Genomic DNA, 60,948 nt, shown 5'->3' with positions numbered 1-60,948 from the left:
ACTAGTGACTCTATCTCTCTCATGAGGACTATCAACTTATACGTCACATTTGGAGATGAGCCTCACTTCAAGATAGTTCCGCCTAAGTTGATGGCAATAAACATTCTCTTTGTGTATGATGCAATCATAGGTCAATCAACACTAAGATATGAACAGTTGTATCAACCTGCCCACAAATCATGCCAATATTATCTAATAGTGGTTTTCCTTTCGAAGAAAACATAACTCGAGGTGTTCCCGATGGATCCCCGAGATATTATAAACCCAACTCCTCACTCTTATCTTGTGGAGTCGTTAATCAAAGTACTTCTTAATCATACTTGGCTCGATCAAACTGTTAAGGTAGGCGTAATACTATCGGAGTTGAGACGAGTACAACTCATCAACTTTTTTTCTAAAGCAATATTGAAGTCTTCGTATGGTCACTGAGAGACATGCCCAGAATCAACTCTAGTATGGCCCGACACCTTCTAAACATCTCACTTAAGATATACTCGGTGAAATGACTCCAAAAGTTCACTCCTAACCGCCAATAAGCCATTAGAATGAAGGTAAACAAGTTGTTAGGTGTTGGTTTTATATTCGAGATGTAATATCCCCAGTGACTTACAAATATTTTATTTATTAAAAAATCTAATGAAAACTAGCATATGTACATTGACTATTCCGATCTCAATAAGGCATGCCAAAAGGATAGCTATCTTTTTTCAGATCGACCAATTGGTCGATGCCACCTTGGGTTATGAGTTGTTGATATTCATTTATGCTCTCTTGGGATACAATTAGATCAAGATAGCTCCAAAAGCTAAAGAACACACCTCACTCATTACCGACCGAGAAACAAACTACTATCAAGTTATGTCTTTCGAGCTAAAGAACACTAAGGCAACTTACTAGAAGATGATGAACAAGATATACGAGCACCAAATTGTGAGAAATATTAAAGCCTATATGGATAACATAATTGTAAAAGTAAGATGGCCGACGTGCATCTAGTCGACCTGATAGAGATATTCCAAATATTAAAAAAATTTCAGATGTGTCTAAACTTAGCTAAGTGTGTATTTAGAGTTAACTTAGTAAGTTCATCGGTCTCGTTGTACACCAAGAATAAATGATAATCTCGAGAAGGTGTGAGCGGTCAATCAAAGAGATATAACAAACGATAGGTTATTTGATAATCATTAGTCGGTTCTTATCTAAATTGGCAATAAATGTCTTATATTCTTTATGTCATTTGGTAAGTTTAGTGTCCAATAATTGTACAAGGCATGTCACGAGAGATAATCTCATCGAAAAGCACTTGAGGTGCCTAGGTTGGCCAACCTCGGCCCGACCTCCTTGGTGAGTGCCTTAGGTGACCAGGTTGGTCAGTCTTAACTTGACCTCCTCAACGAGCTCCTAACTCAACTAGATCGATTAAGTATTTAGGATCCCCATCCACTTCCACATGGCCTATGTGTTGAGCAGCCCAACGACTGCACTTCAGACCTCTCTATAAGAGCCCTTGAAGTATGAGCTATGGGATAAACAATAGAAAACATATTCTCAACTAATGACAGTTCGATATATTATAATACATGTGGTTGCTTAGTGGGCATAAAGGAGATAAAGTCAACCCTTTTGGTTTGCCAACATAGACATTAGTCAAAAGGGGCGATTATCGATTGTTTCCTCGACAAATATTTTATGAGATTCTTTCCTCAAGGGGGATAAGTGAAATGCTCCAGAGGTATCTCAACAATCATCTCATCCTTCCTAAGTATATAGATTTGAATCATGTGAAGTTAACTCACACGTCACTATTTTTTTCTCAAATAAATATTTTCTAAAAAAATTAAATAAATGTATCGATAAAAGATTACTTTGGATACTTAAAATGTTATTGTATGTAGATGGGCACGCCACACGCAACATAGTTGCCTTGTGCAACATCGGGTGAGACATACACAAATATACATTTTCTACATTTGAGTTGTTGATCACAGCACAAGTGGATACACGTCATGGTAAATGGTAGATTCCGATCTCACTCGGCTGGACAAGATTGGATTGGGTCATGCTTGCCCACGACTAATCAAAGTTGGACCGACACTTGTTGACCGATTCGGACTGGTTTTAGCCCACAATTAGTTTTAAGTTTTATGCTCGGTTGGTTACGTGAGAAAAAGATGACGCTTTGCATCATTCCCAAATAACATTGAAACTATATATAATTCATTCCCAGAAGTGCCACTTCAAATAGTGGTAGTCGGTTTACCTTAACCAGATAAAGCCGAGCAGGGAGGCGTCCTTCTTTGCCCGATCTCACCGGACGCTGCGCGGTAAGGCGCAGTCACCAATACAATCGACTGCATAAATAGACGGAGGAGAGGTTGCGAGAGAACCATCATCAACTGCGCCTTTCACCGCCATTCTCACAGCAACAAATCCTTCGACCCATCGATTATTTCCAGATTTCCAGGTGAAAACATATCCAAATCCCGACTCTCCTCACTCTTCATCTTCTTTTTTTTCCTGACATTTTTCATTATTATTTCAACGCAAGATCGATATATTCTTCTTCTTTGCTGGCTACAATCTTTCAGACGAGGAGGCGATGGCGGCGAAAGATACAGGTTTGTTTTATTTTTTTTCTTGTTGGTTCAACAGAGATTGAGAAGTTTGATTGTACGTTAGATGTTTTGTATTAATCGAGGAATTTAATATTTTCGCGATTTTTTTGGGGTATGATTTGATGTTCTTTGTTGTTTGGGGGGATTGCTTTGGTGTTCTTTAACCCCCCGACCCCTCTTGATGAGTTTAGATTCTTCCAATGACGTCGCTCGACTGGGAGCGTTAGGGACAGAAGAAGCCCTGACTCGCGTTCGGAACCCCCCTCGAGTTTACAGCTGCGGCAAGTGCCGAACCCATGTCTCGCGTTCCGATGACATCCTAGCAGAAACACAGGTGAAGCCCTTATTACTCTTTTGCTAATCGGACTAAATAATAATGATTCGGAATCGCTGCCTTGGTGACACGAACAGATGGGCACATGATATTAGCTCAAGTTTCTGTTTTCCTCGTTGCATCTTAATTTCTTTCAGTCATTCCTGCGCGGTAGGTTACAAGAAGAACACTGGTGTGTTAGTCTCATGGGTCATGGAATTTAGGGAAATTGTTTGCATCAATACGAGTTGGTGTAACCATGAAATAGTGTTTGTGAGATTTGGTGACATTTGAAGATCATGATAAACAACTTTAGTATATTTTGTTCCAAGTAATCCCTTTAGGAGACCAATCTATTTCTCACATTTGATGAATTAGCGATGTGACCTCTGTTCCACGCTTCATTAAATTTTGCTCAGGAGCATTATGGGCCTGCGATTCTATTTTATCGTGCCAAGAACATATATTTGGGGCCAGAGCAAGGCTGGCGGCGACTGAGAGGAGGACTGTCTAAGGTTGCCGATGTCTTCTGCCGTGGATGCGATGAGAACTTGGGATGGAAGTATGTAAGAGCTCCTGATGTGGCGAACAAGGTTAAAGAAGGGAAGTTCTCCATTGACAATACAAAGATTGTCGTGGTGTAAAGTTGTAAATGGATGGTGTGTTGAATAATGTGGTTCTGCGTGATCCTGGATCTTTGGATAGATCGATAGATAGATACCCTCATCTATTCTTGTACATAAGTTAACCTTCCCATCGTAGTGTGTGCTTTAAGCATTTTGCCTGTTGACAACTGTTGGTCTCTGTAAATATCGGTGGCGTTGTTCCTCCAATCATGAAAACATTTTTATTTGTCTCGTGTGCTTTACCCATTTAAACAATGCTTCATGAGTTGCTTTTGCTGCATGGGTTTTGAACTGCCCACGCCTCACCTCATGAAATGGTCTATCGTATCTTTTAACTTCAAGGGTTTATCGTACTCAACTGCTGTAGACGATGAACTTCTTATTTCCAAGAGTTCATGACTGCGCGAGTACAAAGGTTTTCCTTTTATAAGCCACGAGTCGCTGTCGGCGACGGTACGCCCTTTTTGGAAGTCGGACCGACGGGACAAGCTTGTCTGCGACCACATCAGTAATAATGTCAGCCTATGTGGTGCCACATCATCACTCGACAAGATAGACCCTTTGTGGCCTATTGCCACACTACGGACCGATGCGTAGTGGCGACGGGCAACGTCGTGCGGTGACGGCGACGTTCTGCACCGTCGACGCATAGCAATTGTGCTCCGCAGCGTCGGTGGTGTAGCAGTGGCCATGACATGCAGCAATGGCAGCACGCTATGACGTCGAGACGCGACGACGAGCTTGAAATGTCGCGATCGTCTCCCATCGGTATGTCCTCTGCAGTCAGTGCTCTGAGCCCTACTCTGTTCTATCCCAGGCTCTCCTAATATAAACCTTTTTGTGACATGATCCAACACAACCTACCTAAAATGCTTACTAACATAACAGCGTCGCAGTGCTCTGTAGCCAGCTTGCTACTTATCCGACTACAAAAACTATGCAGTGTGGCAGTCATTGCGCCGCTTGCGGTTCAGCAGTTTGTGCACGTCTCTTATCTGACTAAATGCCGCAGACGCTACACGGTTGTATGTTTCGTGCAGCAGGGAACTCATCTGACTCCACATGTGCTGCATAAGCTCCACATGTGTTTGTGCAGTCTTCTGATGATCTGAGGACTACATGTTACAGTTCCGCACAGTTGCACGGCCATGCGGTAGAAGCGAACAATTCACCCGCGCAGGCCAGCAGAGTGAATCGCATTAAATACGAGCAGCGTTGCAGGCCGCGGCATTAATGCGCTTCGCTGGCAGTGAGCAGCGAGCAGCTCACCTTCAATGCGTGGCAGGGAGGAGCGGCAGGGGGGCCAACTTCTACAGCCGAGCTATTAACCCCAGCACTACAAGAACAACAAGCCAAAGTGTACTTCTCATCGAGCTTTGGATTACTCACGAGGAAGAAGAAGAAGGGAGGTTGGATCTGATCGTCTTATAGATGTTATTAGCTAACCCAAAGGCAACACAAACCACTCAAGGACAACAGAATATAGATATATATATAAACAACAAGACAACGCGCGGTTTGGCCTATTTGTATCGGAAGCTATAGATTCTTGAGACGTTTCCTTTTGTATGACATAGAGGAAAAGGAACAGTAAAGGCACAGAAGTAAATTCTGGGTTTGCTTTGGTTTGGTTTGGAGAGGGAGTCAATGCCCGAACCACACAACCACCATCGCTCTGTGTTGAAGAAGACGAACCTAAAACTACGTGATGACTCGGTCACACCCGCGGTTCGTTCTTGACTCGGTCTCTATTTATTTGACCTTTCCCTTTCCGAGTTGTATACGGCCGGCTTCACTCAGATCTCGCTGTGGACTGCAGCCTTGATCTTTTGAACCGTGCATGAGATGAGGCCGTTGACGGTGTCCACCGTCTCAGCCGTCAGCTTTTCCGTCGGCTGGCCGTTCACCAGAATCTGGAACCCGATGGTCAGCAGCGAACCGGAGCCGGCGGTGGCGGCGCCGTCGCTGTGGTGCTCTTCGGTGAGCTCTCCTCGGTAGCCGGCGCCATCGGGGACGATGGCGAAACCGGAAGGGAGGAGGGCGACGTGGGCGGAGTCGCCGCCGTTCATTACTAGGTGCATGGCTGGGATGTCCACCGGCGCGTACACCAGCATTGCGCCGGAAGCGTCGGTGTAGGTCTCCTGCAGTAGCATCATGCTGGTTTGGCTGGCGTTCGTGGCCTGCGCGTCACCGGGATCACAAGTTATGTTCGTGCAGCACACCGTGGCCGATGAGGGTTAAAGAGGGGGGGCGGGGAGGGAGGGAGAGAGAGAGAGAGAGGCAGGGTTCGCTTACAGTGGCCCATATGAGGGAGACGCGGTTGGCTGCTTCCTGGCCTTTGGCGATGTGCGCCATCTCGCACATCGGCCCGCCGTTGGAGAGGATGTCCCACTTGCTGCGGAATCTGGTCTCGCATAGGAAGTCGAACAGCCGCTTGGGCGGCGCGGGGATCCACACCGATGTGGCCACGCTGAGCACCAACCCCGCCGGCTCCCCCGGTACGTTCACGCTCATCCTCGACATCACCCGCACGTCCTCCCCGATGGTCTCCGACGCCAGCTTGCTCCACCCATGCGCGGGCGACGCGCAGACCCCGGCGCAGAAGGCGTTGGTCATCCGACGCGCCAGCTTCAACATGCTCCTCTGCCCGCTCGCCGTTATCGATGCTGTCGAGATCACAATATCGTAAGAATCAGTCAAACGATGCTGTTCACGATGCTTCAGAGATCAAGCGGCTGGCTCCTTACCAGTCTCGTCGCGGGCCACGGCGGTGGAGGACACGAGGGTGGCAAGGCACTCGCACTGGCGCTGTAGGGTGGCCAACCAGCGTCCGGCGCCGAACGCCTGGCCGGAGCGGAGCAGCGGGCGATACAGATGATGCACTTGGCCTTCGTCGTACTCCGCGTGCTCCACCCAGGTGACCTGCCAATTCAATCAAACAATGATACCGCCATTTGGTCTAATCGTTAGTACTTCATCTTAATACATCTACTTCTTTCATATTTCTCATTTATTATTTGTGCAGGACATGAACACGAAGCATTCATACCTCCACAGGTACGTAAAGGGCAACTAAGAAGGAGAAGATGTTGTGCAGTGGGGATGGCATTAAAGAAATTGGATAAAAGGGATAACAACACACAGACAAAAATGTTGATCAAGACTCAAGTCCCGAGGTAGTAGGAGGAAGATCTAAATGAGATTTTTCTTGTGATCGAATAAGAAAGATTTTGCTCGGCTAAAGACAGGGAGAGGAGGACCTTGGAGTAGCCATCCGGCATGTCTTGCACCAGGCAACCAGACGGCAGCCTCCTGCAGTTAGCAGAAGAGAGATCTGCTCTGATGCCGTCAACGGCGACATCGACCACGGCCCAAACGCCCTCCGCGTGCTGCTTGCAGAACCTGAGAAAGCTCACCTCGCGCACTGCCACCAGCGGGGAGAGGACGTGAAGCTCCGCCTGCATCTGAACCATTCGCAAAGCTCGGTGTCAGAAAGAAACCCATGGTATTTGTGAAGGCAACACAGTACACAGTGCAACGATTGGCTCACGAGTTGGAGGGCGCCATCTCTTGTTCCACTCACGCCGCTGGATATCAACTCCGTGGTGGTGGCCTTGGCCACGATACTTGGGAACATATGAACCCAACGACTCTGCGTTACGGAAAAGAAGACATGTCACGAAGCTGAAGCTATCCATCCACCATCAGAGAAGTAGGATTAACAGATCATAACTTACCGCATCCATTAGGGTCTCGACGAGGGCGACGCTGTCAATGGACACTATCCTCGTCTCCCTCGAGGCCTCTGACACAGACCCAACCGGCGATATCCCGGCGATGGGGCGAAACGTCCGGCGGTACTGCTCGTAGTTCAGTGCCTTGGGACCACCTTGTGAGCTCGGAAGCCAAAGTGGCTCCTCCATCTGCGCCATGCTCATTAGCTCTTCCATTGCAGCCAATGCAAGCTCCAAGAGCATGCTCCTGTCGCTCCCCAGCAGCGCCTCCATGTTCTTGCCCATGGTCGGAGCGACAGCATCCAGTGGGTTGCTGCTGAACCCCGGCAAATAGTCGGGCAAAGCGGAAATAGTCGGAGCGACGACGGAGTTGAACCCCGCGAAGATATTGTTCCCGACTCCAATCTCCAAAACCGAGCTCGGCATGGTCGGAGAGATGTGGCCGGCCAAAGAGGAGACGGACTTCCCCAGAAACTTCTTGGCGATTGCGCACAGCCGGTCGAGCTCTTCCTTTAACCGAGCGTTCTCCAGTCTAAGTTGCAGCCGTTCCACCGAGACATTGCCGAGCATGACCGGACCTCCGCAGTTCTTGCAAGCCGCGCTCTGCGTTGCTTCTCGAATCGCCATGTTCGCCGCCCTCATCTTGTCGTTTTCTTGCCGGAGCTTCGTGTTCTCGAAGCGCTCGATTTGCGTCTGTAATCCATCAACGAGCAAAAGTTCTAAAGGGAACCACAATCCAAGCAACAAAGAGAGGATTTGTGTGTCTCGTATCGTTCCTACCTTCATTTGGGTGCGTCGATTCTGGAACCAGAACTTGACTTGTCTGCTCTCCAAGCATAGCCTCCTGCTCAGTTCCAGCCTTTGCTTCTCATCCGGGTGGGGGCAATCCTTGAACAGACTACAGCATGGAACAGGCGATCAGGAAGAAGAAAAGGCCACAGATTGCCAATGGATTCAAGGATCGGTCTTACGCTTCGAGTTCCTGGATCTGTTGCGGAGTATGGCGGTGGTGTCTCTTTTTCTTGCGAGGATTCTCCTGATCGACGTCGTCACCGGATATGGCTTCCAAGTTGTCGCTCTCCGATCTGCTCTCATTCTCATCGTCCTTGCTCCTCTTGGCCGAACCCACGTCACTGCCACCGCCGACGCCTGCCATCCTGCTCATGTCTATCTGTCCATCCACGTTCGATTGCTGGCCCAAAAAGCCAAAAAAGAGAAAGCGTCATGAATGAATCGAAGGGAAGGAAACATGGTCCGAGGTTCGGTCTCGTTTACCAGGCCGAGGGAGAGGCGGGGAGAAATGAAGGCGGAGTTTGGGAGCCTCTGGGAGATGAGCTGCGGCGGAGATAACTCTCCGGCGGTCATGGCCGCGTTGCCGTAAGCTAGAGCGCCTCCTGATCTGCCGTCTGATAACCCCCCAAAGCTCATCAAATATCCTTCCTTTTCTTGGTTCTTCTCCCTCCAGACTTGGTCCTCCGTGCTAGCTTGTGCTCTCATAATATTTTCTTTCCTCGCCGACTTGCACTTGTCTGGGATCGGATCTTTTGCTTTCGCTTGCCCAGAATCAGAATTTTTCTGAGGAATTTAATCGGTTTTAATGATGCATCAATATTGAGTACAGTGAAAGAAAGGGAAAAGATGGATACAGAGAATATACTGTACAGAATTAAGGAAAGAGGCAGAAATGGAGAGAGATCAGAGAAGGCGAAAACCGCAGGCTTTACTGCAAACCAATGCCTCCTCCAACTCCCTCTCCCTCTTTCCTGGTAAAGAAGGAGAAAGAAGACAAGACTTGTGCTGCTGTGTCACCTCTTCCTCTCCCCCTCTTCCCCGGCTCCTCCTATCTACACCCTGGATCAGAACCCTAACTCACTCGCAGCAGTCCCAATCCCAACCACAAGATCCAATTTTTAACGTGAAAAAGAGCGAAGAATCCGATCTTTGGCTCTCCACTGCACCACCCTTTGGGGCAGAAGAAAGACAAGCAGGGGAGCAAACCCGGAAGCGCCTCAGAGATGCCAGCAGCGGAGAGGGAGACCTCAAACATGAAAACCGGAATTGTGGACTCTTCGGCCTCACAGATAAACAAAAACGACAACCGATCGCTGTTCATTTGACCCCCACAACTCCCTCTCTCCCTCTCTCTCACATCCCTCGTAAAAGATGAAACCAAAAGGAAAGGTCCAAAGCCGACACCGAGATTAAAACAGAAGAGAAGGCCCTTTACACACTCTCGCTAACCCCAAGCGAGAACGAGAGAGAGAGAGAGAGAGAGCGAGCGGCAGAGCGACCACGTTCTGCACCATGGCAGATCAATAAAAAAGGTTTTGACTATGTCGCAGATGGCAGCAGCGCCCTGCAGTCAAAAACGACCCCTGCGACTTGCAAGACAGCAGTAAAAGAGGGGGAAAAGAAGAGAAAAAGCAGACTCCTTTCCATAGCAATTACCTCACTCTTTCACAGGGTAAGAAACGGATCGAATCCAGGAGCCCGGAAAGTGACCGACGGCGACTTCGAACGAGGAGAAGAAGAACAGGGGGGGAGAGCGAGGAGGTGGGGATCAGAGGGGACGAATGCAACGCATGGGGTCTATAAGCTCACCGGGGAGAGCCGAAATGACGGCATCGCCCCCGGGCCTCGGTCTTAACAACGACGGTGCATCACGGGATCAGGCGAGCGGCGTCCGTTCGATCGAGATCCTACGGCTGAAACGGCCAGGCCGCGCTACTTTAGGAAGTAGGGGGAGGGGGGAATTGACTGAGGCGGTGACCAGCTTCGAGTTCGAGTTCTGGTGCGACTCAGGCGGTGTGGCGGAGCATCCGGTGAGATTAAATGAACCCACCGCGCGTTGCTTTGCGTGGGCTGCATTCTCGTATTTCTACATCCCCTCCCAATAATAATAATTATAACTATTATCTGTATTTTCGATAAATATTAGTTGGATAAAAAATTCTTTGCAAGCTCATTGAGAGGATGCCATTCTAAGCGTTGATTGGGTTGGTTGCATTTATTCTCTTACTTGCCATATTGTTGACATACTTATCGATTAGAAATTAAATATCCATGTATTCATGATTGTTGATTTTTCTTTCTTTGGTTTTATTATTATTATTATTTGTACAAGAAAATTTAGGGGAAAAAGATTTAACTTCTTCAATAATCTTAATAAACAACCGAATACATTATTATTATCATTGTCACTATTATTACTACTATGTAGAGGATAGAGAGAAAAAATCATCGACTATTAATTACTTGATTTTATATGCTAATTAAGAAATAGTAAACTATGAGATCATTGCATGGGCTCTTGTTAATTGAACCATTTATGGTGGCGTGTCAAGTGCTTATTAATTATTTGATCATCTCAAAATTAAATCAAATCACCAATTCATAAGTAAGAATTAGTTGATTTTATTATTGATGCCTAATTAACTCCATGGATGAGGTCTTGCTCTCTCATTTTTTAGGGTTTTCTAGCTATTAAATGACATGCTTTCTTTGTGGATTAGAACAACAAAATAACAACATTTAGTGAAGCATTGCTGATAAATAAATGTCCATCTCATTATTATCCCGGGCATATAAATATTTTCCTGCCTGAATTTATTATTTGTTGTCTTGAGCAATGACTCCACAATTATGTTAAATAGTTCTAGTTTCAATAAGTTGTCAATTATGATCTCTTAAATGTGTCTCTATTTCTCCTATGTGGTTGCATTGATAGAAGTATAAAATCATGGAGAACAAAGGCAATAATAATTAGAACTGTTTTTAAAGCATTGTGACACTGTTCAAGCTTGATCATTGTGAGAATGGTCAACACTGAGAATAATTAGTGTCACCTCCATTCATTGACACATTATAATACTAAAAAAATGCCAAGTTTATACCAAGTTTTATTTTTCATAAATATGCATTTCATGATAAAGGTATATTTTATGTCCCACTGTTACATTGTAGATAGTTTGTATGATACATGTATTTACCTAACCTTGTGAGTACACATAATTATTGTATTGTCAGTTTCACTATTGTGGATTCATGCAATAACACCAAGGGTAGGGTGCCAACTCAATCTCATGACATGAATAGCATTTATGCCTACATTAGTTATTCCTAAATAGAGCAATCAAATAACAGGGAACCCTAATTTTCCTAGTAATTAATATGGTTAATACCTACCATCAAAGATTGGTGAATGAGTATGCAACCACAACAGGTGTTGCCTAAATGCCTCATGTTGAGCAAAACACACTGTTTAGAACAGTGCAGATGCATGATTTCATCCATCTATCATATGGTCATTACAATTGTCCATAAATGTTGATCCCTTTGTCTTTATGTTTAGTATATATGCAGAGTCATATTGTCTTTGTACAAGCAATTTACAGGTTGTTCCCATAGTCAAATGGACTATTTTTCTAATAATGTGGACATGTCAAAATTAAGGGGTATACTAGTCCTTAACTTCTAACTATCTTGTGGTGATATATATATATATTTTTTGTTGTGATATATATATATATATATATATATATATATATATATATATATATATATATATATATATATATATATCATTCGATTTCCAAGTTTTTTTCTTTCGGTATTTTAAATTAGTATATAAATGGTAAATATAAGGATAAATTCTCGAAGAGTTATCTTTTTTATATTTTTCCCGAGAAGCATCTCATAAATATAGTATTTTCAAACAATGTTCTTTATTTTTTGCCTAATGCTTAGAATACTCTTTCTCACTCTCTTTTCCTATAAATCGGTTAATAGAAATAATGTAAGCGTTAAATAAAATATCATAACACATTATTTTGTATGAATTTTATAAAAATATTATATTTATAATATTTTTACATCACGTAATAGTGTTTTCGATAGTAGTAGAAAACCACTATAATGTAGCAAAAATATATATAGCATAATAATTTTATTTTAAATAATATTAGAAAAATACCATAACATGGTATAGAAACATTATGTTATAATATTTTTGTACTACATTATAATATTTTTTTGGTATTGCTGAAAACACTGTAACACAGTATAAAAACATTATAATTAGATCGATTCGAGTGGTTAATAAATAAATAAATAGATGATCGGAAGTATTTCATGTATTAGATAAAAAAATGAAGTTGTTTAGGAATTCTAAAAATGTGAGCATTTCTTGAAAAAAAAAATCAAACAAGAGATTTGTTTTTTCAAAAATTACCCTAAATATGATTTTATCAATTTTTTTAAGATAGATATCATTTCTTAAGGTTTAAGTTTATTGGTCAAATTCTAATTTATGGTCATCCAATTAAAAACCTTCTCCTACTTGCTTAGACCAATAGGTAGTAGGTAGGGTGGTTGTGATACACTCAAGTTTTACGTGTTGGGTGTGCATGGCTATGTCAACCCATGCACGAAGGAGAGCGACGAACGAGACCTCGGCCGAAGCTAACGGCGTTCGCCATGGCTGCTTCGACACGGAAAGCACACGGGAGGCAGCAAAGTCAAAAGGGAGGAGCGTTGGCCATGTGAAGGCCATTTGTTGGTCAAGACTTCGTCGACCATGGGACAGGCAGTAATTGAGCTCAATAGAATTCTGCGGCAGTGACGTACGAGCACGGTGGCCATGAAGGCACTTCCGACGCAAAGGTCAACCGTGATAGGAAGATGAAGGAAGACGTACGCAGGCAATAATTTATGGCGTGGTCGCAGGTGAGTCGCTCGTTTAAATGCTTCAGAGGGAGTCAAGAACAGGCATTAAAATTCCAAGACAGTGGCTCAAAGGTCGTTATTCTTGTCTTGCTGCCGGGAACCAATGATTCAATGAATCCTTTCGTTTTTCCTTCTAACTAAACCAAAAAAAAAAACTAAAGATTATTTAGAATTTAAAGTTCTTAGCAATCTTATTATAAAAAACTTTATGTTCTATATATATATATATATATATATATATATATATCATAATTTAATTTGATCCGACTAATGTTTGATTTTTTTTCTCTCGTTTAATGCAGAGATCGCACTTGGAATAACTAAGTACACTTTCATTTTGGGTTTTCCAATCTACCACAAACAAGGATTATAAAACTAATATTCATCATTATTCTTTTAATCATTTACCATCTTTTTGAAGCTATAATTAATAATAATAAATTTTTCGAACATCTTTCTTATCATAATAAAAACAACGTGATTGATTAAAAAAAAATGATGATTGGATTCTAAAACACATCTATAGATTGAACGCGAACGACTTACACTAGAGACTACCACCTATCCCTTTGTATAATAGATTTTCTCGTATTGAAATTGAGAATAATTTAGTCGGTATGATATTTTTAGAATTAAAGAAAGTGATATAATTTAAGATAAAGATCAACAATTAAGTCATGATAATGTAAAGATCGAAATCCCATTGTCTTATACTTCTGTCGCTCTTCAAGATTAAGAGGGTCTTCATTTATGAGATGTTGAAATCTAAGGGAAGGGATTCATTAGTAAACCCGTCTTATATCTTTCATGGAGATATTTATAATGGGATGCTCCTTGTCAAAGTTACTATGAAAAGAAATCTCATCTCCTTTGATTTGACATTGATAAATATTCTATTATCATTGTTTTTAGGTGATTTTTTGATTTATTAGAGTAAACACAAAATGGTATTACCTGTTCTAAGTACTATCAATGCTACAATAGAATTATCTTAGTTATGTAACATTATGGGTCTCATTTCAATGCTCAACACAACTATAGCGTCATTCAAATCGTTCACGATAATATCTTTTTTATTATCATTTTAGACATATATACGAAGCTATTATCATCACGAAGATTTAGCTCCTTAGCTTCTACTAAACTATTTTAAGTTTGTAGGATCATGTCAATCAAAATTACTAGGTAAAAGGTTCTCATATCCTTTGATTAGATATTTCATATTCTTGATTTGATACTGATTAGATTGCCTTTCACCCGACAAATAGGATTAAAATATATATACATAAAATATTACTAAAATATAACCTTCTTCTTCCTCCCTTCACTTCACTTGTGGTAAGCGACGTCGATTGCAAGAAAGCTTCGTTTGAGAGACAGTTTCTGTCAAAATCTCATCAAGGATCTGAGCTGCCTCCAAAAGCTGTCCTTCGACCACTCCTCCATGCACAGAATAAGACCAGTCATATTGACGGAGACAAAGCAACGAAATAGATCGGTCATAATGACATAAACTTCAACGTTATTATAGCCTTACGCATTGACGGTGCCAATACCAAATAGCCACAAGAGTTATGATGTCGTCATCCTATCGTAACTTTTTTATATAAAAAATTTATATTAATTTTTTTATAATTTTAAAAATAAAATAAATAATCTTATTTATCTTAACGTCATCGTTGACGGAAAACATAGCACGTGATATCACATGCTGTTGGATCAATACGAAAATGATGGGTAAAAATATATTTTTAATATTTCTTTCGTTTTCAGTATATAAGATATTAAAAGTATCCTTTTACGGATAAGTTCATTGAAAATAGAAAAAAATATTAAAATTATCTTTTTTATTACTTTTGTATCGATATAACGTAGTATATTTTCTATCAATAAAAATAACGATATTAGGATAAATAAGATTATTTTTTATTATAAAAAAATAATATAATTTTTATATATAAATATCACGATACTAATAGGATCCAAATACAAAGAATAATTTATAATTAATGAAATCACCGAAGCTTTCTTCCCATGCAAATTCCCCTTTGCTCTTCCGTGTCGAAGCACGTCGTTTTTGCCTTCCAAGGAAGCGTCGCTATCTTCCTTCTTCTCGTTGATTCCTCCCTACAGCAACCTTAGGTCCCTATCAACTGGATAAAGCCTAGCATCATCAAACATACCACGACCTCTAATGAGAATGACACTGCAAAAGCCTTCCCATAAGATTGTACATGCATTAGTTGATGCCGGTCTCGGAGTTTATCCTTCATAAATACATCATAATCGACCGATGCAGTCTTCATTTTTGGAAACGTATGCACTGAGTGACAAGCCAATTCCCTAAACGACCAGTGCTCCTAAAATCCCATGAAACAATCAGAGCCATGTTATAAATTATCACAAATCTATGTTGCAACGTCATCGTTTGTGGGGTTAATTATAGATTATCCCTTGTAATTAGACGCCCTCAACATCATGATCCCTAGATTTTAAAAATTTATATTAGAATCCATATAGTTATAAAAATAAAATATCTTGATCTATTTACCCTAACATCGTCAGTTTTATTGACGAAGACACAAAAATCATAGGCAAAAAAAATAATTTTAATGTTACAGTTGGTGATGACGGATGGTGTCGATAATGACAAACGATGACGCCAATGATGGCTATGGGTGGTTGTTGTAGATGAGGTGAGCGTCAGCAAGAGATAAGGACTACTCAGTATTTGCGTTGATTCTGATATAGTTGCTGTCGAGTGACTATCGACGTCGACGTAGATGTAGAGCGATGAAAGGGCCACTCACTACGTCAACATAAATGCAGTTGCCAAGCGACGAAAGAGCTGCTTGGCATCTACATCGATGCCAACACAAATATAGAGCGACACTATTTTGTATCTATGTTGGCGCCGACACATATATAGAGTGGTGCCACTTTATATTTGAATCGACATTGACATAGTGAGCATCCCTTTCATCGCTCTGTATATATGTTGATGTTGACACAGTTGCTAAGTGATGAAAGGGCTGCTCAACATTTGTATCAGCATCGACATAGATATAGAGCGACATTTATCTCTCGCCTAGTAGAATGAAACGAAGAGAAAGATATGAAGGTAAAAAGCACACATCAATTAGTATCATATGGTATCTATTTATACATAGTGAATGAGAGGATTTTCTCAACTAAGCAATAAGATTTTCTCGTATAGTTAAGGATATTTCATCTGTTATGCAGTCGAGGAAATCTCTCTATTATCATGTCCCCGTAAGATCGAGCTGTTCAATATCGTATTTTAATGATGAAACCAATTGATATGTCTTTATGTTTTAATATGTGTTTTGAGTGATGCAGGATGCTTCGATCAAGATGAGATAATTAAAGTAGGAAGAATCATGTTGTGCCGGGGGAAAACATGTCAGAAGATTGGACGTCAGGCCGGTGGAACGGTCGACATATCGACAAAAGGCTTCGGGCCGTGGATTCGGGCATCGGGCCAAGAAGAGCGGATATTACGCTAAGGATATCGGAGTTGCAGAGTCAACTGGCCAATTGGCCAATAGGCCACAAGAGAGGACGATACGCCGAAGAATTGGACGAAGCATCGAGAGACCAATGACATATCGAACAACTTGATTAATACTTAGTATTAATTGTATAGATCGAAGTATATTTTTACATATGCAGGATTAACTACGATAGCAAGACATGAAGCAAAATGAAGTCCCGAAGTCAAAGACGCGATCACGTTGGGAATTCGAGAGTTCGTCGGAAGTCCAGACATTCGTCGGAAGTTCTGGCAGAACCAGCTGAGAAGTCGCAGAGCTTTCCAGAGAAGCTCATCAGAACTCGCCAAGAAGATCATCATGAAGTCCAAGAGCTTGCCGAGAGTCCGCCATAACATTGCCAAGAGATCGTCAGAAGTTTTCCAGAAGATCATCGGAAGCTCGCCGGAAGAATGACATAGAGACTTGTTTAGCTTAGCAAATGTCTTATGATTTCATAGATAGCATGTAATTGGGCTTGGATTTGGGCCAACCCAATTAGGGGCTAGCTAAGCCTATGTAAGGACTGTGTTGGGCCTAATAAAAGGCCCAAATAGTGCCCCAAGGAGTCTCACTATCATGGCAGAGTCTTCGAGACTATGTCAGGCGGTGGTACCGCCAGTTTGGGCGATTGTATCACCCCTGGCAGGGTGCCAGGTGGTGGTACTACCCAGCATCGCCCCCTAGGCAATGGTACCGACAGACCTAGGTGGTGGTACCGCCTAGGGCATTGTCAGCGTCAGACTGACACTAGGCGGTGGTAACGCCCAGCGCAGGCGATGGTACCGCCCGTGCCTGTGTAACCCGGGATGGGAAAGTTTTAGGCTCCAAGTTTGAATCAACTTGAAGCCTATAAATACCCCTCTTATCCCTGGTTAAAGCACACAAGCATAAATGTTTTAAAAAGAAAGAAATGCTGCTAAAATCTTATGTGATCTCCTCTCCCTCTTCTAAGTGTTAGACTAGTTCGAGAGAGGAGTAAGTGAGTGCTTGTAAGGGTTGTCTCCTAAACCTGGTAAAAGGAGAAGAGAGGTATAAAAGGTTATTAGCCTTCGCCTATTGAAGGAAGGCTTCTAGTGGACGCCGATGATCTCGTCGGAGGAGGAAGCCGAAAGTGGATGTAGGTCACGTTGACCGAACCACTCTAAAACTACTGTGTTCTATGGTTTATATTCTATTCTTACCATTTACATACTGCAAACTACTTTACTTAGTTACTATGCTTCCATACGCTTCCAAGTTATTAAGCTTCCGAAATCGATTTTTATCGAAATCAGTTTTTATCGTATGAAAGTTTTTAAACCAATATTATTTTACCACTACACTAATTCACCCCCCTTATTAGTGCCGACTCTTGATCCTAACACGAGCTCCTGTCAAGGATACCGATCTTGGACCGATGCAACAAAAATAGTTTGCGGGCTAGAGGCTTCATGAGTGAGTCTGCTAGTTGATCAATCGTATGTACATGAGAGACACGAAGTTGATGTCTGATAACTTGATCTCGCACGAAGTGAAAGTCGATGACAATGTGTTTCATACATGAGTGGAACACCGGATTGACACATAAGTAGGTAGCTCGAACATTGTCATAATATATTGTAGGAGTAAGGGTAGAGCTGACTTTGAGTTCTTGGAGGAGATTTGTAACCCAATTGAGTTCAACAGTAGTGGTAGCGATGACACGATATTCAGCTTCAATTATAGATCGGGCGGTTGTCTTTTGTGACTTAGAACTCTAACTGATTGGATTAGATCCAAGAAATATGACATACACTGACGTGGAGGTTCTGTCATCAAAGTTCCCCGCCCAATCAGCATCAACAAAGGCATGGAGATGAAGTGGAGTGTGTTTGCGAAGAAAGAGGCCATAATTGAGGGTCCATTTAAGATACTGCAAAATTCGTTTAACCGTAGACTAATGCATAGTAGAAGGCTGGTGCATGTATTGAGATAATTTATTGATTGCAAATGAGATATCTGGACGGGTGAGAGCCAAGTACTGTAGGGAGCCAAGTACTTGTCGGTATTGAGTTGAGTCCGTGGTAGGGCTGCCATCACATAATTTGAGTGAGTCACTAGTAGAGAGAGGAGTTGCAACCTCTTTGACATTCTGTATATTTATCTTTGATAATAAGTCTTGAATATACTTCCTTTGTGATATGAGGAGACCTGAGGATGTAAACGTGACTTCCACTCCCAAAGAGTAGCTCAAGGGTCCTAAATCTTTGAGGGAGAATCGATTAGCCAATTGCTTTAGAAATGCCTAAATCTCCAAGGAATCATTGCATATGACAATAATATCATTGATATACACTAGAATATATATTATATTTTCATTTTTGTGTCATAGGAATAAAGAGGTATCAGACTTAGAGTTGATGAAGCCAGTTGATATCAGAAACGATCCAAGTTCAGTATAGCAAGCTCTTGGAGATCGACGGAGTCCATAAATGGTTTTTTATAGTTTGCAGATATGTTCCGGATACTGGTGATGAACAAAGCCAGGGGGTTGCTGCATAAAGACATCTTCAATTAGAGTCCCTTGTAAAAAGGCATTATTAAAGTCCAGTTATCGTAAGTGCCAGCCTCTGAAGATGGCCAAACTTAGAACAATCCAAATTGTTGTGGGCTTAACTACGAGACTGAAGGTCTCTGTGAAGTCAACGGCAAGTCATTAATGAAACCCTTTGGCTACTAAACGTGTCTTATATCGAGCAACGAACCCATCTAGGTTTCACTTAATTCGGAAGACCTATTTACACCCGATGATATTTTATGTAGGATGAAAAGGTACAAGAGTCTATGTGGAGTTATGGAGTATAGCATCATATTTTTCACACATAGCTTTACGCCAATGTAGAGATTTTTGGGCTTGAGTAATTGTGGTAGGTTCATTGGTCTTGGGAGAGGATTTAGTGATAGCATGTAGGTCGAGAACCTGACGTAGTTTAAAGATATCACTTTTTGAGCATGTTGTCATTGGATGTCTAGGAGCTATAGGTTGTGGTATTGGTATGAGTGGTAGATAGACATTGACATGGATCGGGGTAGGCTGAGATACATCAGGGGGGACTATGTAAAGAAGGTTGTTGTATTTCCGAGGATATTGCTTCAGTAGTAGGTAAGGCTTGTGAAGAAGGAAGATGAGAAGTAATGGAAGAAATGAGGAGCTATTGAACCGGGAGAACAGAAGAGTATGGATCTTTAAGAGAATGACTGAATGGTATGGTAAGAGGTTTGTTTGAGGGGATCAATGGTATACTCCAGTGATGTATATTTGGTGAAGTGACCTACATGGTAGGAGATTCATGGTTTTGAAATGGAAAGGCAGACTCCACAAAAATAACATGACGTGAAATAAAGATTTTTTGCGTTTTGAGTTCGTAGCACCGAAAGGCATTATGTTCAAAAGAATATTATATGAAGATGCAAGGCTTAGATCTTAGTGTTATCTTATGTGGGGCATAGGGACGTAGCCATGGATAATATAAACAATCAAATATTCTGAGTTTTTGAAGGTTTGGGGATTTGGAAAATAGTTTTTCAAATGGTGACTGGTATTGGAGAACTGGAGTGAGCAGACGATTAATAAAGTAGACGGTAGTTTGAAAGGCTACAGACCAAAAGGTTGCTGGCATGGAGGCTTGATGTAGAAGTGTGAGACTAGTTTCTACGATATGTTAATGTTTGCGTTCAGCAGAACCAGCTAGGTAAAGAGTGTGTGGGGGTGACTTAAGCTATTGGATGCCATAGGTTGAGAGGTAGGATGTGAGAGCTTGATATTCACCACCACTATCAGATTATACTATTTTAACTGTAGATCGAAAGATGTTTTCAACCAAATTTTTAAAGTTGGTGAAGATTGTTGAAACTTCTAATTTATGATGAAGAGGGTATATCCATGTGTACTTAGTAAAATAGTCTACAAAAATAACATAAAATCTAAATTTGTCAAAAGAAGTGACGGGAGCAGGGCCCCAAACACCAGTATAAATAATTTCAAATGGTTTAGAACATGACATGAAGGAAGTACCAAAAGGGAGTCTATAACTTTTATTACTGAGATAAGCATCACAATAGGTGAGAATGCTATTATTTGTAAGAGTAGGAAGAGAATAATGAGAAAGTAATTTATTTTGGATAGAGAGTGAGGGTTGACCGAGATGACGATGCCATACATCAATTGGAGCTGCAACTGAAGAGTAAACAGTAGACTATTTTATTTGTGAAACTGATGATCATTCATAAACATTGTCATCTTTGGATAATTTAAAGGGGAAGGTACTATGGTTCCCTACGGGAACAATAATTAGAGCATCAGAGGTATGGTTCCCTGCGAGAACAGTAATTTAGAACATCAGAGAGATAGATGATGATGATATATAGAAAATATGTACTAATATATGGGAACAACTAAAAGTCCGCAACGATGACAATGATCAGGGAGAAAAATGTACTAATATATAGAAAATATGTACTAATAAATGAGATCTTCGTGAGAAGTTTAACTCTGTAAATTGTGTAAAGCTGCATATTTCTGTGTAGCAGTAAGAAATCAGGAGTGCTGCACTTGGGAATCTGGGCAGTGAAGTGCGTGCTTCCATAGATGTGGGTACTATGGTTCCCTGCGGGAACAGTAATTTAGAGCAGCACTTTGTGTAGCAACGATGAGCAGGTTGCAGTGATGTGGAAGTGGTTCCGGATGCCGCTCGTCGAGTCGAAGAAGGTAGAGCAGGATGTACTGATAGGAATCTGATCGCTCCGAGCAGATTAACGAAGCAGTCCGACACCCAGCGAGAAGGAAGAGGTCCGGGGAGGGAAGAGATGGTAGTCCTGCACCCAGACAAGGTCCTCTCCAGAGGTGAGGACTCTGGCGACCTCACTCGCAAAGAGAGCCGCCCGATGGCGCGGCCGAGGTGGTTGACGCCGAGAAAGCCGTCGGGGAACGAACAACGGCAGGCGCACTGGCAAGAGCCCAAGGGCGCAGCAAGCAAGGAAGTGGCCGACCTGGTTGGTGCTGTCCACCAGGTGAGCTGCCTTGCCAAGAAGGTGTGCACGCCAGTGGAAATGACGACGGCCTCGATTCGCCTTGCTTGCAGGTTGAACCGGAGTACACCTCGTTCCCAGGAGGTGTAACAGGGTGCTGTCCACCAGGTGAGCTGCCTTGCCAAGAGGCGCTCCGGCTGACGTTGATGATCCTGCAAAGTTGTCCAACAGATGCAGCGAGGCGGCGGCGGCGCTGAGGAAGAAGCGGCGCCGAGGGGTCGTCGCCCGGCTGTGGAGAGGGATCTTTCGGGACGACGACGACTTCCAGAACAGGTTGGAGCACCTCTCCAAGGAGGAGGAGTTGGTCCTCGCAAGGTTGAAGAGAAGGGCTGATCGATCTTCAACGGGTCTGATAGAATGATTCCGGATTCGAAGAGAGAGGTTGCTGATGATTCCGGAGCATAGGATTCGGTGACAGGGTGCTGGCAGCGGTGGAAGGTGGGAGGAAATTGGGAGGTGTTGCTACCAGTACAGGGGAAAAAATGGCGAAAGAAGAGCAATGGGATCATGCAAAGCATCAAGATTCGCCTTTCTCCATTCATCCTCGACATTCTTTTCTATAGTAAATGTGAGCGACTGTAGCTAAATATAAAGTATCTTATTTGCGACAGATCAACGAAAACTATCACGATAAAAAAGACATGATTGCTAGGAATATGGCTGTGAAGCAGAAGCGAAGCGTCGCTCTTCTCACTGATATCATGAAAAAATGAAATAAAGAGAAATATATAAAGGTAAAAAGCACAAATCAATTAGTACCATATTATGTCTATTTATGCACGGTGTGTGTACGAGAATGAAACGAAGAAAATAAGAGGGTTTTCTCGAACAGTAAGATTTTCTTGTACAGTTGATGAAATCACATCTGCTATACTGTTGAGGAAATCACTTTATTAAAATATTTTTATTATATTAAATGATATAACTATGTAACGATACACTTATCAATTAGAGCGTCTGACAACGATTGACCTCGTTTGCGAGAAGAATATCATCCTCATCGTCACCATCCCCAGCAGGTCAGGAGACAACCATTTCCCCCTCCTTCATTCTCCTACCAAGAAATGAGAATCAAACTTCCTGATGAGTACGCTTTCTTCTATCGGTAACTAAAATCTATGAGTTGACGTGCGGAACAAAAACATTGGAGTAATTCTGTGTCCAAGCAACGAAAGATCACTATGCCTTTCAGTCATCTTACAACACAAAAGGAATGTTCCTGAATAGATGGAAACTTTTTGTTATTATTTACCGTTGTGGTTGTAGATGATGCTAATGTAGTTCATAGTGCTAAAATTCGATGAGACTCAACTAGCTTACCATTCCTGACAACCCTTCGTGTGGTGTGTAATCTAAACTTTTTTTATTTTCTTATACGATATGACGGGGTTACTCACCCAATTCATCAAAATTATGATAATTGGAGTCGATCATGCCGATTTCATCAAGTCCGTCAATGTCGTAAACACGGTCATGATCCACAATCCTATTGAAATTGAGTTTAGGAGTAATCGTCACTTTATACTCATCGAAGCCGAGCAAAGATGACAATTGATTATGCTTGTAAAATATGCTAACCTTTTTCTCTTTTTATTGCTGTGGCTTTGTTTGTTCTTATTGTGTTTGTCCATATCATACTTAAAATCATCATTTGCATAAGTTTTTTTCCCTTATGGAATTCTGGAAGGCATTCAAAATTTAGATTTTGTTGATCAGCGAGCATTTCTTCTATTGCAGTCTACAGTGCTAAAGTGTGTTTGTTGGATCGGAGAATGTGCATATGAGAATGTTGCACAAGGCCGATGCAGCCTTCGCTTGGATGCACTATCTCCTAAATCCAAGCCGACATTTCCTTATGTAAAGTTGGTTTGACGAATCCGAAGGTGCCTCTATTTTCTTTTTGGCACTGTAGCAATATTACAGTAGCATGAATAGCACCCATGATTAGTAAGTAAATAATTATGAAGCTTGATAAGTCATCATTAGCACGCGCACAAAAGATTATTTGCTTTAGATGAACTCACATATTTGTCTAAACTAAGAGTTATTTCGAAATCAACTGAGGTTTCTTTTCGTGTCAAGTCTTAATTCAATCTTAGTCCAAAGCAAAATCCATCCAACTTTGAAGATGTCGACAATATAAAACTAAGTCAGGAATATTTCTGACTAATGTCTCTCCCATGTTTTAGTTAGCTTAAGGTTTAAATAGTTCAGATGAACTCATGAAAAGAATTTTAATCTATGGAAAATGTACTTAGTGAGCTCTTTTTATATTGGGAGTAGCTATGCACTAATCTTAGGCTTAATTATGGTTATGGTCTCATGACGGGTTGAATCCCAGAGGTGATGGTAGTTGGTTTGTCATGCAATCAGCCACGTGTTGCCTATGTGTTTGCCATATGCCACTCTTATGATACGTGTCGACCACATGTCATTCATATGTCAGCCACGTGTTGACCAGAGGTGGCGTACAGGTTGTAATTCCCATATCAAAACTGATGCTAAAGCAATATGTTAGTAATAAGCAAAATCCCCCTCTCTCTATCCCAGCACTCGACATAAGATATGTTGCTGTTTGCATTTAATCTACAGGTTTTTCCAGAACGTATAAAATGAACATATATGTATGTCACTGAAATCCTTTTTAATTAGAATAGGTTAGCTGTTAATCCTTTTAACTATTTTGCTTTTAGATTGCTGTTGAGTGAACCTTACGACCAGGGGAGCGGAAGTGCGTGACGGGTCGGGTTGAGCTACGAGTCTTGTCTTCTTCTTCTTTGTTGTCAATCCTTGCACACAGGTCGAGATCAGGAGAGGAATTTCCCGACTTAGACTCATCTAAAGCTTAAGTTATCTTTTGATGAAATAAGGAAGAGTTAAGTGTTTGAAGTCCCCTTTACACTGACCAAGTGACAAGCTTTTATACCTGCACATGAGAATCGATTGTACCCCATATGTTAATGATCGTCGACCCCTTAAGCGGTTGACCCATGCCTTTATGCTTGACGATGTCGTTCCGATCGACGTGTGTGGATCGTCCCCGAGTGGCACCGTCCCGAAGTTCTTCAGATTCATGCTTTTGTTTTGCGACATTCCTTAAGCACGTTCTGAACATAAGCAGCGTCTCCTCCCTTCAGGCAGAGGAGGAGCCGTCTTAGAATGGATCCCCATGCTCATTCTTGCCGGTATAGGTGCCTGGACCGGACATGCATATGCGTCCATTAAACAGTACAACTGCTGTGATTGTGCCTCTTCCTATAGGAGAGATCACGTTTTCCTTCACAACCTAGTTAAAGACGCAAACCCTGGCGATTTCCTTACTTCTCGCCTGTATGCTTTTGCATGTGTTTCTTCAATTTATTTCGATCTTAAGTGAGGACATCATTGACAAAGCGAAAGGATTCTATCACTATTGATCTCGTTTGATTGTTCTTTCCTAACACGCAACAAGAATAATCAGTTACTGATAATACAGTGCAAGTCTACGCATAAGATCTGATTTCTTTTATTAAATGATCTAAGCGAAGAAATGAGATAATAAAGAAAAGAACATTTCAATTAGTATCAAACTCTATTTATACATGATGATAGATTGTCTTATGGGTTGAGAAAATGTCATCCGCTATGCAGTTGAAGAAATCTCTCTGTTATCACTAGATATGTTTGTTTTGCTGATTGATATTTAGATCGATCGATTCTGCGTCGTCCAGAAAAGATGTAGAACAAGATGTAGAACTTTTCACCAATCTCTTCCCTACGATCCACATATTTCTAAAGAGAGAATACAAATTCAAGTGTGATGTAAGGCCAAACATATCATGGCATTTGCAGATAATGGCCACCCTACATGATTAGATAGCTTTATTGTACAAGCTGAACTCTTGCAGATTCTAGACATGTGTGCATGCACTTAATGTCAGGCGTGTAATAAGTAGCCTAACTGGAAAAGACTTCTACTCGGAATTGCAGCTCCTTTGTGTAGATGCCGCCTCGGAAGCAATCATGAGAAAATCCAGAGGTAGAGAGCTAGTTGGATACAATGAAGCTCTCGGAAAAGTGCCGTCCACTTTGGACAGATGTTAAAGGTCCAAGGACAAGAGTGTTAGCAGAAGCTTCTTCGTGAGATCTTGGTGTCTTTTACTTGTGTTATCATACACGTCAAAGTGTTTCAGGCTGCTTGTACCATTTGCAAACCCAAGTTTCATCTTATCCGTGGGGTCTCTGATTGACACTAATTGGCTTTTTCGTTGGCGTTCACCTTCTTATTCTAATGGAATTAGATCTTCATGTCTCTACTTTTGATTTAGGTGATACGATAAGTGTTTCCATCTCAAAATTGTCGAGTACAGATTGCTGTTTGACAGAAGATAATGGGCCATTTCTTGAAGACAATCAAGAATCTGGCTTCATGTAACCAAAAGATACTTGAAATTGACATGGAATTCTCTAGCTTGGCTTGGCACAAGAAGATGGACCCGCGTGAACGCTAAACAACCTACGAATTTGTGTTTGATCGGAAGATTTTCTTTTACGATGACGATCGATAATCCAATCGGATTGACCAGCTGCACCATGTCCAAAAAGTTCAGATCTTCAGGTTTTCTTATTGCATTCATAGACTAATCGAAGCTATGAAAGGTGGATCAAGATTCTTGAGTCAGACCATTGTAATTTAGTTTATCTTAATAGTTAATTATTAATTTTATTATTAATTAATTATTAAAAAAAAAAAGTTATTGACGTCTTGGTCAATCCAACATGGTGTATACGTATGGTTATTAGAGGTGTTTTCGAGATGATAACACTAAGCTCCCGAGGTGTCATCGGCATGAATATTGAGGTTAAGAGAGGTTTTTTGATCTGATCTCTCCGATATCTAAATTAGAAACCCAAGATATATAAATATGGATCTAAGTGGTCAGAAAAAGGTTCTCGACCTAATTCTTCTAGCGCCAAAGTTAGAAACTCGATATGTATAACTATGGATCCGAGTGGTCAAAAAAAAATTCCCTCTCTTTAGTTGTGTTGAGGATATATTTTTATACTTGGTTATAAAGGAAAGATAGTCTTGATTTATTTTTTATTTCTCCCACGGAGGATTCTATATGACGATAATATATCGAATAATAATTAATTGATAGTATACTCTTTATCATTAATTATTATAATTTTTTAAAAATTTGAAAGATAAAAAAGAAATCTAAATAACAAGGAAGTAGAAGAATGGGAGTCCAGATGTTATAAACCACAAAAACAAATTAGCATCTTGATCTGGTGATTGGAGGAGGTAAAAACTGATTGTACAAGAAGTTTTTCCATGGAATTAGCGAGAAGAGAGATATGAAGCACATTCTTCATCAAATGCTTTGATGGTGAAATAGAAGTTCATTGATCCAAAACATGTTATCATTACATTAGCGCCAACTTCCTGCCGTCCATTTCTCATCACCTACTGTTGTAGTTACATGATCCAAGGCTTGGTCAACTGGTCAGTAGTATGCTTAATAATGCATACGATTCTTGGCGTGTTTGCTCTCTCAACCAATCACAGCGTTGAGACGGCCAAATTGCCTTAGTTTTTCGCCCCTTTTTTTCGTCTCTTTTGTTGCTTTGTTCATCACTGGCCGCAAGAACAGATGGGTAGGCAGGATCTGTGTCTTTGATGACTCAGATCCACGCACTCGGGGTCTGGATTCTTTGCTTACATGTTCTTGCGGGCGTCCCCTTTCCAGGTATCTAGAGGTGCTCTTTTAGATCAAATGATATGATAGCTGGTGAGGCCTGCAGATGGACGTGTGCAGGAAAGATGAGCGAGAGATGCCCAAGAAAAAGGAAAGAAACCTCAGAAAGTTCCAATGTGTTGCCAGCTCCATCCACATGATGCGTCTGTGATGCATCAACCAACCTGCTGCTTTGTGGCAACAAACTAGCCGAGAAGAACCAAAACTTTGGATTTTTGATACAAACACCTTTCAATCAATCTGCAAGATTGCAAAATATATGTGTGTGTGTATATATATATATATTCTCTTTCTCTCTCTCTCTCTCTCTCTAAGATCGATTATTGCATGTGAGTAACCAAACAGCCTTTTGTTTTTCGAGGGCAGAAAGTATTGAGATGATATCAGGGAGAAGGAGAGGCTTAATCTCATCTCTATATTTTCTTGTTATGTCGTAAGAACCCAACTTGAGAGAAAGTTTTATGGTAATCGATGTTAAGCTCATCAACACCAGGAATATAGAAGGCTTCTTCTTCTTCGAGTGGCACTGTCACCATGAGCATTATGACATCATAGAAACGGCGGCATCGTTAAACCCTCATCTCCAGCTTCTTCTGAAAGAGAACCGGATGATGGATGGACACCATAAAATAGCTACAATATCTACATGCATGAAAATAATAATACTGATATAAATCTTGTGCCTCGGAGGGATAAGTCTCCAGCATGAAGCACAAGAAGAACGGAAGGCCAGCTCACCAAATGCAGCCTCCAACATGTACCTGCAAGTTGCCGCCTGTCCCCATCAATCACCCTTCCGTTGTGTGCTCAAAACCTCACCAAGCATGGCTTGCGAAACACGTCCGCGAAGAAGCTTCAATCAATCAGGGCTTTGACCTGGAAAGAAACATATTGATGGCTACTCGTCGAGCAGCCCGGTCTCTTCTCATCCACATCCAATCACTCGACGAGGCAGATTCCACTGCAGTTCATGATGCTTCTTAGTCGATACAAATGATGTGGATGTGAAAGGTTACCCAAATGATCCCAGGGGGCTTCGCTTGACACTAAGAATGCATTCTTAGTGTCAAGCTAAGCCCCCTGGAATTCTTATCGCTTGGCACAGGATGCGCTTGGTAAGCTGTCTCCCTGAACTCTAAAGTTGCTTCTTTTGATTCACATGAGTAGGCAATCTTTGGAATTGTTGTCTCTTGTCCTCAGCGGGCAAACAGGGAGGTATCCCATTGGTCGTCAGCTGTGAGCCCCGCGAGGACTACACTACTTTGTGCGAGCCCCCAAACGAAGGAATATTAAGTAGGTCGAATGATATTTATGTTTTTCTTTCTTGTGTCTATGAAATGACATAAAGTTATCATTTGATCAATATTTTTTAGAGATTAATATTAGTTTGCTTAGCTATATACAATAAATTGTGTGTAATTGAGTGAGTGTATAAGGTATTATTGTCTCCAACCTAGTAATGAACATGAATCCTAATAAATAATCCACTTACGTTAGGTAGCATAGTGATGGACATCTTAGGCATGATCTAGTCAGCAACATGATATGTTAGATGAATATTTTGGACATGTGGAGGAGACGTTCCAATGCATTGCGATTATTATTAGCTCACGAGAATGTTACGTTATGTTGCAACGTTTTTTCGTAATTATGTGAAAAATGACTTATTTTATTTATTTTCAGTGTCCAATAAATAGACCGTAGAGAGGGTCGCAACAGAAGCATCCACAAGAACGAGCTGCTGCGTCCAGAAGCCAAACGGGGAAGCCGGCGAGCTCGCGCGAATTGGAATGGATGGTGGGCTTCGTCTCCTCCTCCTCCTGAATCTGCCGCCTTCCGCGAAGCGATCCGGCGTCGCCCTCCTCCTCTCCTCCAAATCCCTCACCCTCTACCGGTGCCGCCCCAATTAGGCCCCCGTCAAGATCAAGATCGCTCCTTTTCGAGCGGGCGTCTCCGGTGGGGATTTGGATTGGCGGCTGGGGTTGGCGTCTTCCATGGGGAACGGGAACTCGAGCGCCGCGGGGCTGGAGAGGGCAAGCGGCCGGACGGGGCTCGGGGACCTGCCGGAGAGCTGCGTGGCGGGGATCCTGCTACGGCTTGACCCGCCGGAAATCTGCCGGCTGGCTCGGATTTGTCACACCTTCCGGGCTGCGGCGTCTTCTGACGTCGTCTGGGAGACGAAGTTGCCCGGGAATTATATGTATTTGTTGGGGAAGGCGTTGGGCGAGGATAATTCCGACGGGCAAAAGCTTAGCAAGAAGCAGATCTTTGCACTGCTTTGTCGTCGCAATCCCTTTAATGGGGCATACATGGTATGGGTGCAGAATCTTCTCTCCTTTTCATCATTCGACTTAATTCATCCGCATCTTGTAGTTCAACGAAGTAAAAGAGTAAGGGAAACCAAAAAAGAGGGGATTTTTTGTTGTTGAAATAAGCTAATTACGACATCCCATATCTTTTGGATTTGGGGTATTTGGCTTCTATTCGCTTGTCGTATGCAAAGGTGCTCATTTCAGAAGTAAATGAAAGTTACCTGATTTGATGATAAATTTTATAACTCAATTATCATTTTTCTGATTTGGTGGCTGTTTTTCTTATATAGATGAAACTTCTTTATTTTGGGTGAATCGTGTAGGAATTTTGCCTGGAGAAAAGCCGATGTTTGATTTGTATGTCGATTTCTTCAAAGGCAATGTCGATAACGGGGATCGACGATAGGAGATACTGGAACTTTATTCCTACTGCTGAATCTAGGTAAATGCCTTCCCTAGTTTTCGATGCTTAAATATGTCATGTTGTTATCGTCTCTGGTTAAGTTTCTGCTTTGATTACCATAACCATTAATCAGAATATTTAAGGCTCTGCTTTACTTCAGAAAGTTAATATTTGTTAACATACGTCTGAGAAATATGTGATTTTACTTACTTTGAAGTACGATCTAGCTCGTGCTTGTCGATCTTACATTGTGAGCTTAAGTACATGTGCTACCTTGAGTTAAGTTGTATCGTTAGTGTTCTCTTTTAATATGCTTGTATCTATGTCATAATTTTGCGGTAGGGTTGAATTATATGAAAACTTGTGGTTGGATTGTTTGACTGTAAGGGTTGGTACAAAGCCTGACCACTCGATTATAAATTTTGCGGTAGGGTTGGATTGCTTGTCTACTTGGATTGGCTTAATAGGTTGTTGCTGCATAATGTCATTATCAGCTTATACAACATCTATACAGAACTATCAAGTATGTTACTGTGGTGACAGCTTGACCACTCGGTTACTGTATCTTCTCCCATTCCACACTACTCACTTCTCGTGTTTCCAGCTTTAGTTTTGCTTCAGTACTGCATATTTATTCCATTGAATTTGTGGATCATGTTATTTGAACTACCTCTCTGGCATCTTTATGTTGGAATGAATGGCTAGTAATACCAAAGTATCTTGCTTGACGTAAAAGACAGCCTAGTTAATTGGTTCAACATCTACTGTTACATAAAAGAACAAACCAATTAACGCTAGCTGCCAGGTACACATAACCAATGTGTGGTGCATCTCCTTCCTGCACCATATCATGATGTGAACATTCTCATCTTCCCAGCTTTAGTTTTGCTTCTATACTGCAAATTTATTCCATTGAATTTGTAGATCATGTTATTTAAACTTCCTCTCTGGCATCTTTATGTCGTAATGAATGACTAGTAATTCCAAAGTATCTTACTTGACGTAAAAGACAGCCTCGTTAAGTGGTTCAACATCTACTGTTACATAGAAGGACAAACCAATTAACTCTAGTTGCCGGATGCACATAACCAGTGTGTGGTGCATCTCCATCCCGCACCATATCATGATGTAAACATTATTATTTCTTAGCTCTTCAACATCGTATCCCACCTTAAGGCTTTTTAAGTGTATCTTTGCTTTTGTAAAATTTAGATTTTATATGAGAACATCCTTCGGTAGAATGAACAACAAATATACACTGTGACTGCTGGGTTTGTAGATTGTTATGTAGTGATATTTCTTTCCTTTGGTGATTCCCGTATGCATTATTAGCATTTTCTTTACTGAAGTGTACCTATTTCAAGACGATTTAACATTTTGGGAGACTGACTGATGATACTCGGAAGGATTTCCAGTCATCAATGTCTCTCAGAATATTGGATCGCATTATTATGCTGGGTGCAATCTAATTAATACCTTGCTTTACCAATTGAAACACTTAACTGGAATACTGAGCAAAGGTACTATAGACCAGAAATCCAGAATTATTCATCGACAATTCAGCCCGTGCTATTTGTCATTATAGAATGATGAACAACCGCAGCTGCAACCGTGCACTGTTCTGTAGTTTTGATTCTCATTCATCCTAATAGAATTTTGTGATTTGTACAAAGTAAACTGACATGAAGCTCGTTACCTTGTAGGTTTCACATGGTTGCATACCTTCATCAAATATGGTGGCTTGAGGTACGTGGGGAAGTAGAATTCTGCTTTCCAGAAGGTATATACAGCCTATTTTTTCGACTTCATTTAGGTAGAGCCATTAGACGACTTGGCCGCCGCGTCTGCAGCCCCGAGCACATACATGGATGGGACAAGAAGCCAGTAAGATTTCAACTATCAACGTCGGATGGTCAACTTGCTCAATCCAAGTGTTATCTAGACGAACCAGGAAGTTGGCTCCATTACCACGTAGGAGATTTTGCTATCAGGAGCTCCAGTGCACCAATCAAAATTAAGTTCTCAATGATACAGATCGACTGCACACACACAAAAGGTGGCCTCTGCGTTGACTCTGTTTCCATTTGGCCCAAAGGCTTTAGGCCAGCAATTGCATCCTATCATCTCTTTTAGCTTATAATGATGAGCGAGTTATAAGTAGTATTTTGCTGTCACAGCCTTGTGGATGTACATATTATTTATTCCTCATGTAATGCCAAGGGTGAGGTTTTTTTTCTTTTCCCCCTTCTAATGTATTTCTTCTTCCTTTTTTGTCTATAAAATGAACATAGAAAAAATAAAACATCCATTGGGAATGTATTTTGGTGTAATAGAGATCATTGCTTCTCGTTTTCTCTATCTCAGCTAATAACACAAGCCACAAATAAAACACATGTGAATTTTACTGTATTTTAATTCCAATCAAATTAATGACTAACAAAAAAGTATTCAAATCATCCCAATTTAAATATTAATATTTTAATATCAATTTAAGCGAGTCCTATCACTCGTGGGACCCGTTGTCCACCAACCTGGATGCAGAACCGGCAAACCATTTAAGAGCCGTCGATTCCATTTGGGAGCCATTTATTACCACTCATTTTAAACGTACCGCTATGTCGATATACTCGAGGCAACATTATCGAGCGGTTGATATCGGACCCTCACGTGTCTCGTCGCACCGCCCCACCCCCGCCCCCACGAGTTCTGAGAGCGCCTCAAATGGCGTCCTGTCTCTGGTCGCGTACCCACTGGCGTACCCAATTGCAGACCCGGTGTACGTCGTGCGGAGACTTGTCAGAGTTAACTTTCGGCGACTCGCCATTGGTGGGTAGGTTCGCAGGGACAGTTACGTCGAGTCGACGCAGGATGTGTCAGAGCGTCGGAGCCCCCGTCCGTAAAACCCGTCGATATCGAGCTTTTACTCACCCCTCTTGCCTCCGACCCCCACGGGAACCCATTAAAACCAGCCACTAACGGACTGCGAGGAGGGGAACTTACGAGGAGCGAACTCCGATACAACCCATGTGGGCCCCGCCCAGTTGAATCGAATCAGGCTAACCTCTGATCGTTCCCATCGGTGCAAGTTAATATAAATAGGATTTGATATCTCCGTCGTGCGGTCAAGAGGCGAAACCCTTCTTCTCCTCCTTTCTTGCGCTCGATCGCTCGCTCCCATGGCGATGGAGATGGCGTCGATGGCGGCGGCGATCGGGGTCTCCGTCCCCGTCCTCCGCTTCCTCTTCTGCTTCGTGGCCACGATTCCCGTGAGCCTCGCGTGGCGGCTGGTCCCCGGGACGCTACCGCGACACCTCTACGCCGCCCTCTCGGGGGCGGTCCTCTCCTACCTCTCTTTCGGCGCCTCCTCCAACCTCCACTTCCTGATCCCCATGTCCGTGAGCTACGCCTCCATGCTCTTCATCCGCCGCTACGCCGGCGCTATTACCTTCTTCGCTGGCTTCGGTTATCTCATCGGATGGTACGATCCTGCTCCGATTGATGCTCAATTCGATCTTAATTTTGTTATATCACATTGGATCTGGTGGTTTATTTAGGTTCTTGTAGAAATCCTAATGGCTGGGAAGATTAGGGTGTTTTGATTTCGCGAGAGATAATTCCTTTATTTGGTCTCGGTTGTGGTGTGAAAAAATTCGTGATGTGCAGTAGTATCTTTCTACTTTTGGTGTGAGCAAACCAAGTGCCATGCTGGGTCTAACAAAGACGCTCATTTCTTCCAAATTCAGTTCTTGCTTTATTTAATGCTGAGTATCAGCATTATAGCGTTTAAAGACGGGAATAGGATAATAAATTTGAGCCTATAATTTCCATCCAATGTTATTTCAGAGCTAATATGACAACCAAGATAATTAACGCTGTCCATATTCAAGTTATGAAGAGGTATAGATTTGGAGATTGCTTGTATAACAAAATTAGGTTCATGCAAAATATAGGTTAAACAATAACTTACCATCCAAATCATCCAAAGCAAGACTGCCAAAGAACAAATGGGGCCAAGAAGTAGTCAACGAGGGTGGATGGACATTAAAAGAGTATCAAAAGAATTATTTGCTGATGCTGAAAGAATTTATGGGATGGTTGGCAGTAAAGTAGCTTAAGAACTTAGTCAAACGAGGGTTGTTAATTATGCCATTGAAGTCGTGTTCAGAATTAGATGCACTATTTCGGAATTTTGACTCATCAGCACTTAAATTTTGACTTGATTCAGTCAAGAGAATTTTGAGTGGAGGTTTTGTAAAGACAACAGAAACTAGAAATTTTATTTTTATTTCAATAAAAAGTGGAAAACACTGTAACATAATTCTATTCTGCTTTTGGTAGACCATCATACTATATTTGAATGTCTTTATAATCACTTGTGAGTCAAAGCAATAGTTATGGTGACACTCATTTCTCGCACTAGAACTTAACATACTTGTCAAAACCTCTTGTTCTTACAGTTCTATGGATTTTAATGTGATTTGTGATGTATAACAATTATTAGAAAATAATCGAGTTAGGGTTGTAACTATAAGTGCTACAGATGGGCCGATGAGAGGAAAGGAAGCGATAACATGGGAGCTCCTCTAAGCGTTCCACTCGGTGGAGCTACTCTTGGATGAATTTTCAACGTTATTGGGGAGCCTGTTTATAATTTAGGTCCTAAGGAACCTTCATAGACCTGCAACTGCAACTGCCTTCGAGATTCTTCTTCGACTTTGAAGAACCTTCTTAATAATTAAATCTCTTTCTCTGTTCCCTGCGTGATTAGTGTGTACGTCCTACTAGTATTATGAATACATTGATCCGAAGCAAGAATTTCTGCATTACCACTCTATTTGTAGGATCAGCCATGTCTTGTAGCTACATCATGCTGGCGTATGTGCGCTTGTTTGCTTTGATGATTCATGATAACACTCTTTTGATTTAGTTCTTACTATTAGCTTTTGAAGTTGCTAATCATGGTCTCTTCTTGGCAACCTTTTCTAATTTCCTTATTTCTATGTAGCCATGTATATTATATGAGTGGGGATGCATGGAAGGAAGGAGGGATTGATGCAACAGGTAATGAGGTTTGGCTTGTGTTAATCAAGCATTTCATTAATAAAATTTAGTTTTATATGTTTTCTTTTCTTGCCTCTTAATTATAAGCTTTGACCCGAAGAGATGCATTGTGTAAATCTATTTTCAGGTCAATATTAGTGGACTTCATTTGATTTCCTAATTTGTGCTTAAGGGAAATCTGCTGAATAGAACTCATCTCATCTTCTTGTTCACATGAAGTAGGAGATTGTGCAGACAAAATGCAAATAATTTGCTTGGGCGTATTTCTTAGACCTGAAAGGAACAGCTTATCTTGAGTCTCTAACTTTTGACTTTTGGGGAAGTAACTAATTTTTCAGATGTTTACTGTTAAAATTAGCATGAAACATGCATCATAATTAACAAATATGAACCCTAAACAACTGGCATACATCAATATCAGTTAGTGATCAAAGATTCTTGAACTAATTGTTACTTTTCCTAAATTAGTTTTATGGTTTATGATGATGGGTTCATAGATTAGTTTTAGAAAAATATGAGGCAAAGTGAACTGATTCCTCTGAAACTTTTCATCAATTAGATTTGATCCTTTCTGTCACACTAAACAAGCTTGTTGCAAATACTTTTTTGAACCGACTATCTTTTTTTATCTCAGATTTTTTTTATAAAATAAAGGAAAAATGTGAAACATGAATTTTCTGAATATTTCCCCAATCTTACACCTTGTTTCTTGCATGTTGATGAAGAGAGCATATGGATACATCTTAGCATATCTAGCTATTGTCAAGAAACAATCTGAAAGCAGATGTATCAAAATATCTGTTTTTATGTTTTAGGAAAGGAAAAATGTTTAGCTATGATAAACGTTCAACAAATCTGAGCTCAAAGGTAGAGCTCGATCTTTCTGAAACCTTATGTCCCCTTGAAAATGCTCAACGGTGGAGCAAAGAGCTTTTTGATTCATAACGTATGCTTTTGAGAAATCTTGGGCCAAAACAGAAAGCTTACAGCATATACAAATGGTAGGGGGCATTGTTACTCTTCTATGGGTCTTGTTGATATGGCACTTGCCACGTGGCATTCCCTTTCACGTGCAGCAACAAACTAAGATTTGTAGTATCCATGCATTAAGTGACTCATCCTGTGTTTTTTAGTGTTTTCTGAATACTGTTACGACCTCAGGAAGATATTAAGTTAATCTAAGAGAAACTTGACCGAGCCTCACCTAACATTAAGGAATTAGTTATGTAAGCATGAGTATCCTAGAGAAAGCTTTTGTTGACAGTCATGGCCTTTTCAGCCAAGTCATGATGCTTGGACATGGAAGTTCCACAGGAACCCACATATATCTTTCCTTGGCAGCACAAGAGTTGCACTATTGTCACATTGATAGTATCTAGTAGCCATGAGATATAGTTCACCTCCTGAATTTGATTTGTGTTTCTGCTTTACTGATAAGCAAGGGCAAAGCTTATTTTTCCATATTAACACTGCTTGGGCTTCTAGTAACATGAACCTATGTCAAAGATCAGAGATATGAACTCCTGGTGATTGCATCTGCTAGAACAAGATATCATTTCTTTGCGGAACATGCACTACGCCGCACTGCATTAGGATGACTCTTTATTAGTTTAATTACTACCATCTGGGAAGTCTGGTTTAGAAGTATCCAACTGTGAAGTTTTACATTTTGTACTCATCGAGTCAGCAACCTTTGGAAGTTCAACTCTTAAATGCCTACTCATAAGGACTTTTTTGGTAGCAGACAATCGAACATTAGTGTATGTTTTGGAGACATGGAAGTAGCATCATTCAATATGTGTAACTTGCTTTAATGGTGACTCAGATAATTCCCTTCTCCCATTGTAGGAGCTTTAATGGTGCTGACTCTCAAGGTTATATCATGTGCAATAAATTACAGCGACGGGTTACTGAAGGAAGAAAGCTTATGTGAGGCTCAGAAAAAGAATCGATTAGTTCGTTGCCCCTCTTTAGTTGAATATATTGGTTACTGCCTCTGCTGTGGAAGTCACTTTGCGGGTCCTGTATATGAGATGAAGGATTATCTTGAATGGACAGAACACAAAGGAGTATGTGCAGCATATGTCATTTTCCTTTGCATTTGTAAAGCAGATTAACTGTTTGCCTTTCCTCCAGGTTATGTTCTCTGGCTAACAATTTTTTGACTTTGTTCAGATTTGGGCTTCTTCCACTAACAGTCCATTACCATCACCTCTTGGTGCAACATTGCGAGCTCTACTTCAAGCTGCTATATGTATGGGCTTGTACTTGCAATTAGTACCACATTTCCCACTTTATCGGTTCAACGAACCCATATACTATGAATGGGGTTTCTGGCACAGGCTGTTCTACCAGTACATGTCTGGATTTACAGCCCGTTGGAAGTACTACTTTATCTGGTCAATCTCAGAAGCTTCGATTATCATATCTGGGTTTGGTTTCAGTGGCCGGTCAGATTCCTCTCCTCCCAAGCCACAATGGGACCGTGCAAAAAATGTTGATATTCTTGGTGTGGAGTTTGCAACTAGTGCAGTTCAGTTGCCTCTTGTATGGAACATCCAAGTCAGCACTTGGTTACGCCACTGTGAGTTTCCTAACTTAGGTTTTAGAGGGATTTGGTTTTTGCATTATGTCTTCAATTGTTAGATTCAGAAGCAGAAAGGTTATCATGTGCTTCTCTATAGGCATATATCTTGTTGGCCAATTTCTTTATTAGAGTGGTTGCTTATGTGGATTGTGCGGCACTTTGCTGCTCCTGCCTGAGAGCCTCTTGGATATAGGTTGACATGAAATTTGCATATGGACCAATTTAGCCCGTTGGTGTTTATTAATGTGTGCACATATATATTTGCTTTCTTGTGCGCATGCTTTGCTAGAAGTGGATGTTACAACACAACCTAGTTGTGATAGGGAAGCTTTGACATTAGTCCTTATGACCTCCATTCATCACATGTTGAACTTGTTCACCGTTCGAATTGTATTACCCGTACCAAGTAGTATGTACCAGTCCACCAGTTGATTGGTACGCGAACCGCCTGCTACCAGGCGGTATCCATTGGCGAACAGAACGAGGAGTACGACGGTGAGGAAGACGAGGCTGCGGTGCTCTTTGGACAGAGAAGGCATGACGGAGAAGAGAGTTGGATGTGGTGGGACATGAAGAAGCACTATGTCGGGCAAAACGTGGTAGGGGGTGGGTCCTCGCTTCGTTGGGTGAAATGCAGTGGGGGCGGAGGGATTGTGACCGCTGTGGTCAGGGAGGTTGCGATCAACAGCGAAGGAAGGGATCCTAGCCCGGGTAGGACTGTTGCTTCCTCTTCTCGCTCTCGCCATCATCTTGGTCTTCTTCCTCACAGTTGTTGAGGGCGACGGCGGCGGGGGAGCGGGAGATGAGCTCGCCTTGGGCTGGATCCCCACCGGATCCGGCTGTCATGAAAGCATTGCGGAGTGCCTCGCGGGGGATGAGTTCGAGTTGGTGATGTGGACGACGCGTTGCATTCTCGCCCATTCCACCATCACCCCGTTTCCATCTCTCGAGATGGAAAGGGGATATTTTTATAAACAAATGTATATAAACATATATATATGTTTATATATATATATATGTTTATATATATATATATATATATATATATATAAACATATGTTTATATTTTTATATACATATGTATATAAAAATACATATACTTAGCGGTATGCTAGGATATATCGCTTGGTATGCTGTATCGTACCATACCAAGTAAAGCTCGGTACATTGGTACGGTACAAAATTAAAAATCTTAGTTTGAACTAGGGTTCTCAATTTTGATGTGTACCGCTCGGTACAGGCGATACGTACCGGTCCGAGAGGATACCGGTACGCGGACCATCCTCTACCGGATAGTACCAGTGTTTTGATCGGTACCAAGATGTACCGCCTCGGATTTCAACTGTTACCAAGGCACACCGATCAGTACGCCCTGGTGTGGTAGGTGAAGGTATTTTAACCTAGCGTACCGATGGTATATACCAGTACGTACCGTATCGAGCAGAGTTCAGTACGCCGATACGGACTGGTATTCAAATCCCTAGTTTGAACAACAATTAATGAAGTAGATGAGCTCCTAAGGACACATAGAAGTGTAGAACAATTCGAATGCAACTATCAACTTTGAGAAGAATGGTAAAAGGAGCTCAATTATTTGGCTGAGGTTATGCTTGTTTTTTCACTTTAATTAGGTGGTCATGGTGATTACTAGTTTACTAGTAATCTATGATATGCCAATTCTTTTACTATTACATGATGCTAAAGTTTCTAAACTTTAGCTAAATGCTACTTGGTTTTGCCATGCTTCTTCTATTTCAGTAGTATGTACCGATCAATCTGCTGTGAAATGTTTTGTTAAGTAGAGCAAGTAATCTGAGAGGCCATGTTGTTTCAGATGTATACGAGAGGCTCATTCAGAAAGGGAAGAAACCTGGATTCTTTCAGTTGCTGGCTACACAGACAATTAGCGCCGTTTGGCATGTGAGTTATGCATGAGCTTTTGCTGGTAAAATTATGAATGCAATAATGAGGTGTTATATACTGGGAAAAGTAAACTTCATTTTTCCAGTTTTGGACTGTTAATATATATTTGATTTTTATGCAAGTTTGCGTGCAAGTATTAGCTTAATAAGGATTAATATAGTTCTCTATGGTTCACATGGTATTTCTTTCTGGGGCTAATATCTAATCTTTGAGATGATTTCGAGTATCTTTCAACTTATCTTGAACTTTACTCCCACAATGTTGTCTCAATATAATCTAAAAATTCCATGGACGTCCAGGAAGATGGAGATTTGTGTTTCTGCATTATAGATCCATGAAGGTTTTGCTTTAGATATCATTGAAAAGCTCATTTTGGATGTCATAATAAACGTTTTCATTACTAGATACACTTTTAAGATAACTAGGAAAACAGATGATGTAGATTAACTTCTATTCGTAAGTTAATGTTTATTGCTTACAGAAAACATTTATTGCTTACAGAATTTCTCAGTAACATTAATTTCTCTCCATGTTTAAACAGGGATTGTATCCTGGATATATTATATTCTTTGTTCAATCAGCATTGATGATTGCAGGTTCACGAGGTAAGTTTCTACCAAAATTTTGTCTAGGCTAAGCTGTGTCTTGCATTGCATTTATTCATGAATTTATGAAACTGCTTGGACTCTCTTTTCCGTTTGTTTATGTCCTTCCTTTCCATTGAACAGTAATCTACAGATGGCAGCAAGCTGTTAACGTGAAGAATTTTTTGTTCAGAAAGATGCTGACGTTTACAAACTTCGCCTACACTCTGCTTGTCCTCAACTACTCCTGCATTGGCTTCATGGTTAGATATTGAAGGAGACTTTTCCTATTTTGTGCATATAGATATGCTTTGGGTTTGCAAACAGCACTCTACATATTGTTGGAGGCTCATCTTTTTTTTTATTTGGGCAGTTCTTAGTGTCCTTTTCCATCTGTTACTTATAATGGTTACTTGGGCCATTTTTCCACATTTTTTGACAGAAAGTAGTTTGTGAAGTAGGCTTTACATTTGCTCGTTTAGTATGGTGCAGGTGTAAAATTGCATCAGGAAACATGATATCAGACTCCTAAATGAAAAAATAGTTGTGTGAAATAGGGTTTTTTTTCATCTGCAGAAGAGGCATTTATTTAATTATTTCCTTTTTTTGAAGGTCCTGAGCATGAAAGAGACCCTTGCAGCTTACCGGAGTGTATACTTTGTTGGCACTGTTGTTCCAGTCATAGTTATCCTGCTCGGTTACATCATTAAACCAGCTAGGCCTGTGAGGTCTAAAACTCAGAAAACCCACTAAGAGAAAACTTGTCCATTTTATTGTGATGGGAGAAGAGGTGAATGAATATTCAAGCTTCTGGTTCCTGGGGGTTTTTCCTGTATTTGAAGCCGGTAAAAGCCATTTGTTTGTTCCTAGCTTTCTTTATTTCTAGTTTCTGGGTGTTATGTAAACTATACACTCTTGGCTTGGGTCCTATTATTTGATTTGCTAATTTGTATTGATGGTATGTTCAACATTTTTATGCAAAGCGATCGGGAGTAAAGACATCATTTTAGAGCTGAAATGCTATCCCCTGTGGTTGATTGAGCAGAAAAGCGCATTTGTCTATTTCTCTTCTGTAATTTAGGTTTAGCAGTCAACCCATTGCATTTCATGTTTGATCCTGTGGTATTATAGATGAAAAGATCAAAGCTTCTGGATATTTTTTCTTTAGATATATCAGAGTAGATAAAAGCGACCGGAGTTTTGAGTTATGAAAATGATCTCTCTATATTTAATATAGAGAAAAGATTCCATATCATTGACCTTCCTAAACTTTGCATTTGGAGAATAGACCGAAAGAACTCACAGCTAGTGTTTTCTGCCATTTTTTCTGCATCGTATCTTACATCATCTAATTAGAAGATAGCTACTGGATATACATGTGTAGAGAAACTTGGGTAGATGGAGTAAGTTCTTTATGCAGATGCCAATGCTTGTTTACTAATCATCAGCCATGTCAATTGTTGCTTGTCATTTACATGCATGACCCTTTGTTGTCTATATGTTCTTCCATGTAATACGACTCAATAATCTTTTTGTTGCTAAAAGATTCTCCTTGTTGGTTTCTGCTACTTTAAACAATTCCCAATTCATTTCATGGTCAGTGTAATTAAAGGTTTTCGAGTGTTTTGGTAAAGAGTTCAACCAGATGAGCATTTTGAAGACCCTGTATGTGGTCTGATAGTCGGATTTATGGCTAATCATTGATGTAGGCGAAGTTGACCTTCTGATGGTTTTTATCTACTGGCCAATTTGCCAACCCTTCTTACATTTTGTCCCCGTAAAGTGAGTGGAACTCAAAAGTCAACATTGACTAGGAGTTCACTTTGGATGTGAGAAGAAGATGAAACCATTGTTTACCATTTATTTCATTAGGTGGACTTTAGAGGGGCAGCTCTTTTGAAGGGGTGTCTCGTCATACATGTTCCCAGTCAATCTTCTTGTTCTTGGTCTATTCCATTCCAATGAAGTGCCTCTGTTGACGGTGTGGTGTGTGCTTTTATTATTTACTTCATTATAATAGACAAAGAAAAAAGATGGCTGACGTCCAGACCACCTACCATGAATTGCCTCTGCTGACAGTGGGGTGGGTGCTTTACTATATTTGTCCGTGGTAGGTCTGACTCCATCAAAGTAGTAGGAACTTGTCTGCGGCATATAATTGGATGTAAGATTCTCTGCCACTGGAATGATGATGATCACACTTGGCTTTCTGATTGGACAATGACTTTTGCCTATCAAAAACCTAAAGCTTTCGCATCCAGATTTTGCATATCTTAAAGCAACCATTAACTGGTAGTGGCTTAGGCCATATTATCTTTTCTTTATCCCCTTTCAATCTATACCTGATGTATCTTTATGATGCTTTGGCGCTGTTTCACATGGTCTCGTGTATCCATCCATCCCTCTCAATCATATACAAATATTTTACTTGGCAATGTGTTACGGTTATCTCACATTTAGGTGTCATTCGCTACCACCACGCTGTCAATTAGGAATACTTAAGCCTTCTAAACTCATACCCAACCCCCATGTGCTTGCTTAATGTTGTTGATAAGCGGTCTTTTCTAATGGTGACTTAACCACGGTTGATGTCAACGCTTGACTCGTCGTTTGTTGAGTTCCCGATGGAAGTCTTCGTATGCCACAAGTCATCAAGTCGATGCCAGCAAACATTACACCTCACTCACTGTGTTTCAGCTGGTGGGTTGACATCAATGAGACAGCATCGGGATCCGGAGATATATATATATATGCAGGACCTCTCACCAACTTAGCTGACATTTCAAATGATCCAACTTTAGCCACCACAGTGTCTCATCTGCTCTCGATGAGCCAGCCTTGGGTGCATGATTCCGTGAGGCTCTTGAATAAAATATTGATCATAGCCTAATAAAAAAGAATCAGTGAGTCTGATCCATTCCTTCGTTGGTTGGGTCTCTTCTTTTTTTTCATCTCTTTCCTTGGAACATGAGAAGAAGTTTATAGCTTCTAATTAACTGCAAAATGTCTTCCCATTGATTTTAGCTGCCAAAATCACCCGAGTTAATAGTAGCAGCTGAGTACCTGTTTTAGAGGACTTGAGATTTGGTTCCCAAACGATGCCAGGAGTTGGTGGCACGCAGGAAGTGATGGCCGAGGATTGAGATATATGAACTAATTTATGTATGAAGAAGATATGCTCGTCTCTTGCTATCATTCATTCATTCATTCATTCATTTTGTCTGTGCATGTACAGACCATAAACAAACACCGTTGAGGTTTGATCCATACGAAGACATAAAACGATTAAGTATGGTCATGTGGTTGAGTCCTATGACAGATTTAAGAATGCTTCCTTCATAAATCAAGCATGATTTACGAAGAAATCTTGCTTACTGTAACCTGCAAAAAAGGATCAAAACAGTCTTATGTGATGAGATAGATGTCTTGTGTGATGTATTTGCTCGAGTGTTACCTTCTTTGTTAGGGAGGTTTTGAAACCTCAAATTTCTTCAAAATTTGTTTCAAGTAGGAATCGAATGTTAAATTACTTTTAAAAGATTGGTCAAAGATTTTTTTTTTTTTTTTTTTTTTTGCTTTGTTGAGTGATTTCAAGTGCGAAATACTTTTTATGAAATATCGTCTTCATCGTAAGATCCTATTATCAATACCCATTTTTATCATTTATTTTTTTAATAAAAATATAAAATATACATGTCATGACTAAAACTAAAACAAGAATTATATTTTTAGAGGCTATCCTTTTTAGAAAATAAAAATTACAAATAGGAGTTACCATCAATCTTTTAAAGTTGTAAAAACATAATCAATACCATAAAGACATGTTAATGAACTATGAAATTTCTTGAGGTCAAATAATCCCTAGCTATACCGTACATACAGCATCATCATCATCATCATCATATATATATATATGTATATTATTGATATGGGAGAATCACAACTTACCCGTGAGCCACGCCACACGACCTTTTTATTCTTGTCATTGGATCGCTCAAGTACCAAGATTCCTTCCCGGTATCCGCCCGTGAAGCCAACATTACTTTGCTCTTCTCAACTCATGTACTAAAGCAAGCTTAAAAGAATCACTTTTAACCCTGTTTTGTCATGGAATTATTATCCTACGTTACCGATGGGCCAAGTTTCCATGTTTCCTCAAAGGAATCAGCAACGTTGGCGCGAATCTCATCGCGGATCGCTGCTCATCCGACGGATACCACCCCTTCTTAATAATACGTACACTCGTCGATGACTCGGGTGGACCCACGGGAGATAAATTACGGCACTCCTTTACGTACTAACGATGCGTCGACCCCTCACACCACGCCCGGCGGGCCCCGCGGAGTGGTGTGACACGACGCCCGTAGGGTGCGCCGTCGCTTTCCCGGGACCGCGTGGCGGCCGTCGGGTTCGCGGGCTGTCGGTGGCCGCGGGCCCCGTCCCGACCCTACCTCCCGAGGTCACCCTAAATTTTCACCGAGCATTTTCACCGACACGCGGGTCCCACGCCGGGTGAGAGGGCGGCCGGCCGCGCGGGCCCCTCGTGGTCGTCGCGATCGCCGCTTCCGTTTCACAGGAAGGAGGGAGAGGGAAGGAGCAGAGCGTTTCTGTTCGTGGGAGGGGTTGGCGACGTGGAACAGTAGTGGTTACGCAGCGGTCGGGGGGGCGGCCGCAGCGGCTTGACTTGTGGGGGAAGCCTACAGCTGCCGCAGCAGCATTTCTTTTTGATTCTTATTCTTATTGCCTCGCCTACTTTTTCCCTTTGCCACCACCACCACCAGCCTCTCTCTCTCTCGATCACTGTGATGCTTTTGGTAAATGTTGTGGGGGAAGGAAGGAAGGAAGGTGAGAAGCTAAAAGAGGAGCCGCTTATTGTTTACTTACTTCTTGACTTCTTTACTATGTATGTGGGTATATATAGATTCGCTTCTGTCTCGGTTGTTCCCTTCCTTCCTCAACTATCCCCTCTCCTTACCCAAGCAAGCAAGAAACCTTTCGTCTCTTCCTCTAGAGTTAAGCTCACGCTTAATTGACTTCGACGGGGCATGTTCTCGATTGACTTCTTCCCTTTGCGGGTCTTGGAAGAAATCTAGCTTGGGGGGTGAAATCCAGTGGCGTGGCTTTGCTTGCTTCTCTTGTAGATCCTCTGGATTCCGAAGATCTAAGGAGGAAAATGCGGTCGAAGACAGGCGGCAGGACGGTGGCGTTCAGCCCCATAAAGGAGTCGCCGGCGGCTGCGGAGAAGGCCGCGGGGTGGGAAGTCAGGCCGTGCGGGATGCTCGTCCAGAAGCGCGGCGCCGACGCCGACGCCACGGCCGCTCCCGTGCCCACCATCCGCGTCAAGGTCAAGCACGGCTCCGTGTACCACGAGATCTACGTCAGCTCGCAGGCCACCTTCGGTAAGAACTCCGACTGATCCTTGGGCGTCGTTTTCATTTGTTCCACACCAAGATGGTCGGCGAATTGATCGAGTGGTTGTGCGGCGGCGGTGGCTCATAGGGGAGCTGAAGAAGGCGTTGTCTGCCAAGACGGGGCTGCACCCCTTGGACATGAAGCTGCTGTACAAGGACAAGGAGAGGGAGTCGACGGCGTTCCTCGACACCGCCGGCGTGAAGGACAAGTCCAAGGTGGTGTTGGAGGAAGACCCCACGGCGCAGGCGAAACGCCTGCTCGAGAGGCGCCAGACCGACAAGATGGAGAAGGCCACCAAGTCCATCGCCGCCATCAGCCTCGAGGTCGATCGTCTCGCCTCCAAGGTAATCTCCCACCCACCACCACAATAGGCCAGCCTTCCCTCGTCCTGGTCTCAAGAGCAATCTCTACATGATCGCTGCTCCGCGCGGGCATTGGCTGGATCAGGTGTCGGCGCTGGAGGCCATCGTGAACAGAGGTGGGAGGGTGGTGGAGCATGATGTGAACAATCTCATCGAGTCTTTGATGAACGAGCTGATCAAGTTGGACGCCGTCGTTGCCGACGGGGATGTGAAGCTGCAGAGGAGAATGCAGGTCAAATCCATCGTTCTCTTTGTTTGTTTGCTCATTTTGATTGGTTGCTGATTGATTCTGTGCTGAGAACAGATCAAGAGAGTGCAGAAGTATGTCGAAACCTTGGACGCGGTCAAGATCAAGAACGCGATGCCAAGAGCGAAGGTCCAACCTAGCAAAGAGCAGCCGCAGCAACATCCGACTCAGCCTCAGAATCAACAGCGACATCCAATTCAGCAGCAAAAGAGGGATTCGCAGCCAACACGGAGGCCCTATCAACAACAGAACCTTGAGCAGCCACAGGTGGTGGTGACGACGAAGTGGGAAACATTCGATTCCCTCCTGTTCGTGCCATCCACCTCCACGTCCACCGCGGCCGCCTCGTCCGCTCCACATGCAAGGTTCGACTGGGAGCCATTTTGAGTGTTCGACGAATTGCCTTGCGGCCAGGAGCATGTGTGATAGTGTCCAGTTGCCGTTTCCAGCTCTGATGAGATCCCTCCTGAAGACCACTTTTCTCGTGCTCTATTACTACTATTCTTTTTGTGTGTATATCCAGCCACTGTCTATCTACTCTTGCAAGGGGGTCTATCTAATTCAGCTCCATGAGAAATAAATGGGACTCATCACGAGCCCAGTTCCAAAGAAACAAGATTGAGATGGTAAATGATGTCAAGTGCGATCGAGATCCCTTTCTTCAACCATCAGTGTGTGCGCGCCTTTTTAGGGGAATGAGTTTCGCAACAAAGACCAATCATGGGCAGTGGGACTTGGCGAGGTTGAGGACCAATTCTGCTTCGATGTTAGTGGATCTCAGTGGGAGCTTACGATTCTTTTTGTTTCTTGTGCCTCCAATCACAAGTCGAGGCCAGTGAGACAGTGCGATCAAACACAGTTGCTGCTACCTTTGATGAACCACACGCAGGCTTCGCTGTGTTCGTGGTGGCTGCCGTGTGCTGGACTCCGATGGGGGCCTCGCCGTGCCCACATTCGTTGAGACTTGTCGGCGTGTAGTAGCTTGACATAATGCGTGAGTGGTTCGACCACCAATCTCCACGGCTGGATTGATTGCGAAGGACATGTGTTGGGTCATACCGAGAGTGCCGTGCGGAGCGAGAGCAGGTAATATGTCGTCGAATGCTTCAAATTAGACCATCGCCGGAAGGAATTTGGTATGCTCGAAATGCTGCTGTCTTGAATCGGATGACAGAATTAATGGTCTGCAGAATTCTATTTGTTGTGGTGGTATTGTTGTCCGGTTGTCCTTTTAGGTTCATTCACTCCGGGGTGGGGATTGTGCTTAAGTAGAAAGGTCAAATACCTACCTACCTGTATTTATGGCCTACCTAATACCCTTCTTCAGGTCATGGAAATGGTGGTCGGCAGCGTCAGCTGGTGGTGAGGTGAATGAATGTATTACGATGACACTATCGGTTGACCTAATTCTACCACCTACTTAAGTCACCTAAATAAACTGGGGTGGGAGACCTCATCTTTAGTTGGAGAGCAGCAACATTTGAAGCCAATCAGCAGGACCATTAATTGATGTGGTATTTTGAATTCTTGTGCCAATTGAATGGTAGATTTTGTAAAAACTATAAATAAAACTTTTAAATATTTTAAAGTTAACTAAGCATATAATTTTTTTACGGATCTACGGTGGTAAAAATTTCTATATAATCTACTCATGATAATTAGAGCTTATGATTTTGTTAATGTTATAATGATATTATGTGTTTCTCTAGTATTTATTTACCTATCACCTCTAGTCATATATATATATATATACGATTATTGAATTTGTATCGATCCGATTTAAGAGACGAAATAAATTTAAACATTCAAAACATAAATCAGATTTATATATTGAAAACGAAAAAAAATTGATCCACTAGAGCTAATAAAATTTTAGGAGTATTTTATCTAATTTTTTTATTATTGAAATTTTATCTAATGATATCTCCTAATTAATTTTTATCTTAAGATAACGAAAATATCTTTTTTTTAAGGTAAAATGTAAATTTGATCTTAAATCGCCATACGGGGATTTGAACTCCATCGGTCTCTTCCACGACACAGCCAATGCTTCAGCACGCGCATATCCACGCAGACGACGACGACGACGACGACACATCCTCCCTCGGCCAACCAAAGCTTCGGAGTTCGTTTTCTAGCGATCGTCGTCTTTTTCAGGTGTGCGATGCACCAACAGCTGCTGCTACAGCGCCCCGTCGGCAGAAACCTCGCCTACCGTCTACACAGCTCCAGATGTCGACACATCCACCGATCGCACCGTACCCCCCCGTCAGATGGGGGGGGTGGGGGGGGAGGGGGGAGAGGGGTAACGAGGCGGGATTAAACCTCCCCCGTTTCTTCCTTACCCCGTGGAGGTCCGGACGTCCCAACCCATACGAGGTGACATCCCCCTGTTCCTCTTGCTCTCTCTCGCCGTCCACCTCAAAGGCAGACGTCTGCCATCGATGATTCCGGTCGGGTTAGTCTGCCGCCGGACCAAGTCATTCCGGTTCGCTCCCGTGATGGCAGCGCTCTAAAGTCGACATCACCCTCGATTTAGCGGAGCAGTTTGGGAACTTTTCCGGCTTTATCGGGGCATTATAGTCATTCTATATTCGAATCGTCGCTTTCCCTGATGTCGACGTCGTCCAGGCCCACCGGGTCGAAAAGACCACATTGCCCCTCTCACTTACCTCAAAAGCAAGAACGACGCCACGCCGGCGCACGTGCGTTGGAGACAACTGCTGCGGCGAGGAATTACCGATTTCGGTGTCACTGTCGACGGCAGTGAGTGGACCGACTCGGCCCGGCCGGAAACCCGGTCCGGTGATTCATTCCTTGTCCACTTGTAGTGGTAGTAGGAGCTGCCTCTGTTGCTACCTCCTGTTGTTAGCTGATCCCCATCACCAAATCCCACTTTCTCCCCTGTTTTTAACGATAGCCGATGTCTTCGTCTTCCTTCCTCCATTTGGGAACAAAAGAAGAGGCATAGTCTCTCTCTCTCTCTCTCTCTCTCTCTCTCTCTCTCTTCGCTTGGATCAGTGGGATCGACAGCGTTTCCTAGCCATGGTGGAAGAGGCCGAGCCAGTCGCTGACTCCGGTGACAGTAGTACCGACGGATCCGCGGAGCACTGGCTCTCCCGCACCCTCCTGCTCGTCCCCATCGCCATTGAGAAGGCCAGGTCCGCCAAGGGCTTCGCTGGGCGGTGGAAATCTATCGCTGACAAGCTCCAGAGCCTGCCCCCCTGCCTCTCCGACCTCTCCAGCCACCCCTGCTTCGCCCGCCACGCCCTCTGCCGCGAGCTGCTCCAGTCCGTCGTCACCACCCTCTCCGAAGCCGTCGAATTGGCCGACCGATGCGGCTGCGATGGGGACGGGCGCTCCCTCGGCAAGCTCCGGATGCAGAGCGACCTCGATGCCCTGTCAGGCAAGCTCGACCTCAATCTCCGTGACTGCGGGCTTCTGGTCAAGACTGGCGTCCTAGGTGAGGCAGCGCTCCCTCCGGCCGGCGCCGCACGGCCCGGCGAGGCGGAGCTCGCCAGCTCGAATCTCGGCGAGCTGCTCGCCCGCCTTCAGTTCGGCCACTCCGAGGCGAAGCTGCGGGCCTTGGATGGGTTGTTGGAGGCCATGAGGGAGGACGAGAAGAGCGTGGTGGCGGCCTTGGGCCGAAGCAATGTCTCCGCCCTGATACTACTATTGACGACCACCTCGCCCATGGTCAGGGAGAAGGCCGCAACTGCGGTGTGCTTGCTCACTGAGTCAGGAAATTGCGAGAGTTTGCTGGTCTCCGAGGGAGTGCTGCCGTCGCTGATCCGGCTTCTGGAATCTGGGAGCTTGGTAGCCCGAGAAAAAGCGGTGATCTCGCTTCAGAGGCTGTCCATGTCCGCCAACACCGCCCGTTTGATCGCTCGCCATGGTGGAATTCGCCCTCTAATCGAAGTCTGTCTGATCGGGGACTCCATTTCTCAGTCAGCCGCTGCCGGTGCGCTGAACAACCTCTCTGCAGTGCCCGAATCCAGGCAGAGTCTCGTGGATGAGGGAGTCGTTCGTGTCATGATCAATCTGCTTGATCGCGGAATCGTGTTGGGATCGAAGGAGTATGCTGCTGAGTGTTTGCAGCACTTGACTTCCAGCAACGAGAGCCTAAGGGCATTGGTCGTGTCGGAGGGAGGAATTCGGAGCCTTCTGGCATACCTTGATGGACCATTACAACAGGAATCTGCAGTTTGTGCATTGAAAAATCTGGTAGGATCTGTTTCTATGGATAGTCTCCTCTCGCTTGGTCTGCTTCCTCGCCTGGTGAATGTGTTGAAAGATGGATCTTTGGGCGCGCAGCAGGCTGCTGCAGCTGCCATTTGTAAGATTTCCAGCTCGGTGGAGTCCAAGAGAATTGTTGGAGAGTTTGGTTGCTTACCCTTGCTGGTAAGGATGCTCGAGGCCAAGAGTAGCAGCGGAAGGGAGGCTGCCGCACAGGCGATTGCTAGCTTGATGACCCATCCACATAACGGTAGCGAAGTTAAGAAGGATGGGAAGAGCGTGCCAAATCTGGTTCAGTTGCTCGATCCCAGCCCTCAGAATACAGCGAAGAAGTATGCTGTGTCTTGCCTTCTAATTCTGTCGTCGAGCAAAAAATGCAAGAAAATGATGATTTCATATGGTGCAATTGGTTATCTCAAGAAGCTGTCAGATATGAATGTTCCCGGTTCGAAGAAGTTGCTCGAGCGATTGGAACAACGGAGGTTGCGGAACTTGTTCAGCAGGAAATAGATTGAAGTTCTCCCTGCTTTTGAACTTACGAGCTCCATGTCTCGCTGACTCCTTGAAACATAAACCAGTGAGAAAGGAGGATGTATACTCTAATCTAACTCTGGCCTTTTCAGAACTATATAAACTGCAATCCAGACTCAGCTATTTCTTGTAAATGTTCAAGAAGCTCATATTTCTCTTTGGTTTCTAATTATCCTGCATTGTTATTGTGTGAGTTGAAATTGTTCTCCTAATCTGTTTACCTGGTTTGGCTGCTCCAATAGAACATATATCCTTCTCTGTTTTCTCTGGCTAATTGACAGGTTTGTAATCAAACTGACCACCGGATCTGCATGTTATATGTGAACTCTACTCCTTCAAATTTATTTTTCTGAAGTGATAAATTGAGGTAAGAAAGGACTTCTAGTTCATCCATTACATGTTTGTTCCTTTTTGTTGTGAAGGATTTAACTTTTAGGCTATCCATGTCGCGGCGATGGGCTGCTATTGTAGGGAAACAGAAGATATAATTTGGTAAAGGTAACAAGTCTCCGTGTTGCCTGCCAGTACCTCAATGATTATGTATATTGAGGGAATCTTGGCTTGCCCACTCATTTACATCAGGTACATCTTCTATCATTTTCAACGGGTTAAAATAGTCAGTATTCTCTAATGTCTTCTAAAGATTAATCATGTCCATGGGGGTAACAATGATAGTCCTGTCATGCATTTATTCATTCATATGCTAGTTCATTGTGCAGCATGTTCCTGAAACTGGTCCCTCTTGGCTTATGTGAATCTCAATAGATCTTCTCCTTGTGCAGCACAGTAACTCTTCCTCTTTCATTTCTGGAAATTTATATATGTGATCTTATGATTTATTTTTGACATAGGTATGCTTCGCTCTTCAAGTTCCATTCATCTTTTGGCAGAGAGTAGCGTAAAACTAAAGAGTGTCAGAATTAGGCAAATTTCAATTGTTATCTGATCTTAAAAAACACACTACAATGTCTCTTTACCATAACTTTTTTGTGTCATTTGGGATGCCTGACTTTTTTTTGTTGAGACAAAATTTAATAGGATGGCTGGCTGCAATAATTTGCTGGCCTAAAGAAATTTACAACAACAAAACCCAAGTATCATCATAATTGTTGAAGATATATTTTTTGAGCCAGGCAGACTATTTCATTTTGACCCACTTCGTTTGGTACTAGAGAATTGATGGAAAAAAGGTCTCGACCTACTGCCTACTTGTAATCAACCACCATCTTTATGGTTTCTTTTATTGTGTATGCCAAGTGGATCTTCATCTCTTTGTCATGACACCGGTGCTTAGTTGAGCTGTTGAATTGATCTCATTTAACTAAGTAGGAACCAGAATACACTCAAGAACTTACTGATGAACTTGTTTGGTTTTGCAGCATGTGCCTTGAGGCTGACTAATCAATGAACTTCACATGATCCTTCATTTGTAAGTTGAAGGCCAGTATCCTTCCACTTCCCTTCTCTGCTAGTTGATGAGTACTTGTATTAGTTTGCATGTGCTATCATTCTTAAATGTTTTTGACCCCCCATCTTGTCCCAATGGCTTATGACAACATTAGTGAGGACAAACATAGGACCATCCCACCATCTCCCTTGGCTTTTGCAGAATCTACAATGCTGCCCGGCTACACAGTATTTTATTTTGTAGTAGGTGTTCTTCATGTTCATCCTTATGAGGAGGTTTACTTGTCTTGTCCTATATATATATATATATATATATATATATATATATATATATTTAGTGCACCGGTAAGTAATATATGTGTTATAGCTGAGGGCTTGTGAGAAGTTGGACACTGATGGTTCTTACCATTAGAATGAGGAATTTGGAAGAATCGATTTTCTGAAATGGACTGGTACTGGTGCTTATTTATGTGTAGACAGATTGCTTGCAAGGATAGAATATCCATCTTTTTCAGCTATAAAGGCGATCAAAGTTCCATATGGATGATGAAATCATTGTTGATATTCTCCTAAAAACCAAGGAGCCTCCATTGGATGTTATTAATAATATAACTAGATGTATTTTTGATCTGCTTACCACATTTTCTGATTTTTTTTTTTATTTCTCATACTTTTGGCCAGAAAAATCGTTGCTGGTTGACAAGGTATACTTATTCAACCAGATCTATTTTTCCGTGGATGGATCTGCTGTCGTCTTTTTGGAGTGTTGATGCTATAAGCACTGATTGTATTAGGACCTTAATTTAATAAATTGCCTTTATTTTGGGAAAAAAAAAAGAGAGAGAGAGAGAAAGAAATTGGGCGAACCTTGTTTGCTTCATGGATTCGAGGCTACGTCAAAAACAGTTCATGTTTGTAGAGCCATGCGAGCAGAACATCTAGCTTTTCCTTTTCCTTTCTTTAGGCGACTTGCTCCATCAAAGGACGTCTTTAAGCTGGAACGCTTTTGCAGATGTCCATGGTGGATGTCGATGGCTTGGTTTAGGACTGTTGATCGTGTTCTGCTACTACTCTCTCCTTCATGTTGAAGCCATTGATCTGGCCGAATATATTCTGTTCAGCGAATTCCTCGTGTCGAAGGAATCCAAACTCGAACAGCTCGGGACATGTGATGCTTGATTGGATTGGTGGGACGTACATGGCCACCCACATGCGATTTGTACCATCAACCTTCGCCCTGCAGTCTTTGAATGTTAAATGAGTTCGAGGCGTCGAGGGAAACAATTGTTTTTAGAGAAATCATCGATAAAGAATTAACAAAAGCGGAGAAAATTAGGAGATGATTGGGTTGGAGAAACGAAATATTACGATCCACACCTAATATTAACATCACACTGTTATGTAATTCAACTACTTGGAGGAATGCAGATTTGAACTTCTTGATGACGATCTATAGTTTACTATCTAGAATTCACCAAAAAATCGATGAAAATGTAAATTAAACAAAGTAGAGACCGCTAAAAAGTTATGTTTAGTCTAAGAAAGATCACAAATGCTGCATTAGAAAAACTAATGGACATGATGGGCACCTCAGAGTCTGATCTCAAAAAGAACACAAGTCAACCACCACCACTGATACTATCATTGCATACCAATAGTATCTCTAGAGCGGACATTGCAGTAGTCCAATAGTACTTGGCACACACTATTTTTCTAAATGCGATATTACAGCAATTGTTCAATAAGCACAAATTGTGCGGCAAACTTGCTCAGAACAAAGAATAGTCCTCATTGTTCTTCCTGCCTTGGAGATTGACTGCATAACAGATGAACAACTAATTAGCACAACATAACAGATGAGGGTCCAAGCAATACATGATGGCAATCTCTGAATGATACAAACCTGGGGTACCTCTCATACCCTGGACTTCCATCTCTTCCGTAATTAGGACTACCCCTTTGCTCGGGTTTGTTATATGGACTCGGACCACGCCCATAATCAGGACTGTCCCTCTCCCTGCCTCTGCCATATGGGCTTGGAGAACGCCGTGTGTCACGGCCTCTCCTTTCCAGGGATCTCTCCCTGCCTCTCCTGTCAGGGCTGTACCCATTTCTTTTGTCATCATCGTCACGAAGTGCATACTCCACCGAAATGACCCGATCCATTAATTTGCTACAAACTCAAGAGAAAGACAAGATGAATACAGAGCAAGGCACATTTTGAGTTATCCGTTTCATTGTGTTGCATGAAAATAACCACATGAATACATTAAGGTTATGTTGCTGTAACCTAAACATGAAGACAAGTGACACAAGCTTCCCGGTATCCTTATCGTCAGAGAAATCTGTTTGAAAAAATATACATATGCAAATTTTACATATTGTATGACAATCTAAAGAACTCCAACGTAGACTTTCTTGTAAAGCACCTCATAAGCTATGCGCTAAAACTATTGACAGATAATTGTCAGAGATCATCTCTAAGAAAAAAACTAAAAAATTTGCAAGGACCACAAGCCTCTCAACTACTAGGTTCATTCATGCAATCAGCTAAAAGCTACCAAGATGCATCACAATTCATCTACACAATGATAGAACCTCCAAGTTCATCTGAACCGAGGTGCTACTCAGTGCTCTTAGCAAATGTAAACATTTATTTAATGTATGGCCTGAAAACTAACTACTGGAAAAGATCAATACCAAAAAATTCCAGAACTCTTGAAAACTATTCCCATGCAACTAATAGTGCAAGCGTTGAAAGAAAGAAAAAATAAAAAGCAAGAACTCAGTGCAGAACACTCCTACCAATGTGGGTGTGTGGAAAGATTACTGTAGGCGACCTTACGTGTATATATATATATATATATATATATATAGAGAGAGAGAGAGAGAGAGAGAGAGAGAGAGGATATTTCTGTGACTTCAACCCAAAACACCTAAATCGCATAGGAGAAACATTCAGTTTCAACCTTATCATTGAAAGAAACAATAAAGAAGTTATTTCATACTTCAACTTAGAAATACCAGAGCAGGTGATCTGGGGCCAGCAAAAAATACGCTACAAAATTTCATCAACATCGTTGCTTCATTGGCAATGATGTGAAAACTAATCAAGATATAGTGAAGGATAATCAAAACCATCAAATGCCACGAGATACTCGTGTGGATCATTGAATCTCTGGTCTTATGAAAAGAAAACTGCTGGACAAACAACAAAGTCATGTGCATCATTATAAAGTTGATTCGCAGAAACAGCCAACCATATTGCAGGAAATGACTTTGTATATTGCTGACAATTCATGCTACACCAAAAGGCTGAACTTGGAAAAGAAAGAAAGCACCTCATATTTGTTGCCTCCAAAGCTTTAGTGGCATCCTCCTGCAACTCAAAGTGAATAAATGCAAAGTTTCTTCTGATCCTAACATTTGAGATTTTTCCATACGGTTCAAAGTGCCTCTCCAAGTCTCTCATTCTGGTATTGATTGGATCAAAGTTTATGACAAACAAAGTCTTTGTGGGCCTCATGTTAGAAGGAGACCTTCTTGAACTGGCAGATCTACCACCACGCTCTTGCTGTCATTAAGCTTAAAATAATATTAAACTAAAATAATAAGCCATAAGTAAAAAGCTTATGAAGTTATGTACCTTTGTCCACTCAACACGAAGCCGTCGCCCCTGTCTGCCAAACTCAGTTCTGTCAAGGGCCCGAATTGCATCCTCTGCATCTCTTTCATCATCCATGTAAATAAAAGCAAATCCTGCACATAATTAATTGTAAAACGAACAATAGTAAGCTTGCATAAAGAACTGTCTAAAAAATAAAGCTTAGTTTCACAAGCTCCTTGACGACAGCTACGAGTCTGGTTGGTCCAGTTAAACTCCACAAGCTACTCGGAAATAAGTAGAACATCCCGTTTCTGTCAAAGCTACAAATTTATTGACAGATGCAAAAAATCAAGAACAGACCTCATGTGCAGAAGTAGGGACTAATCGATGTCATGGTAGAATAAGGCAAAAGTGGGTCTCTTGTGATTGGCCAATGAGTGCCACCTTCGCCATCTATTCTCCAGCCTGGCAGTGAGAACGGCATGGAGAACATGAGCAGATTGGGAGGATGGGCAAGGTTCATGGAAAGTGAAAGGCAATGGTCTCGTGGGGAAATGTCAGGTGGACAGTGCCACAGAGTATGGTGGATCATATCAGCTCCTGGAGCTACACAAAGAGATGAGGCACGGACTCAGGCAGGAGAGGTGATGGCACCCCATCAGCAAGGAAGAAAATGGGTGCTCCAGAATATTCCTGCGCCAAAGAAATTGTTGAGTATGGGGGCTTACCTTAAGAGTAAAATATTCTCATTTGCTAAACTTATCCTGATTTCCAATTCTTCATAGAACTCAACCAAAGAACATCCATGGTGATGTTGTACCGTCTGGAAACTTTTGCACAACACATGAATATATGAGCTGATGCAGTTTAAACATGTCACCTTGAAAAAGAGAGGACTCTTCCGCTTGAGAAGTGGCATCGACAAAGGAATAAGCCACATATGCTCACATTTTATAACTCTGACATAATTTGGTGCACCTAACTCATCATCTATCGTAAGGCATTTATGTAGCCACCAAACTAATAATGAAATTAAATTATCGCATGAACATTAGCACAAGTGAACGATAGGTTGATATTAGAACTCATCTGCTACCTTGAATTAGTTTGTGGGGATGTGACATCACTTGTATAAGTAATTTTATATAAAGAACTCAATGTTCCAGTGCTTAGAAAAGGGGACAAACACCAAGCGACAAATAACAAAGAATGAAACAAGTTGTTGTCCTTTACTATCTGGGTCCAAACAGCATCAAGAGAATCAGCAAGTAGGCAGCTGCATGTCAATATAAAGGCAATACTGAAAGATGATACCATAGGAGAACAAACTTGCTTATGCAACTACACATCAATGTAAACCCCAAGGTGTTTATGCACAACTTCATGAAAAACTGTTTCCAACTTACAAAGCCAAATCATCCAATTAAAACAAGGACCTATACCACTAGCAAGGTATAGAGAATTATTCGACAATGGTGGGAGCAGCACCACCTAGTGATAGATGGACTTGCCTGATTTCATATCCACCCTGTCAACCTTCCCATATCTGCTGAAAAGCCGTTCCAATTCAGATTGGCGAGCATCATACTCGAAGTTCCCACAGAAAATCGGCCTCATTTTGTATGAACAAGTAAAAGCTAAATCCACACGTATCTGCAAGCAAGACATCATTAAATCATTTGGAACAGACTTCCGAAAGATAACAGGCATGAGACGACAGAATAATGTTGAAATGTAGAAGAACTAACAATAGCTAACAAGTGAGGAGTCCCCACAGTTGCACTATCACACAATACCACAGCGAAAACACTCAACAAAAATTAAAAACGAATACAACAATATGCACTACTGCTTGCACAATTGGATAAAAGACAAGCAGTGTTCGCAGTTCATGCAGTTGACACAAGTAGAGCTAAAGGAAAAAACAAGAGATGTTTCCTGTGAGGACATGCAAATAACTGGACTAACAGACAACTTATTGTCATAATTTCACTAGAAAAAGGGGACATGTCAAGACTTAAGAATGAATTAGATGCATCAAATCAAGTCTCCTCAAATGCTTTGGAAGAAAACACTGTTATATAAGTTATAGTTTACACTAATGTCACACAAAAGAGAAAGTCGAAGTTGTGCATCTAATACATCATTCCTTATAGTTATGCTTCAATAATCATTCCCCGGTCACTAATACACGATCCATCGAATGCTAAGTCCCAGAACCACTAACTCAGACAAATATATACCACGAGGAGAAATTGAACCTTGCCTTAGCACATGACCCAAACTTTAAGTACGGAAAAGCTAATTTGCTTGGAAAGGTAATCTGCCGAAGTCGACTATGTATTTATAACGCTAACCAAGGGATGGCACATCTTACTGAACCCAAAAGGAAAAACCATTTCCAAGTACGCATTTGATGTTACAGGCACTATCTGCGGTTCCATCAATCCGTTGTCAATCGATGCTTTAAGCGGAAGCAGAGCAAAAGGTTATGAAAAGGGAAGAAAACATAATAACCAGTTCGAATCCGTTGTTTCTACTGTTCTTCGTAACAGATCTGGCCCAGATCTGCCCTCCTATATCATAATTCCTACCACAAGAACACGATGATATGAAGAAACCAGATCTGGAATTGAAAAAAATTGATACGAGTTCAGATCACGGGGCAATTTCTTCGTCCATCATATAAAAACGATAAACAGAATGACAAAAATGAAGAGCGTCGTAGAATTTGGCATCGCGAATTGGAGATCTGGAAAGAGATTGGATCGGATCATTCACCTTCTCGCTTTGATGATCCGAGGGAGAAACCCTAAATCTCGATGCGTCGGCGGAAGAAAAGAAACGGGCCTTTGCTCTGCCCAAAGGCCAGTGGGATGCGTCTTTATATGGTCTTTGTGGGCGTTAGAGACACAGGAGACGGACGACCACAGAAGATATTTACGTATGCCAATTGCTAACTCCCACGTAGATAGACCACGATGACACCGCGGGGATCTGGAACCGGTCATTGAGGCCGCATTGGTAGACCGACGGCGTAATAATATAGCACATATTTAATGATTCGTAATATTATTTATGCATAGGGGCATAATATACGTACGAATAATAATAGGACATATTTAATTATTTGTAATATTATTTATGCAGAGGGGCATAATATACGTACAAATCCAATAATAAAGTAAACGTCAATTTCTCGCTTAGAATATTGCTGTTTACATTCGAAAGCTAATTACGTAGATAATGATGAAAGGAATTAACTGGCATGACATTGATATAGGACAAACGTTCGTGTTAGAACAGCTCCATCCAGTTTAATCCTTCTTCTCGTTCTAAACTCTGTGGTGACTCGATATCTGTGGCTTTTATTTCTTGATTTGTTTTAATAATTTTCATTGGAATTTCTCTTTCTTTGGCATGAAGCTGAGGTTTACTGGTGCTCGTGATAGGCATTATTCGGAGAGTATGGATGAAGAAGAAGAAGAAGAAGAAGAAGACATGTTTTTCTGCACGAAGGACGAAGTAATTACATGCTCAGATAAATCCCGTTGTCTTTGTCTCAGCACTTCTCTTCCTTTGGAAGGAAGCCAGCCTCTCCGCTCACAGCATTAGAGACTCGTACAATTTAATTGGCCATCGCCAAAAGGCTCAGATGCACTGAACGTGGGGGGAACGATGATGGAAGAAGACACCTTGATCCTTTTGCTGCCTCTCATCTCTCTTTCCTTCTCTCTCACAACCTCGTCGTGATCAAATCTCCACAGAGTTATCTCCTCCATCGGATCAGTCGTTCCTTCCCTTGAGTTGGTCGCAAGCTGCCTGGTGCCGGTGAACTGGTCGGAGCCCGATGTGAATGGCTCTTCGCTCGGTTGCGAAGGTACGATGAAGCTCGGTTGCACCACCGCTTTCTCGATGCTCCTCGCGTCGACAAGGCTCCCAGGGAAGCTGTGACTGTTGCGGTGGAAGACGCTTGCGAAGGTGGAGTGGTCGCTCACCCTCGTCTTGGACGACCTGCCGTCAGCCGTCCTCGCCATGATACCTTGGAGGCTCTTGCTCAACCTCTCTCTCGATGAAGCCAACGCACCGCCTCCTCCGCGGGCGGCATCAGAACTCACCAGGAAGCCGCGATCGCCGGAGGAAGAATCGCCCGGCGGGGAGTTGGGGTTCATGGTGAAGTTTGTACGTGCATTCTCTCCACGCAGAGCACGCGCAGCTTCGTCGTAAGCTCGGGCGGCCTCCTCGGGGGTGTCGAAGGTACCGAGCCACAGTCGCACGTGCTGGGACGAGTCCTTGATCTCAGCAACCCATCTTCCCGACGGCCGCTGTCGAACTCCGACGAAGCGGCGGGCGGCGGCGCTCGACTTCGTTTGCTGGTTTCGGCTGTCGTTCAAGATGCCATGTCCTGACATTCTTGTGAGTTCAGTCGAAAACTTGAGAGGTTGGATAATGGCCTCGGGACTTCCATCATCAGCTCTATATAGCAACGAGAGCGCAAAGTAAGGAATTAGGGAAGATGCAACTTGGTCCTTTTCCCTCTCGATCCCTTTTGTCTGGTGCTTAGTTCGTCGTGTTGCGGGGGGGCTATATATTTGCACCTCGATCGTCATGTTGCCATGGATGTAGACAATCTAGTTTATCACGTATTTACGATGGTTGTCACAATACCATTTATTCCGGTAATTTAATTTGTATCCACTTAAAAAGTGTATTTTAGGACTATTTTCTTAAAAAAAACAAAAAGACTCCATTTTGAGTTTGAGATTTTCTTTTTCAATACAGTATCCCTTAATTTTAATATACTTAAATTGACTCTCAAAAAGTTGATTGTATTATTTTCATCCATTATAATATTTTAATCTATTATAGTCTTTGATTATCACAATAATAATATTATAAAATTTAATTAAAAATATTTTAAAT

General features: G+C 42.2%; 6 protein-coding genes and 1 long non-coding RNA gene across 14 annotated transcripts; 5 read left to right on the top strand and 2 right to left on the bottom strand.

Moving 5' to 3' along the window:
- Positions 1-2,307: 2,307 nt before the first annotated feature.
- Positions 2,308-3,834, top strand: LOC135633167 (uncharacterized). The gene is made up of 4 exons (XR_010494928.1): positions 2,308-2,464; positions 2,549-2,618; positions 2,807-2,949; positions 3,348-3,834. It is a non-coding gene; the product is annotated as an uncharacterized LOC135633167 (long non-coding RNA).
- A 1,186-nt stretch (positions 3,835-5,020) lies between these two features.
- On the bottom strand, positions 5,021-9,839 carry LOC135633258 (homeobox-leucine zipper protein ROC5-like). 5 transcript variants are annotated; one of them, XM_065142525.1, is made up of 10 exons: positions 9,737-9,839; positions 8,564-8,863; positions 8,260-8,480; positions 8,069-8,186; positions 7,292-7,981; positions 7,105-7,206; positions 6,815-7,018; positions 6,302-6,476; positions 5,850-6,220; positions 5,021-5,734 (listed from the first exon to the last, which is right to left on the bottom strand). In XM_065142525.1, the coding sequence occupies exons 2-10, from the start codon at positions 8,783-8,785 to the stop codon at positions 5,351-5,353; spliced, it is 2,487 nt and encodes an 828-aa protein (XP_064998597.1). In that variant the 5' UTR covers positions 8,786-8,863; positions 9,737-9,839; the 3' UTR covers positions 5,021-5,350. The 5 variants fall into 5 exon arrangements, with proteins under 5 accessions (XP_064998597.1, XP_064998595.1, XP_064998596.1 ...); XM_065142523.1 differs by lacking the exon at positions 9,737-9,839 and adding an exon at positions 8,946-9,465; XM_065142524.1 differs by lacking the exon at positions 9,737-9,839 and adding an exon at positions 8,951-9,465.
- Positions 9,840-28,542: 18,703 nt separating this feature from the next.
- Positions 28,543-32,387, top strand: LOC135632787 (F-box protein PP2-A13-like). Of its 2 annotated transcripts, XM_065141558.1 has the most exons (5): positions 28,547-28,646; positions 29,037-29,665; positions 29,989-30,107; positions 31,772-31,814; positions 31,919-32,387. In XM_065141558.1, exons 2-5 carry the CDS (start codon positions 29,348-29,350, stop codon positions 32,084-32,086), a joined length of 648 nt encoding a protein of 215 aa, XP_064997630.1. In that variant the 5' UTR covers positions 28,547-28,646; positions 29,037-29,347; the 3' UTR covers positions 32,087-32,387. The 2 variants fall into 2 exon arrangements, with proteins under 2 accessions (XP_064997629.1, XP_064997630.1); XM_065141557.1 differs by having other exon boundaries at positions 28,543-28,646; positions 31,772-32,387.
- A 778-nt stretch (positions 32,388-33,165) lies between these two features.
- LOC135634306 (lysophospholipid acyltransferase 1-like) lies at positions 33,166-41,241 on the top strand. The gene is made up of 8 exons (XM_065144686.1): positions 33,166-33,546; positions 35,074-35,129; positions 36,978-37,198; positions 37,305-37,713; positions 39,551-39,636; positions 40,181-40,244; positions 40,368-40,486; positions 40,836-41,241. Exons 1-8 carry the CDS (start codon positions 33,245-33,247, stop codon positions 40,974-40,976), a joined length of 1,398 nt encoding a protein of 465 aa, XP_065000758.1. The 5' UTR covers positions 33,166-33,244; the 3' UTR covers positions 40,977-41,241.
- Positions 41,242-45,153: 3,912 nt separating this feature from the next.
- Positions 45,154-46,860, top strand: LOC103977986 (BAG family molecular chaperone regulator 1). The gene is made up of 4 exons (XM_009393675.3): positions 45,154-45,622; positions 45,723-45,979; positions 46,083-46,229; positions 46,302-46,860. The coding sequence occupies exons 1-4, from the start codon at positions 45,397-45,399 to the stop codon at positions 46,629-46,631; spliced, it is 960 nt and encodes a 319-aa protein (XP_009391950.2). The 5' UTR covers positions 45,154-45,396; the 3' UTR covers positions 46,632-46,860.
- A 2,084-nt stretch (positions 46,861-48,944) lies between these two features.
- LOC103977985 (U-box domain-containing protein 15) lies at positions 48,945-51,180 on the top strand. The gene has a single exon (XM_065144685.1). It carries the CDS (start codon positions 49,290-49,292, stop codon positions 50,988-50,990), a length of 1,701 nt encoding a protein of 566 aa, XP_065000757.1. The 5' UTR covers positions 48,945-49,289; the 3' UTR covers positions 50,991-51,180.
- A 2,848-nt stretch (positions 51,181-54,028) lies between these two features.
- On the bottom strand, positions 54,029-58,927 carry LOC103977984 (serine/arginine-rich splicing factor RS41). Of its 3 annotated transcripts, XM_018823471.2 has the most exons (7): positions 58,807-58,865; positions 58,543-58,651; positions 57,537-57,678; positions 56,065-56,177; positions 55,760-55,992; positions 54,322-54,591; positions 54,029-54,234 (listed from the first exon to the last, which is right to left on the bottom strand). In XM_018823471.2, exons 3-7 carry the CDS (start codon positions 57,640-57,642, stop codon positions 54,207-54,209), a joined length of 750 nt encoding a protein of 249 aa, XP_018679016.2. In that variant the 5' UTR covers positions 57,643-57,678; positions 58,543-58,651; positions 58,807-58,865; the 3' UTR covers positions 54,029-54,206. The 3 variants fall into 3 exon arrangements, with proteins under 3 accessions (XP_018679016.2, XP_009391946.1, XP_064999655.1); XM_009393671.3 differs by lacking the exon at positions 58,543-58,651 and having other exon boundaries at positions 58,807-58,927; XM_065143583.1 differs by lacking the exons at positions 58,543-58,651; positions 58,807-58,865 and adding an exon at positions 56,386-56,718.
- Positions 58,928-60,948: the final 2,021 nt, after the last annotated feature.

The sequence above is a fragment of the Musa acuminata genome, chromosome BXJ3-3 (genome assembly GCF_036884655.1).
Source record: "Musa acuminata AAA Group cultivar baxijiao chromosome BXJ3-3, Cavendish_Baxijiao_AAA, whole genome shotgun sequence".
Taxonomy (NCBI): domain Eukaryota; kingdom Viridiplantae; phylum Streptophyta; class Magnoliopsida; order Zingiberales; family Musaceae; genus Musa; species Musa acuminata.
This window is presented reverse-complemented; position numbering and strand designations above follow the sequence as displayed.

Coding starts and splice junctions, on each gene's coding strand:
- LOC135634306 (XM_065144686.1), top strand. CDS start 33,245: ATGGCGATGGAGATGGCGTCGATGGCGGCGGCGATCGGGGTCTCCGTC. Junction 33,547..35,073: donor TTCGGTTATCTCATCGGATG/GTACGATCCTGC, acceptor ATTTCTATGTAG/CCATGTATATTATATGAGTG. Junction 35,130..36,977: donor AGGAGGGATTGATGCAACAG/GTAATGAGGTTT, acceptor CTCCCATTGTAG/GAGCTTTAATGGTGCTGACT.
- LOC103977985 (XM_065144685.1), top strand. CDS start 49,290: ATGGTGGAAGAGGCCGAGCCAGTCGCTGACTCCGGTGACAGTAGTACC.
- LOC135633258 (XM_065142525.1), bottom strand. CDS start 8,785: ATGAGAGCACAAGCTAGCACGGAGGACCAAGTCTGGAGGGAGAAGAAC. Junction 8,481..8,563: donor CCCGCCTCTCCCTCGGCCTG/GTAAACGAGACC, acceptor TTTTTGGGCCAG/CAATCGAACGTGGATGGACA. Junction 7,982..8,068: donor ATCGACGCACCCAAATGAAG/GTAGGAACGATA, acceptor GATGGATTACAG/ACGCAAATCGAGCGCTTCGA.
- LOC103977986 (XM_009393675.3), top strand. CDS start 45,397: ATGCGGTCGAAGACAGGCGGCAGGACGGTGGCGTTCAGCCCCATAAAG. Junction 45,980..46,082: donor TCGATCGTCTCGCCTCCAAG/GTAATCTCCCAC, acceptor TGGCTGGATCAG/GTGTCGGCGCTGGAGGCCAT. Junction 46,230..46,301: donor AGCTGCAGAGGAGAATGCAG/GTCAAATCCATC, acceptor TGCTGAGAACAG/ATCAAGAGAGTGCAGAAGTA.
- LOC135632787 (XM_065141557.1), top strand. CDS start 29,348: ATGGGGAACGGGAACTCGAGCGCCGCGGGGCTGGAGAGGGCAAGCGGC. Junction 29,666..29,988: donor CCTTTAATGGGGCATACATG/GTATGGGTGCAG, acceptor TGAATCGTGTAG/GAATTTTGCCTGGAGAAAAG. Junction 30,108..31,771: donor ATTCCTACTGCTGAATCTAG/GTAAATGCCTTC, acceptor GTTACCTTGTAG/GTTTCACATGGTTGCATACC.
- LOC103977984 (XM_009393671.3), bottom strand. CDS start 57,642: ATGAGGCCGATTTTCTGTGGGAACTTCGAGTATGATGCTCGCCAATCT. Junction 55,993..56,064: donor TTCGTGTTGAGTGGACAAAG/GTACATAACTTC, acceptor GCTTAATGACAG/CAAGAGCGTGGTGGTAGATC. Junction 54,235..54,321: donor GGGTATGAGAGGTACCCCAG/GTTTGTATCATT, acceptor TCTGTTATGCAG/TCAATCTCCAAGGCAGGAAG.